The sequence below is a fragment of the Calliphora vicina genome, chromosome 2 (genome assembly GCF_958450345.1).
Source record: "Calliphora vicina chromosome 2, idCalVici1.1, whole genome shotgun sequence".
NCBI lineage: Eukaryota > Metazoa > Arthropoda > Insecta > Diptera > Calliphoridae > Calliphora > Calliphora vicina.
In genome coordinates, this window is record NC_088781.1 from 73,471,287 (window position 1) to 73,543,375 (window position 72,089).

The 72,089-nt window shown below is 31.9% G+C and overlaps 1 protein-coding gene across 2 annotated transcripts; it reads left to right on the forward strand.

The window, feature by feature from the left end:
* The first annotated feature begins 10,957 nt into the window (after positions 1–10,957).
* Positions 10,958–48,730, forward strand: ClpP (Caseinolytic protease proteolytic subunit). 2 transcript variants are annotated; one of them, XM_065501210.1, is made up of 3 exons: positions 10,958–11,064; positions 11,126–11,536; positions 48,240–48,730. In XM_065501210.1, exons 1-3 carry the CDS (start codon positions 11,038–11,040, stop codon positions 48,498–48,500), a joined length of 699 nt encoding a protein of 232 aa, XP_065357282.1. In that variant the 5' UTR covers positions 10,958–11,037; the 3' UTR covers positions 48,501–48,730. The 2 variants fall into 2 exon arrangements, with proteins under 2 accessions (XP_065357282.1, XP_065357283.1); XM_065501211.1 differs by having other exon boundaries at positions 10,986–11,061.
* Positions 48,731–72,089: the final 23,359 nt, after the last annotated feature.

Genomic DNA, 72,089 nt, shown 5'->3' on the forward strand with positions numbered 1-72,089 from the left:
TGAATATATGGCAAATATGCCTCTCATGTAAAGCCTAGTACTCTGTTCATATCTGCGAAAAACTATGGTTTTTTCATGCGAAAAATTTTACATGCTTGTTTGACAGCTAGCTGTTCGTGCGAAAGAAGTGCTGCGTATGTTATTTCGTGTGGAAAAATAACGTTGCCAGATGTATTTCACATGTTTTCCACAATAAAAACAGAGTACTGCATTAAACACATTCAAGACAGCAGGCTACCAACTTCAATCTGTCAAAAATAAAATGCACACCTTTATATGGAGACGATTATTTTAACGACAGCACAGCTACACGGCCACACTACTACTCATGCCGATGTAGCCGAATTAGGCTAATTTCTATTTTTGTCAACTACAAAACAGAAATAGTGTTGCTAATATAATAAAAAAATGTAAATCAAATTAGTGCTTAAAAAAATATATTTTTTTACTTAATTAAGAGAAGTTTCTGATAACCATATTGAAATAAATTAATAACAAGTACATAATTGATTATAACCATATATATATTTTTACTCAAAATAATTGTTTCAATCTTAATTACATTGGAATTTTGTACGGTTATTTTTTATTAAAGTGGCACCACTGATTTATAAATCAGCTGTTTAATTGTAGCTGTCGTCTTTAAAATAATTCAGTAGCTGACACACGACTACAACTGTAACCAGCAGAATTTGTGTTCGTGTAGTCGTGTAGCCTGTTGTCTTGAATGTGTTTAATGCATACTGCTTTTGCGAAATTATTTCGCATATATTTCATTCCAAATATTTTATATGTAGTTTGACAGCATTTCGCACGAAATTTTGAACAGAGTACCTAGCTTAATGCAGAAAAAAATATTCTAAAAATTATACACGTCGCCGGACAGAATTGATTTTCATTGGCAAAAACATTAATTTTACCATTAGTTAGTAAACATATCAAAACTAAGGTAGCCAAAATATGTAAACATAAATATTTAATTTAAATTTGGAAAAAGTTAATTTTCTATATTTGATCAGATAAAAATGATCATACCTAAATTATTATCGATAATGAACTGAATTTTTCTTTCTAAATTGGTTGGATTATAGTCTTTGAAAACGGTATACAACATGTCATGTGTTATAAAATATTTGTTAAAGTACTATATTTACGTCAATACATCGCCCAGATAAAGTTAATAGTATTCTCTTCAACCCTATATATGATTTTATAAACGCCCGGACTCGCGCGTAAAACATTAACATATTTATTAACAATTTTTATTTAAATAACGTACATTTTCTCTATATTAGTTATGGCATGTTTTTAATGTATGGAAGGTCCAACCATTTGTATGTGCTTAAATTGTTTACTGGTTCAACATTTTTAGTTAATTTTTGACATAATATCCCTGCCAATTTTTTTGAACTGATTTTACTAATTTTCAACAGCAAAAATTTCAGATCATTAGAGTAAATATATAATTTTCATTAGAGTAAATATATATGGCCAAATGAAAATAAAAAAGGCTAGAAAAAAGGCTAAATTAATTTTTTTGTGGCTAAACAATATTGAAAAGGACTAAATTTAGCCCAAAAAGGGCTAAATTGGCAACACTGGATTTTGGTATCATACAAAAATTTTTATTAAAAATTTTTAGATAATGCGATTGAATTGGAATTAATTAAAAATTTATGTAAAAATGGTAAACATTTCCGTAAAATTATACAATATTTGTGAACATGTTCTTATTCTGAATGAAAAAAGTTTGGAGAAAGTCGTGTTCGATTAATAATATGTATTAAAAAACCAATAAGCATTTTTACTGGAATTCAAGTTGATAGCAAATGTAATTCAAGCCTTGAATTATAGTCAAGCAATTGAATTACCGTTGTATTACACTTTATTTCAATAGCATTCTCCAGTAAAAAGGAGAAATATTTAATATTTCAAATATTTTTCAAGTATAAAACATAATTACATTTCCATTCAATTTCAATTATGAATTGTGATAGTAATATAAATTAATAAATAAACATTTAATAATTATATTATTAAATTGTTCAAGCGTGTGTTCTTTTCGCGATTTGTTTTCATTATTTAGCGATTTTTAATTTAAGATGTAGCAACACTACTTTTGCGATAACACATGATGCAACAGCTGTTACTTGCAAATGAATTGCAAGATCAAATAAAAAAATACCCAAAATGCAGGAAAATATTTGCTGTTTAGTGGTCACACATTGGTCACATTACAAGAATGTTTTCATATTGGCAAATAAATTTGTTGGACCAAATTCAGCTGTTTTCTTGTTGCAGTGCAAAAATATTTTCTGTTCAAACTAGAAACATAAAATATTTGACGCTTAAATAAAAGTATTGAAATTTCATAATTCTTTCAAATGTAAAGCAAAATCTGGTAATATTTTACTTTCTAGAAATGTCTTTTTTATTGATGAAAGAAATTAAAGTTGTTTTGCAGCTTTATTTAATAATTATTTAGAACAAATATTACCATAAATGTGACCACAAGACAAATATATTTTCCCCTTTGTGTGTTTGGTAGTATTTCGGTGTAATTTGATTAAACAAATATGGCAAATAAATGTGTACAGTGTGAACACAAAATCAACCCATGTGTTAGAATACTTGTCGTCAAGTTAGTTTTATAATTATTTTATAATCTAGTTACCACATTTGTTTTATTATATATAATTGTCTAGATTTTTCATTATATAATTTAATTTCATTGAATAAACAATAATTTATACCTTATAACTATCAGAAGTGGGATTTATAAAAAAAATGCAAAGGAGAAATTTAACACGCCAAGAGCTTATTACAGCATTAAGCCAATGTGGAATTGAATTTCCAGAAAGCGCTACAATTGCTCAACTTAGAACATTGTTACAGAAATCCAATTTGAATGAAGATTCTGTTGCTACAAGCCAATCCAATTATGATTTTAATCAAACATCTAATATTGCTCCTGATCTTCAATCATCCTCTGTTCAGCCGACCACTACTTCAGTCCAAACGATGGTTTATAATCAACCTTCCGCAACTATTCAATCTACAATTCATTCTGTTCAACCAGTGTTATATGATCAGTTTTCTGATGTTACTCAAACCGCTGATATACAATATGATGCTTCCGTTCAATCAACAGCTTCTATTCAACCTATTGTGTCCATTCAATCATCTGTTTTGTTCCAACCTTCTGTTTCGGTCCAACCTTCAGCTTACGTTCAATCGAATACTAATGTTCAACCACAAATTGTTGGTCAAGCTAGTTCATCCAGAAATTATTCAACTTTCGCTGATCCACCTACTACCTCTGGTAACTTTGATAATTCACTAGATAGTGCTATTTTACGGTTACAAAAACAGCGCGAATTGATGATACTCCAACGTGAGGTGGACATACTTAATAGTGAAGTCAGATTTTCTTCCTCCGATTTTGCAACTATCGATTCTATGGTTATGAAGTTTTCTGGAGACGACTCTTATGATGTAAAGCGTTGGGTAAGTGATTTGGAGGACGCTTTTATTTTACTCAATTGCACAGAACGCATGAAATTAATATGTGTACGAAGATTGCTGTGCGGAACTGCAGCATTATTTGCAAGAACATTGTTTTTGTCAAATTATGATGCTTTTAAAAGGGCTCTTATAGGCGAATTTGAGCAATCAAAATCCATGCTTCAAATATACGAAGAATTGACAAAAAGGAAGCTTGGAGCAAATGAAAGTATCCAGCGTTATGTAATTGAAATGAGAATGATTGCAGAAAAAGCAAACATTCCAGAAACGGATTTAGTTGATGCAATCATTGCAGGTTTAAATGACAACACTCCACTTATAAATATTTTGTATCAAGCTACTAATATGCAGCAGTTAAAAAGCCAACTTGATCGCTATCAAAAGTTGCGTGATAAACAGACCAGAAGCAATTTGGGACCTGAAAAGGAATCTAACAAATATACTTCATCAAATAAGTTGAAGGACACCAAAGCGGAGATTCGTTGTTTTAACTGTTCGCAGTTTGGCCATTTTAAAAATCAATGCTCAAAGCCAATACGTATTAAAGGTTCCTGTTTTAAATGCGGTGAATTGGGCCATTTAAATAATAATTGCCCAAAGAAAAATTCAGTTGTTGCAGTAGTTGCTGATTCTGAGGAAGATAATCATAAAACTGGAACAGCTAATTTGACGACAGTAAATGCTTTACAAATGGTGAGTGTCGCTTTTGTAGATAAATTAGGCAAACGCACTGATGTTAGTTCTAAAATTTGTTCTCTTCTCGATTCTGGTAGCCCGAGGAGTTTTATTAAATGTTCAACAGTTCCCTTTCCGATAAAAAAGATACCCAAACTTTCGAAGTATCGGGGAATAGGTAATAGTCAACTTAAAATTTTGGATGAAATAGTTTGTGAAATAAGTATTGACAATGAGAAAATGTTTCATACATTTTATGTATTGCCTGATACTGATATATGTGTTCCATTATTAATTGGAAGAGATCTTTTATGTCGATTAAATATATTCTTATGTAAACTTAAACGAATTTATACAAAAAATGAGTTACTTGAAATAAATAAAAATATTTTAGCTAATGATATGGGATATATTCAAAACAGTGCGTTTGTTAAATTTGATATTTGGAAAAATAGAACTAATGATTGCAAAATAAATAAAAAAGAAGAAATAAATAACTGTCGTTCAGATCGGGCTGTTACTGGATTAGGTGATGAGTTGTCTGTATCGAATCCTGTGGTAAAATGTGATAGTTATTTAATTGAAATGAAATCGATTGAATTAGTTGATAAGAATAGAAAAGAGTATCATAATTCCACAGTGGCTTCTAATGAAATGATATTTTCTGTACTACAACCTAGATCTGAGGAATATATTGATATAGATCCACAATTGAGCGAGGAAAATATAAGGAAACTTAGATCCGTAATTGAAAATTCATATTGTAATCCTCCCCCCACATTAGAAAGAGTACCTTACGATTCTAAAATGAAAATAAATTTGACCGATGACACACCTTTTCATTTTCCACCCCGTAGACTTTCATATGTTGAGAAAAATGAAATAGATACTATAATTAATGACTTATTAGAAAAAAATATTATTCGACACAGTAATTCACCATATGCATCTGCAACTGTTTTAGTAAGGAAAAAGAATGGTGAAGGCAGATTATGTGTGGACTACAGATTTTTAAATAAGAAAACAGTTAGAGACAACTTTCCTTTGCCAATTATAGAAGATTGTTTTGATCATCTTGAAGGGAAAAAGTATTTTACAGCCTTAGATTTGAAGAATGGGTTTCATCAAGTGGAAATGCACGAAGATTCGATCAAATACACTTCATTTGTAACACCTAGAGGACAATACGAATATAGAAAAATGCCATTTGGTTTAAAAAATGCACCAGCATTCTTTCAACGTTTTATTAATGACATTTTGAAAGATTTTATATCATCGGGAAAAATAGTTGTATATATGGATGACATTACAATAGCAACTTCTGATTTTGAAAGTCATTTGAAAATTGTGGATGAGGTTCTCACGCGTTTATACACAAAAGGTCTTGAGTTAAAGTTGAGTAAGTGTAAGTTTGGATACACTGAAATACAATTTTTAGGATATATTGTAAATTCTATGGGAATACGTCCTAATAGCGATCACCTAGAAGCAATAAGAACATTTCCACAACCTGAAAATATTAAACAACTACAACAATGTCTTGGGCTATTCTCTTATTTTAGAAAATTTGTACCAAATTTTTCAACAATAGCTAAACCGTTAACATCATTATTAAAGAAAAGCGTTCCATATAATTTTGATAGTAGTTGTATTTGTGCATTTACAAAATTGAAAGAATTGTTGATGGCTCCTCCAATATTATCAATTTATAACCCTAAAAAGGAAACAGAATTGCATACAGATGCTAGTAAACTAGGTTTTGGTGCAGTTATTTTGCAAAAACAGGATGATGGAAAATTTCATCCCATTGCATACTTTTCAAAAACAACATCTGAAAGTGAATCGAAACTACACAGCTTTGAGTTGGAAACATTAGCGATTGTATATGCTCTGGAAAGATTTAGGACACAACTTGGTGGTATACATTTTGTAATAGTTACTGATTGTAACGCCTTAACTCAGGCTATACAGAAAAAACTAGTTAATTTGAGAATCGCTAAATGGGTGTTTTCATTTGAAAACTACAACTTTAGTATAAGACATCGATCTGGAATTTCTATGGGTCATGTAGATGCATTAAGTCGTTGTTGTGTGATTGACTCTGAGGAGATTTACGAAACTGATTTGAATATTCAAATCACACAGAACAGGGATATGAAAATTAAGGAATTAAGAATTAAATTAGAAAATGGCACTGATGATCATTTCGATTTAATCGATGGAATAGTTTTTAGAAAAGAGGAGGGAAATGATAGAAGACAAATGTATGTTCCAACTGAAATGGAAAATAATATTATTCGAATTATACATGAGAAAATAGGTCATTTGGGCGTAAATAAGACAGTTGAGAAACTTAGGCAAAATTATTGGTTCCCAAAACTAAGAAAAAAAGTGGTTAATTATATTAGGAACTGTGTAAAATGTATAATTTATTCACCATCTAGTTGTTCCAATGAACACAATTTGTATTGTATTCCCAAAGAACCTATTCCTTTTCATACCATTCACGTTGATCACTTTGGCCCTTTACCTTCTATTCGATCTGTTCGTAAACATGTTTTAGTTATTGTGGATGCGTTCACTAAACATGTTAAATTATACCCTGTCAAATCAGTAAGTTCAAAGGAAGTGTGTATGTCGTTACAGAAGTATTTTGATAACTTTAGTAGACCAGTACGTATAATTACTGATAGAGGTACTTGCTTTACTGCTAAAGAATTTTCAGAATTCCTTTCACAGAACAATATAAACCATGTAAAAATTTCAGTAGCTTCTCCACAGGCAAATGGACAGGTGGAAAGAGTTAATAGAATTTTAAAGTCAATGTTGGCTAAATTGGCGGAGCCCGTCGCACATGCTGATTGGGTATCCAAATTAGTTAATGTTGAATATGCTCTTAATAACACCATTCATGCAACAACACGTAAATCGCCGTCTGTACTTTTATTTGGAGTTGAACAAAGGGGAAGGATTGTAGATGAACTAACAGAATTTTTAGAGGAAAAGACAAATAATGCAAATACTGAGGTTATTGACTTGGAAAAGTCCCGTTTAGAAGCTTTAGCGAACATAGAAAAGTCTCAACAGTATTGTAAAAACTATTTTCTTAAACATAGTATTCCTGCGAGAGAATTTAAAGTAGGAGATTTTGTAGTTATGGAAAATTTTAGCTCACAAGTAGGTCAAAATAGAAAACTATCGGAAAAATATAAAGGTCCTTACATTATTAAGAAAAAATTACCACATGATCGATATGTTGTTACTGACATTGAACCTCATCAGATAACTCAAATACCTTATAATAGTGTGGTTGAATCAAGACGACTACGTTTGTGGTTAATGCAAAATAATGAAATTAGTTCTGTTATTCCTTGTACATAAAGTGACACTAAATGTATGTTACATTATGATCGGGTCGATCAAATGTCAGGATGGCCGAGTTGTTAGAATACTTGTCGTCAAGTTAGTTTTATAATTATTTTATAATCTAGTTACCACATTTGTTTTATTATATATAATTGTCTAGATTTTTCATTATATAATTTAATTTCATTGAATAAACAATAATTTATACCTTATACATGAATTATTTGATGTAGTTTTGATCAAACACATGAAACATCTTGTGTCAAATAATTTGCGTAGTCTGACCCTACCTTAATATCTATAAAAATTGTTAACCTAATAGTGCATTTACACCTACGCCATAAACATGTTATAAGTTGTTTATGGTGATAGTAGTTTGAGAAACTTGTTTATACATACAAAACAAAAACAGGTTTGTAACTAGTTTTTGAGATGCTAGACAATGTATTTTGTTGTTGTATAAGAAATATTATTTGTTGTATTTTTGTTTGACAAATCGGAGTGTCTCGTCTCTATGTATAATTCTCTATAAGCCAAAATGTAAGAAAAAGTTTAAAAAATTTATTAAAAAGTGTTTTTTATATAATATGGAGAACGAAAATAATAGGTATGTTTATATGTCCCCTTTTACAATGCAGAAATTGAAAGGCAGACATTTATCTCATTCTCTTTTGAACTAACATAAACCTGTGTAATACACACTCTACCTCTTCAACCCCTCTCCAACAAACTTCGTCTGTCTGCCTTTCAATTTCTGCATTGTAAAAGGGGACTATGTACATATATAAGTACGTGCAGCAACGTTTTTTTCTTAACAACGTCCATATTTTTATTAAATTTTTTTATGTTGAAGTCAGCTGTTTTATGACTTGTCAAAATTAAACCACTTTACTGTCTAAAATACTGATGTAAACGGTATTGTTTATGAAAGTAGCTTATGATCATAAACTAGTTTGAAAATTACAAGTGTAAATGCACTATAACATTTACCCCAGAAATGTTTGTATTTGAATATCATGGCAACATTGTTATAAATAAAAATAATAAAATTTGGTTTCAAGCCGCAAATGGACTTAAAAATAACAAATGCTGATATATAAAAGGTTTATTTCTCAAATTATCTGTAATTTTCTTATAATTGTGGCATTTTGAAGACATCATTATTCTTCGATAACATTTACAAAATGAACTTTTACTTGCATGTGTAAACGCTCAAGCTAAACTTGTAGACATTTCGATATATTTTCGACATTTTCGATAATACGAATTGTCAACTTTCATCCATCTACTTACACATGGATGTAGATTGATGAAAAAAAAGTACACATAAGAATTCTTATGTGTACTTTTTTTTTGATATTTTGCAGTATGTTTGTTTGATATCTGCATGAGATTTAAACCAATTTGTAGTCATTTGCAAAATAGTTAATTTATAGTTAGTGTTTTTTACCAACTGACTATTTTATTTACTACAGGGGAGCGTTTACAAGTTGCTTGATCAAGCAACTTGTTGACATTTCGATGTATTTTCGATAATAATTCGTATTCCCAACTTTCATCAATTTATTTGCATGTGTAAACGCAGCATAAAACTAAAAGTCAACTTTTCGAACTTTCGATTGTTGGTAATTTATGAAAATTGTCTCTTTGGCATTATTTTATAAAAATTATTTATTTTTCCATACACTAGAAAAAATACAACTGTACCAAATTGCAGGCTATTATTTTGTTTCTGTTATTGTGTGCATATTTAGTTTTAGTATACAGTTGCAATTAAATATTTTTTAACTTTTTTTGGTTAATCGACTTTTTGAGATAACGTAATAGTTATCGACCAAAATGTCGATTGATCGAATAATACACTGTCCATAACACAAAATTGCAATTGCAATGTACTAATGCCATGTTTCCACGGCAGTCTGAATTACTTAATTCGGGTTTTGAATTACGATTGCGAATCAACCTGTTTACACGAAAACATTCGTAATTCAGTTTGACATTTATTTATTTCTTCTTCTTGTTTTTTCTTCTGTTTACATGTTTTGTTTTTTTTTGTTTATTTTGTTTGTTTGGTGCGAATTTTAAATTTGTAATTTGGCAATGGATAAAAAAGGTAAGTAAAAACATAAAATTGTAGCATTATTAATTAAACAAATATAATTTAATTATTATTTTCATTATTAGAAAAAAGAAAAAGTGCAAGCAAGTGGGACAAGGGCAGCGAGCGGGCTTTATTAGAGGTGTGGGCTGAAAGAATGGCATAGCTGCTACTTCTACAAATGAATTTAACTTTAATCAGACTTTTTATTTATTTTAATTTATTTATTTAATACAAAAATATTTTTCTTTATTTTGTTTTGTTGACATTTTTGTTTGGACAGCTGATTTTGATACATAAATAATCGATAAAAATTAGAGATGACAGTCATTCGTTCGTAATTCATAAGGTAATTCAAACTGAATTACGTACGAACAAGGTAATTCGCACTTGAAATTTTGTATGGCGAATCATGTAATTCAGTTCGTAATTGGGGGTTGAATGACGAATGAAAGCTTGAATGACGAATAATGACGTCGTGTGAACATGGTATAAGGTTCTATAAATCGATTGTTCGAACAATCGACTTTTTGCTGAAAAAAGTCGAAAAGTCGAAATCGACTTTTTGGTCGGAAAAAAGTCGAACAATCGATTATGTTATCTCATAAGTCGAATAGTCGATAAAAGTCGAAAATAGTCGATAAAAGTGGAAAAAAGTCGAATAGTCGATAAAAGTCGACTTTTTAGATTGTTAAAAAAAATATTTAATTGCAACATTATACTAAAACTATTGCAATACACTTGCATTTTTTGTAGTGTGTGCTAATATAAATAATAAATAAATGTTTATAAATTAAAGCTTTTTTCTACACAACATTCTTCTAACTATTATTGCCTTGATAAATTTCATTTTTATTGCTAAACATTACAAAAGGCGCATCAATAAATGTAGAAACTATGTATTTTTTTACAAGAAATGGTAAAAAGTTGAAAATAGTCGGAAAGTCGAAAATAGTCTAAAAAAGTCGATTTAACTAAAAAGTCGAAAGTTCGAAAAGTCGAATTTTATAAATTACCAAAAGTCGAAAGTTCGAAATGTCGACTTTTTAAAAAACGAAAAAAATTGAAAGTTCGAAAAGTCGACTTTTTGAAAAACGGAAAAGTCGAAAGGTCGAAAAGTCGACTTTTTGTTTCAGCTATAGAACCCTACAATGAACGTCACAGAGTATTTTGTGTATTTTTTAAAATTTAAATAGTGTAAAAATTTGATTGTTCGATTATTCGAATAATCGACTGTGCATAACATAATATTTCTATTTGAATTTACGTCTCTGGCATAGAATATTTGTGTCTCTGGTAAATAGTGTAAACTCGGCCACGTTATTGTCATTATTTTGCAAATTATCAAATACAATACGATATTTAGAAATAAAATGTTTAGATCATTTAATAGAATTGTTGTAAGTTTAAAATTTTCTATTTTCATTACAAACATTTATAAATTCCGTCTCATTTTAATAGAAAAAATGTTCAGCCCGCCAAATACATTTAATTCCAATGGTTGTGGAGCAAACAGGTAGAGGAGAGCGCGCTTACGACATATTTTCGCGATTACTTAAGGAACGTATTATATGTTTGATGGGCCCGGTACATGACGATTTAAGTTCTTTAGTAGTAGCTCAATTATTGTTCCTACAGTCGGAAAACTCAAACAAGCCAATTCATTTATATATTAACTCTCCTGGTGGTGTTGTAACTGCTGGGCTTGCTATATATGACACAATGCAGTATGTAAAACCTCCTATAGCAACTTGGTGTGTGGGACAAGCTTGCTCAATGGGTTCACTTCTTCTCGCTGGAGGTGCTCCTGGAATGCGATACTCATTACCAAACTCACGAATTATGATTCATCAGCCCTCAGGCGGAGCGCAGGTATTGTGACAATTATAAGACTAAATATTCGTAAAAACGTCTAACTTTTGGGGTGCTATATTTCCCTTATGAAATATTTACCATGAGCTCGTTAGTAGAGATATTCTCCTAAGCTTGCTGGCTGAGATATAAATTATCAGCGTAATTTTAATTCTAACGCTAGTGAGTGGTGTTTGGCACCAATCGTAGAATAAATACGAAGTGTCACACAAGTGGTGTACACCCAATCACGGATTTACATTTATATGCTATTCAGGACCGCTGTTTATTTTACACCTTATTAAGGAAAAAATATAATAGGAATTCGGTTATAACCTTACCTGAAAATGTTTTTTGCTAAAATTTTGCGATATGAAAAAGTGCTGTATGGATTAGAAATGCTTAAACATAATTTTTGTAATTTTTGCTATTTTTAATTTTTAACTAGCGGATACCCAGCGTATGCTACTACGCTAAAAATCCTTTCACGACCATAAGACTATTTAGATAAAAGTAAACATTTTGTCTATTTAATGTGAATCAGTTAGCGCCAAAAACGCATATTTTGAAATTAAAATAAAAAATAGAATTTTGGTCGTAAAGTGCAAATTTTCGTTCCACATATCGTTTATCAAAATGTTCGTGGTTTGAGAACAAAACTATCATCCCTTTATATAGAAAGCTTTAACATTGATCAACATATTTTAGTATTAACAGAAACATGGCTCAATGAAAATTTTTTAAATACCGAAATACTTTGTAACAAATTTAATATTTTTCGTCGTGATCGTGGCAGCAAGTCCATAGGTGGTGAAGTCCTTATTGCAGTTTCTTACAATTTTCCATCTGAACTTGTAGATTTCGAATTTCCGCAAGATATAGAATTTATATCAGTATCAGTAAAAATAAATGGATATAAAATATTTATTACTTGTTCTTACATTCCGCCATCTTCTCCACAAATAATATACATCAAACATGCTGAAATTATTAGTTCTATTGCCTGCTCCCTTCATAATAACGACGCTATTTTTGTCTTTGGAGACTTTAATCTGCCATCAGTAGCTTGGAATTATTTGCCAGATGATAAATATTTTGTCCAAACAAGGCAAAATTCGAAGTTTGATGAGTTTTTTAATATATTATATGACATAAGTCTATTTCAAATTAATGGCATTGCAAATAAATATTCAAAAATGTTGGACCTAATATTCGTAAACGATGTGACTAATTCATTCATCAATCGCTCATCCCCAATTACAACTCCAGAAGATATCTACCATCCTACAATTGAGCTAAGAACGTCAATAATATATAAATCGCTCTTGACCTCACCTGGTGATAGTAAAAAGGTTTTTTCGTTCAATCGTACCAATTATAACATGCTGAATGAACTCCTTAACAATACAAACTGGTACAATATATTTTCGTACTATACAGATACTGAAGCTTTTTACAATAAATTAAATTCTTTCTTGGATATATGTGTTCCAAAACAAAGATATACAAATCTATCTGGTCCACCATGGAATAATAAACAGCTGGTTCAAGTTAAAAATAAGAAAAAATTTAAATAAACTGGTTCTCATCTTTTTTACCATAAGTACTCCGTTTGTCAAGCTGAGTACACTCTGCTCAGTAAATCGTGTTACAATAATTATATAAACAAAGTTAAATATAATTTTAAACGTAATCCTAAATCATTTTTCAAATTTGTCAACTCCAAAAGAAAATCAACTGGCTTCCCCTCATCTATGAAGTTTAACCAAAATGAATCTAGTGATGATGCAGTTATAAGCAATCTATTTGCGGATTTTTTCTCAACAACTTATTCAAATGCAACTTATAATGATTCTGCTGACTACCCATATATGATATCTTCAATTCAATCAGTATCTATACAATTTATCGATGTTTCTATTATAACCATGGAATTAAAGAATCTAAAATTTTCGCATAATTTTGGTCCTGATAAAATCCCTAGCAGTATTTTAATCAACTGTGCTGACAATATTGCTATCCCTCTTACGTATTTATTTAACAAATCAATAAAGAGTTGTAATTTTCCTAACGTCTGGAAGGATTCTTTTATTGTTCCATTATTTAAATCAGGAAATAAGTCTGATATTAAAAACTACCGAGGTATTGCTAAATTAAGTATAATACCCAAACCACAAAGTATACAGAGGCGACACGGCAAAAAAAATATATTTGTCTCTTTCGCTCGAAACAATTTCAACTGGTTTGGTTTTGTGCTTATTTATATAGTTGTTTGTTTTAACGCACTATCTGTATTAAACCGCAAATTTGTTTTCTCTTTCTATCGAAACAATTTCAAAAAAAGCTGATTTTAGTGTTTTTGAACTGTCAAATTTGACACCTCTGTATACTTTGTGCCCAAACTATTCGAGAGAATTATAACTGAACAATTATGCTATCAAGTCTCAACTTTAATATCTCCTTATCAACATGGCTTTCAGAAAGGATGCTCAACGACAACAAATCTACTTCACCTAACATCCGAAATTTATCACGGATTTCTTCAACATCAGCAAATAGATATGATATATACAGACTTCAGCAAAGCTTTTGACAAAGTCAATCATATGCTTTTGAGAAAGAAACTTTGTTTATTGGCGTTTTCCAACAGTACACTACAGTGGATTTTCTCTTATTTAACAAAAAGAATACAAGCTGTACTTTTTAAGAATATTCGTCCTAGAAATATAAAGGTATCATCAGGTGTACCACAGGGCAGTCATCTTGGTCCTCTTCTTTTTTCATTGTTTATAAATGACCTTCCTCAAGTTATTCATGGTTCCAATGTCTTAATGTATGCAGACGACGTTAAAATATTTTCAAGTTATCGTCAAGTTCTTGATCAGCAACTTCTTCAAGATGATTTAAATTCGTTTTATTCATGGTGTAGGGAAAATTATATGGAATTAAACCTAAAAACTGCAAATATATGCGATTTGTTAGAAAAAATCCAATACCGACACACTATGTTTTTGAACTACATCAGCTTGAAATGGTCGATAAATTTTTAGATCTGGGAATTTTACTGGATTCCAAGCTAAATTTTATTTCACATATAACAATGACAGCAAATAAAGCCAGAGGTGTACTAGGATTTATGAAACGTTGGGATAGGGAGTTCAATGACCCTTATGCCACTAAATCCCTATACACATCCCTGGTAAGGCCTATCCTGGAATACGGATCCGTAATATGGGACCCTATATATAAAAAACATTCAGATGCTATTGAATCTGTACAAAAGCAGTTCCTACTATTTTGTCTTCGTGGATTGAATTTCAACCCAATAAATCTACCTTCATATTCTGCAAGATTGGCTTTAATTAAACTTCCAACCCTGAAGAGCCGAAGATCAATGTTAAACATTTCATTTATTTGCAACATAATAAATGGTAGTGTAAGTTCCGGTTTTTTAATCCAAAATATCTCATTTAATGTGCCTCAACGACCATCACATCATTTTGTTCCATTATCAGTGAAATTTATTAGAGCGAACTTTGCCAATGCTGATCCAATATTGATTTTTCATTACGTAACAATATAATTAAAAACAACATTATTGCTTACTTGAATTCTTAATTTTTATAATAAGTTTTATTATTACATTTATAAAAATAATTGTTAATTGCCTGCAAGGATAATTTTCCATAGGCTAATAAATAAATAAATAAATACTCATGTTTATTGACTACATATCAACGCACGCAACATGAATAATGATTTTATATCTTTTTGTAACAAAAATGCAATTACCAGGCCGAATATATACCGCAATATAAAATTAAAAAATCAGTTTTACACTTAAAAACATTTTGGCACAATTCTTGAACACAGTACGAAAATACAATTGTGTCCCCGTGGTCGTCAAAGGGTTAATAGAGGGTTTTTATACTAATTGCCCATGTAAAAAATCAGTTGCTAACATTTTCCTGCGTGCACAATTTAGCCGTGGTATCAAAAACAGTGACATACATACGTGAGCAGCTGTTACAATCACAAAAAGTAATATCAGAATTTCAAGACATTGTGGCAAAGGCTCTGACTTTGGAAACAGCAAAAATCGATTCAAAGGAACTCGCTAATAAAGAAGTACAACCAACGTCAAGTGAAATAAACAAAATTTCAGGAAAAAAATACAACCAGAGGAGAAATGATAATGTGATGCAAAATAAGTAAAAACGTGGAACGTATGAAGTTGATTTCAATGCGTTGGGCCTTGATGGGCTCTGTTTGAGGTGTGGCAAAAACAGTCAAAGAAAACAAAAATAATTTAAAATGTTCAGAATACAATAAATTGGTGACGAGGATGTGATTTACATTTAAATAAAAATAGATACTGTTTTTTTTCAGCATGAAATCGAATTCCAACTGGAATTGCGGGGTTTTTAAATCATATCATCAACGACGAAGAACGACGAATATCATTCGCCTCAATATCGCTTACAGACGCTGAGAGGAACTATTCTCAAATTGATCGTTAAGCATTAGCCGTTGTATTTTCAGTGGATCATTTTTATCAATAATTGTTTGGGCATTTGTATTAATAACAGATAATCAACCGTTGTACCGAATTTTTCATCAGAATGCCAACCTACCTCAAATGACTTTTTCATTGCTGCAAAGATAAGCAGCATTTTTTCAGGATTTAATTATCAAGTTATTTACAAAAAGGGCTTATCACGTGCCCCAGTAAAAACACCGTTGTTAACAGACACAGCGATCAATAATGAAGTGAATCAACAATAGAACAAAATTCAACGTTAAAATTAAATTATAAAACTCTTCAAGCTGAAACTCACGCTGAAGAACTTTCAAAACATTTACAAAATTTTCAACATAATCGAGTGGAAGATACAATGTTCGCTAAACAATGGCATAATTTTTAGGGGACATCGTACCAAAAACATATTGGTATATCCAAAATGAAACAATTAGCTCGCAGGTACAGGATGAACATTCTTAGTAAAATAATGTTCATCCTGTAGTATTGTCAAATCAAGTCCCCCCAAAGCAGAGTTTCACACTTGGGATTAACCAGAACATAACTGGCAGCGAATTCATATGGATTACGCAGGTGTTTTCCAAGGTTATTATTATCTGGTGGTAATGAACGCGAAATCGAAGTGGGCTGAAATTGGTATAACGCCAACTTCTCCAACATCTAGCTCTACTATAGAGATGGTCCTAGACTTATTTGCGAGACATCGATATCCGGACGTAATCGTGTCCGATAACGCCACATTATTTACCAGTGACAAATTTCAATTATTTTGTACAGATCGTGGTATTTTCCAAAAATTTATCGCTCCGGGCCGAGCGAAATGCTCAAATACTAAAAAATCTACTGAAATTTATGGTAAATGATCAGCGGCCTATAAGGGAAAAGGTAAGAGAAATTTTTCGTTACCGAACAACAGCACTGCTAAATGGTAATACACTATCTGAGTAATACCTAAAACGGCAAATACGAATTCAATTAGATGCACTAAAACATCCTCAGATTAATAATCAAGGTCACATGGATCGATGCAAGGCTCGTCAACTATGCGAGGGAGAGAGAGTATAAGCTAGATATTATTCGAATAATAAGAATCTGTGGAAGCTGGGCGCAATTTTAAAGAAAATGTGTTTTACACTATTTGGTCAAATTAGTGGTCATGTTTTTAAACGACACATAAACCAACTAAGATCGACAGCAGTTCAACAAGCTGAAGAACCAGAACTTATTGAGACAACCTAACAGGCTATATTACAATATCAAGCTAAAATTTCATTTGTCCAGCTAAATATAAATTTTCGACAATAATATCTATATTATTTTATTTTGGTTTATTTACAAGCTGAACCCTTTAGAAAACATCTGTTTTATATTGCATCTCGATCTAGATTTTAATATACAATGTCGGACAAAGTCGAGAACCAACCTTCAATGTTAATACATGTAGTGGCATTTCGGCTGGTTCCAATGAATTAAAAAATTCAGTATGGAAATTTCTAATTCAGCACCTAATATGCAAGACTAAACTAAATTGTTTATAACAGACCGAAAATCAAAAATCTGACTACACTGTTACCCAAAAGGATTTTCTGAAGATTCCGTGAAAATATGGGCATTAGCCCTATATTATTGAATTGTTATACGCCCCTTCGCCCACAGACCGATTATCAAAAATCTGACTATACAGTGTTACACGCTGGGCAATTCTGTCCAGCCGTTTTTTTATTTCTATATATAGGTGGCATTAGCGGTATTTTTTTTTCATCATTTATTTATTGTATCTTCATTATTTAATGAACTAACAATAAGTGGTTCAAATCTTATTTATATTTATATTTTTATTTTTTATTTCGATAATATTAAATTTATATACATTTGTCTTAGAAGGTAAAGAGTTTAGGGCTTATGCTCCTTTTCTACTTAATAATAAGCTGTGAATTATAATCTATATATATAAAAGAGTAACGTGACTGACTGACTGACTGACTGATTCATTCATCATCGCACAGCCCAAACCGCTAAAGCTAGAAACTTGAAATTCGGGTAATGGGTTCCTTTTACAATATGTAGATCCACTAAGAAGGGATTTATGGAAATTCGGTCGTTAAGGGGGACAAATGGGGCAAAAACGGGTAAAACCTGTACCTCTATATCTCCAAAACAAATAAACTTAGAAATAATATTTTAAATGCGTCCGCCTGTAATCAAAAAAAGAGCCGACAGGTGTTTGGTACTTTTTTGAAATTCAAAATTCAAGTGGCCATATGGGGTAAAAATAGTCCCCGTAGAACCCTCTGTTAACATGTATATCTCCTACATAAATAAACATAGAAATATTATATTGAATGTATCTGGCTCAGATCAGTACTTTTTTGAAATTCGAATTCCTAAGGCCTCAAAATTGTTTTCTTTTTTGGTACTTTTTTATCAAAATGTATTTTCTCACTAACAATTCCATGAACTATTATTTTCAAATAGTACGTATTACTAGGTACTTTTTTGAAAATTATTTCTTCACGGGGGACAAAAAGGGGACAAAAAACGGGATAAAAACGGAGATTTGATATTATTTATTCAATTTAAAAATAAAAAAAGATAAAATATTCTTCCAACCACACAAAAAAGAATCCACAACATGCTATTCGGAAGTCAAATACAAATGGGTAAAAAGGGCCAAATTTCAGTACACTTATATTGGTACTTTTTTGAAATTCATTTCTACTATTCTATTCAAGTAGTTTTATTTTTTTTTCAATAAAATTGTTTTGCCTCCACTGAGATTCGAACCGATGTAGTTCGGCTACAGTTCAGTAGTCTAAACCCTTAGCCTACACCAGAATGTTTATTTTCATGTTTAGAATACTAATTTTATTTTAAAATATATAGTTTTTCACCCTATTCACCATTAGTTGAATTCTAATGGTGTTGAAAATTCCAATAGTACAGACACAAACCTTAACCTTTTTTGTAAAAATTATTATTTTCACCTTATTCAATAAATTTAAAATTTATTCAACATACAGTTATATGAAATGTATATGGGAATTTATGAGGGAAAATATTAATAACAGTGTTGTAAATATAGTTGGTTTAATGCTATTTGAAATGTTATAGTTTTATTTGATAAAAAACTACAAAACAAATTATTTTGTTGAAATGTGAAACAAAACAAAAAATATTCATAAAAATATATTCATTAAAGCATTTCTCAAAAAAAAATCACGTGTTTATTCCTATTCGCTAAAATAAGAATTTTGTTCTCGCAAAATTTAATAACAATTTCAGTAAATTAAGGTCCTCATTTTATAAAACAAAACGTTTGGAAGCGTAAGCAATTTGTATGAAGAATACTGGGAAAAAAGTTTAAAACTTATTTCCATAGAATTTTATTTTAACGTTTGTCATTTCGTTTTATAAAATTAGACCCTAAAAAAATTAAAATGTAAAGCACTATGTGTATCTATGAGTAAATCATTATTTATACTCTATTTATCAAGTTCATAAAATCAACTTATCACTCAAATGTAGTATTAGAAACTTTTTATAAATTTAAAAAACAGAATTTACGCAATATGTGTCTCTATGATTAAAACCTTATTCATATTCAATTTATCAAAAGATTATAAAACAAATTTAGGGCCTCATTTTACAAAACGCAACGACAAACGTTAAAATAAAATTCTATGGAAATAAGTTTTAAACTTTTTTCCCAGTATTCTTCATACAAATTGCTTACGCTTCCAAACGTTAAACAAATTGTGTATGAAAAAAATTCAAGTTTAAAACCTTATTACCAGTATTCTTCATACAAATTGCACGCTTTATAAAAAAAAACATTTTTTTAGATAATAACAAATAAATTTTCGCTTAAATAAAATCGTTTACACAAACATTTATTTAAATATTTTTATTTCGATGAATAGACAACACTATTTACATATAACCGTCAACTCATTTGAAAAAAATAGTTGTGTAATAATAAGTGCTCAAATTTTATAAATTCAATTAAAAGAAAAAATTCTACGTTACTTAGAAATGTAAGTTTTTTAATTTCATATTCCATATATATATATTAATCTTCATTAAGTTTTATTACGTTTTTATCGTGTAAATAAAATGTATATGTACATACATTCACACCACAATTTTTAAAATTTTAAAAAATGATATGCTATTAGGTCATATTGTCATAATGTCCTTATTGTCATAATGTCCTAATATATTATGATAGTTTAAACAATTTTTGTTGTGTTTCAAACAATAATGTTCTAAACTAATAAGACTTTTTGAACTATGTTCATTGTTTTGTCATAAAATAACACTTTTTTTGAAGCACAACAACAATTTGTTTAAACTATCATAATATATTAGGACAATCAGACCGTTTGAATACCCCAAATATGTTGAAAGTGTGTTTAAAAAAATATTTTTACTGAAATTTGATTTCAACTATTGGGTATATGACTTAAAAATGTGGGATTTGCTATAGGTGGCGTATCTTTTGAACCCCTTTATTAATTTTTAATAACTTTTATATCACTCTAAAGGGTATATATCTGTCATTCATCCTCGCTTAGTTATGGAACATTAAGTGTAAACAACAAAGTTTTTTTTGTCGAATTTTGTGCCAACAAAGCGTCATATGTGGAAAGTTTTGCTTTACTTCTTTCATTTGAAAAACGTGCCGCAGAAGTACACATAGATCACCAAAGCTTATGGTGAACGTGTTCCATCGGTTTCAACGTGCAAGAGATGGTGCATGTTCAGAAGTGATGATTTTGAAACGGAAGGCCCAGGACAACCAAACAATTTGAAGACCAAGATTTGGAGGCATTAATCCGTGAATGTTGTTGTCAAACTCAACATGAGCTTGCAATATCATAGGGAGATACTCAAGAAGCAAAACGTTTGCAAGCAGCAGGATTTGTCAAAAAAAAAGGCAAATTGGGTACCATACGAATCGAAGACGAGATACCTTGAAAGCGATTTAGCATTTCCGAAATGACGTTTGAACTAACAGTTATTTAATAGTATTTTTGATTTTCATAAACATAGAAAATTCTAAAAGTTAGAATGTGAGTTTCTATGAGACTTAAAAACCAATTACTACTACTATTAATTATCTATCTTCTGGCTGTAATTTTTATTTTGGCTTAAACAATGGATGTAAATTGAGACAGTTGTAAATATACATATATGATTAAAGTAAGAATATTTATTGGTAATTGGTGAACACTTATTTGTCCATCTGAGTGTATGTACGACTGTTAGTTGAAATTAATTTTCCTAAGAAGATCAGAAAAATATTTTGTGCTTTTTCAAATATATTTTTGAATTATAGAATAAATGCAGAATCCCACAGATTGAGTCATACTCGCTTCGAATGATATTTATACCACAACATTTAGCAAATTTGAAAAATGAACTGAAAAACTAAAATACATTTTTATATACAGTGAATGTCACTTAAAATCGTACACCATCGTAGTCACATTTTATTCATTAGTTTTAGAAAGTTGATGTTTTGGAAATATTTTAAAATGCTATTTTTATATTGTGTGTGCTATTACCTATTAGAAAATTGGGTATAATTTTAATTGCACTTATCCACAAATAAAACAATTGGGTAAGACTGCCAGTGCCCAGAATATCAACGCTTCATTTAAAATCGTAAAGGCACTAAAAAATAGCAAATGATACCCTACAAAGTATTAGAATTATTTAATATTAACATTTTTTTCAATTTTTAAAGTTTTAATTATAATTTAATATAATTGTACGAATTTAAGTGAATTATGAATTTTGTGATGTTCTTTAATTTTCATCAATATTTTTTTAACGAATTGAGGGTTTGTTAACTTTTTTGTTGAAATACATATTTTTTGTTCCAATTAATAAAATGACTTTTAATTTTTTATATAATCACCTATTATTGCCTGTATAATTTTATAATATTTAAAAAAAAATATGTTGTACGATTTTGAGTGACACTCACTGTATAAAAATAAAAAATAAGATCGGAATAAGATCTCTCAACGTAAAAAATTACAACGATACAGAAAAATTAAATAAAATTTGGTACGGGAATAATTCAATAATATTAGTCGAAACAGTGGGCATGCAAGGTTAAAAATAATTTGGGACTTCCGCTTTAATAACTACAGTAAAATAAATGGTTGACGATTTTAACAATAATACAAATATAGCTGATAATGTCAACACACCTCACGTTTAAACTTAATTGTGTTGTGAAATGCACAATTGAGTCTATATATATCGAAACTAAAAGATAAATTATCTGGATGATTGTCATCTCTGTTAATATTATAGAATAAACCACTTACATGTTGCTCAATAAAACTTAAATAAATTTTTTATGATTTTATACAAAAAAGTTGAATTTTTACTCGACCGAATCATTACTGTAGGCCAGGTATGATTCGACCTATTAAGGAAAATATACTATTTTGATATAGATATAGTTTTCTGGATTTGACATTTTCTAGAGCTATTTCTATTCGATTTTAATGAATTTGTGAAATTTAAGGTAGTTGATCCACTGATTCCCCTAAGTATAAATCTTATTTTTTTGTGTAGTCCTATTCTTTATTTATCTGTCCGTGAAAATAGATTTGTGTTACCTCTCATCTGATCTCAGCTACGATTTTTCTACAAATCTGACGTTAATGGATTAAAGAAAATACATTTTGAACATACAGAAATGAATATTAAAATTTCTTCAAATGGCGATATTTAAATAAAATAATAAAATAAAGAGTTCAATACTTACTTATTAAATTTATATTTTTCGGAATTTTTTTTTTGTTTTTGTAGGATGAATCTAAATTTCTTGGAAATAGGAGAAGATTTGCGAATTAATCTTGCTGGAATATTTAGATAGGGTGTTGGTCTATCATGGTCCGTGGTCATATCCTTTAACAGTGCGAGTTCTGGTAGAGAAATTTAAATGTTTCGAAAATTGAAATTTGTGAAATGCACAATTGAGTCTATATATATCGAAACTAAAAGATAAATTATCTGGATGATTGTCATCTCTGTTAATATTATAGAATACACCACTTACATGTTGCTCAATAAAACTTAAATACATTTTTTATGATTTTATACAAAAAAGTTGAATTTTTACTCGACCGAATCATTACTGTAGGCCAGGTATGATTCGACCTATTAAGGAAAATATACTATTTTGATATAGATATAGTTTTCTGGATTTGACATTTTCTAGAGCTATTTCTATTCGATTTTAATGAATTTGTGAAATTTAAGGTAGTTGATCCACTGATTCCCCTAAGTATAAATCTTATTTTTTTGTGTAGTCCTATTCTTTATTTATCTGTCCGTGAAAATAGATTTGTGTTACCTCTCATCTGATCTCAGCTACGATTTTTCTACAAATCTGACGTTAATGGATTAAAGAAAATACATTTTGAACATACAGAAATGAATATTAAAATTTCTTCAAATGGCGATATTTAAATAAAATAATAAAATAAAGAGTTCAATACTTACTTATTAAATTTATATTTTTCGGAATTTTTTTTTTGTTTTTGTAGGATGAATCTAAATTTCTTGGAAATAGGAGAAGATTTGCGAATTAATCTTGCTGGAATATTTAGATAGGGTGTTGGTCTATCATGGTCCGTGGTCATATCCTTTAACAGTGCGAGTTCTGGTAGAGAAATTTAAATGTTTCGAAAATTGAAATTGTTTTGGAGGATGAATCTAAATTTCTTGGATGGAATTTATATTCATCCTCCAAAAAATTCCAATTTTCGAAAATTTCTCTATCAGATCTCGCACTGTTAAGGGTTATGGCCACGGACCATGATAGACCAAAACCCTATCTAAATATTCCAGCAAGATTCATCCGCACATTTTCTCCCATTTCCAAGAAATTTAAATTCATTCTACAAAAAAAATAAAATTTTCGAAAAATTTAAATTTCTCTATCAGAACTCGCACTGTTAAAGATTATGACTACGGACCATGATAGACCAACACTCTTCCTAAATATTCCAGCAAGATTCATCCGCCCATCTTCTCCCATTTCAAAGAAATTTAGATTCATCCTTCCAAACTGTTAAGGTTATGACCATGGATTACGATAGAAAAACACCTTGACTATAAATTCCAGCAAGTTCCATCCGGCTATCTTCTCCCTTTATCCAGGAATTTAGATTCATCCTCCAAAAAATTTCAATTTTAGAAAAAATTAAATTTCTTTATCAGAACTCGCACTGGTATAGATTATGACCACGGACCATGATAGACCAACACCCTATCTAACTATTCCAGCAAGATTCATCTGCCAATCTTCTCCCATTTCCAAGAAATTTAGATTCATTCTCCAAATTAAATTTTCGTAAAAATGTAATTTCTCTGAACTCGCACTGTTAAAGGTTATGACCATGGACGATGATAGACTAACAGCCTATCTATAAATTCCATCATGTTCCATCCGCCCATCTTTTCCCGTTTTCCTAGAATTCGGATTCAGCCTCCCAAGTATATTAAATTTTGATTTTGGTCAAAATTAAAAAATTATTATCAAAACTCGCTCTGTTAAATATTATGACCACAGATTATCATAGTGGGACAGTTTATCTATAAATTCCAGCAAGTTCATTCCACCTATCTTCTCCCATTTCCAAGAAATTTAGATTCATCCTCCAAAAACATTTTAATTTTCGAAAAATTTAATTTTCCCATCTTCTCCCGTTATACAGGATTTTAGATTCATCCTCCAAAAAATTTAAATTTTCGAAACATTTAAATTTCTCTATCAGAACTCGCACTGTTAAAGGTTATGACCACGGACCATGATAGACCATCTTCTCCCATTTCCAAGAAATTTAGATTCATCCTCAAACAAAATTTAAATTTTCGAAAAATTTAAATTTCTTTATCAGAACTCGCACTGTTAACGGTTATGCCACGGACCATGATAAACCAACACCCTACCTAAATATTCCAGCAAGATTCATCCGCCCATCTTCTACCATTTCCAAAAAATTTAAATTCTTCCTCCCAAAACTTGCACTGTTAAGGGTTATGACCATGGGTTATGATAGAAAAACACCTTGGCTATAAATTCAAGCAAGTTCCTTCTGCCCATCTTCTCCCGTTATAAAAGAATTTAGAATCATCCTCAAAAAAATTTAAATTTTCGAAAAATTTAAATTTCTCTAGCAGAACTCGCACTGTTAAAGGTTATGACCACGGACCATGATAGACCAACACCCTACCTAAATATTCCAGCAAGATTCATCCGCCCATCTTCTCCCATTTCCAAGAAATTTAGATCATCCTCCCAAGAAATTTAAATTTCCGAAAAATTTTAATTTCTCTATCAAAACTCGCACTGTTAAGGGTTATGACCATGGGTTATGATAGAAAAACACCTTGGCTATAAATTCCAGCAATTTCCATCTGCCCATCTTCTCCCGTTTTCCATGAATTTAGATTCGTCCATCCATAATAATTAAATTTTAAAAATTCCGCAAAAGTATAAAACTATGTTTGACATTTATGATTTGACTTAGTTTTTGGAAAAAACGGGAGATTAGTTCCCGTTTCAATCATTAGTGGTACATTAGGTTCAACCGTGTGGTTATTATTCCATTTTGAATACACTTTCCTTGATTTACAATGTTTAACGGTGTCATGTAAACTTTTAAACATAACTCTGTTAACTCAACTGGTTTGTGTCTAGGGTTATAAATTTCGAAATTTAACTTCACACACATTATTAAATTAGTATATCTTTATCTATCTACTATTAATATTTGCAATTATTATTATGAATTTTCAATTACCCAAGCAGTTTTGAGATGCTTTAATACTTCAAAATATCATGGACTACAAACAATTGTAAGGTGTATTTACTTTACGCAATAATTAAAATTTCTATAATAAACATTTTAAAATAATTTACGTAGTTGTTCTGTTATTTCCACATTTTTTCGCTAACGAAGTAGCGGGTTGCATGCTAGTATATACATATATACAGATGATTTATTATTGAATTGAAGGAAAAAAATGTTCAAAAACCTATTTGAAACAAATTAAGATAAAAAAAACTATACTACTGGTAAAATTACGTTGAATAAAGTTCATTAATATGTGGGTACTGAGAAGTTGAACATCTGCTGTTGAAGTTTGTGGTTAATCTGACTAGTCTATCTTGGACAAGTTCGAATCCAGCAAGATCATGTAGACGACGAGTGGAATAATGCCATGGTAGATTGAATACCATCTTGAGTAGTTTATTTTGTGCTACTTGAAGCTTCTTTATATGACATTTAGCGGACGAGAACCATACTGGTGCACAGTAGAACATAACGGGATGAAATATAGATTTAATAATTAATTTCTTGTTGTCAATATTTAGTTGAGATCTTCTATTTATTAGAGGGTACAATACTCTTATTAATTTGTTGATTTTATTAACTATATATGGTATATGGTTATTGAAGTTAACTTTGGTATCAAGTATAACACCCAAATATTTGACATCGTTGTCCCAAGGTATGTCGAAGTTTAAAAATCGCAACGAACTTTGGGGAATAAAACATGCTTTCCGCTTTCTCGTAAAATAAATAGCTTTTGTTTTTTCGGGATTTATCATAATTTTCCATTTTTTGAAATAATTATTCAAGCTATTTAGAGCAAACTGCAAATTATGAATTATATCCACTGAATGAATGTCGGAGCAGAGAATTGATGTATCGTCAGCAAATATTGACATTGTGCAATTTGAAAGTTCAGGAACATCAGCTGTAAAAATGTTGTAAAGGATTGGTGACAGACATGACCCTTGAGGACAGCCAGCGTTAATATTGATCCTATGTGACGAAGTATTCCCCAAGAAAACATTGAAGAATCTGTTTTCAAGAAAATTTTGTAAAATTTTAATAATTTCGATAGGAAAATTAAATTTTTTCAATTTGAAGATTAAGCCATTGTGCCAGACTGAATTAAAAGCAGCTTTTATATCTAGTAGAACCATACCAGTTGATTTACCAATATTGAAATTACTTTTGACCATTTTCCTGATTTTTAGTAATGGTTGTGAAGTATTATGTTCACTTCTGAATCCAAATTGTTGAGGGGGTAGAATATTATTTGCATCGATATATACAATAATCTTTTCCTTTAAAATTCTTTCCAAAATTTTACTTAATGATGAGAGTAAGCTTATAGGTCTATATGAAAGAGGAGAGTCAGGAGACTTGTTTGGTTTAAGAATTGGAATAGTTTTAGAGATTTTCCAATCAGAAGGAAAATAACATAAATTTAGGCAAGCATTTAATATTGTGGTAAGATAATTTAGACCTTTATTTGGTAATTGTTTTAAACATTTGTTATTTATCCCATCTGCACCAGGTGATTTATTGTTTTTTAATTTTTTTATGATGGCAGCCACTTTTTCGCGAGAAGTGAAGTGTGAATTAGGTGGAGTAACATCTGTATTTCTGACTTGGTTTGCGGCATCATTAACCTCAGAAGCAGTTGTGTTGTCGCTTAGATGTGCTGAAGAGCGATGATTCAAATTAAAAGTTTCAGCCAAAATTTCAGCTTTTTCTAACTGGGTGTAATATACATTGTTGTTAAATTTTAAAATTGGTATATTAGTAGATCTCTTCCTTAAAAGTTTAGATACTTTCCAAAAAGGGGGAGAGGCCTTATCCAGTTTTGACAAGGTGGAATTCCAAGAATGGTTTCTGAATTTTGTTATTTCATCTTTAATATTTTTGTTTAAACGTGACATTGCTTCGTGGTCACGTCTGTCTCTAAACCTTTTCCAGTTTCTTCTGAAAATATTCCTCATTTGCATCATTATTATAATGTTTTTAGGTAATGGTCTAGTCGTTGGTGATATAAGTTGTTTTGGAACCGATTTATCTATTGCAGTTTTTACAACATTGCTTAAAACATTAATCATAATGTCAATTTCATTGGTATCAGTTACTGTTCTGTGATCTTCTACCGTAGGGAGATTTCTACTTATGAATTTGGAAAAACGTGGCCAATTAGCCTTATTGAACGCATAGACTAAATTGTCTGTCGACTTGTAGATTAAATTTATATTACACATAATAGGTAAATGGTCCGAACTTAGGTCGTTAATTACTTTAACTGCTGACATGTTTGTTAACATATTGGTTAAAATGAGATCTAATGTAGATGGTTGTTTGTTTGGATCTGATGGAATATATGTATTTTCATGAGGAAAAGCAATTTGGAATTTGTTTAGTTGTATGTTTTCATATAGAATGTTACCCCATGTGTTATTTCTTAAACATCCCCAATAGTTGTGTCTGCAGTTTAGATCTCCACCTAAAATGTATTTATTATTCGTATCTGTTAATATACGAAGGTCAGATTTAAATTTGAGTTTCTTGGAAATGTCAGATCCAACTGTGCCTCCTGGAAAATAACACGAATAAATGTCTATAAATTCGCTCCCACAATTAACTCTAACTCCGATATTTTCTATAATTTCAGTTGTTTTTGGTGGTATCAATTGATGTTGAATGTTTTTTTTTATTAAAACAGCTACACCTCCTCCAGTACCAGTTTGTCGATCATATCTATAACAGTAGTAACTATTATGTCTAATTGATAATTTGATATTCAACCAGGTTTCACAAATTAGGCATATATCAACATTATATTTATCCAAGAAATTAAATAGTTCTTCTTTTTTTGTACGAATACTACGTGCGTTCCATGATGACAGCTTAATATTGTTGTTCATTGATACAAAAATTTAAATGCTAGGTTGGTAACAACCTGAAATTGCTCTTCTCGAGATTTGCAACTTTTAAGATTAGCTATTAATTCAAAAGTAATATTTTTTAGTTCTTCAAATGAGAACAGATTGTTGTTGCTGTTAGCATTATTATTAGCAGCATTGCTAGATTGAGTGAATGGATGACTCATTGGTGGCGAATTTGGAAGACTTCCGCTCTGATTTAGAGAGTTTGGGAAATTATTATTATAATTAGACCTGCTATTATAGCCTTGATTGATTTGTCTATTGCTCTTTGGTTGAGCGCGTTGTCTGATTTGTTTGTACACTTCCCTACTGGGACAATCAGGAGACATAGCCTTATGGGAACCTTTACAATTGGCACACTTAATGACCGTTGTAGAACATTCTTCCGTTTTATGATTACCAGCACAATTTGCACAAAACGGTTTCACCTTGCACCTACTGGAACCATGTCCATACATTTGGCAGTTGTAACATTGCGTCAGTTTTGATTTGTTTGGTTTTTGGTATTCCCACCTCACCTTTATATAATTAATTACGGAATATTTTTGCCTCAGTTCCTTTAGTGTGATTGATTTTCTTTCAAAATATACTATGAAAATAATATGTTCTCTGCTATTGTCCATAGACTTAGTAACAATTTTGACATTAGTACATTTAAGACCCAATTGTAGCAATCGAGTCTTCACAACAGATGGGTCAGTTTTATCCAGTCCCAAAAGGACGGCCTTATAGGGCTTTTCATTTTTTTGGGCATAAGTAAAATACTCCAAATCAAATTTTTTAGTAAGTGCATCACATACTTTATCATACTCTTCTATATTGGTGCAAAATAATTTCAAACCAATTGAAATTTTACGTATAGAGTAGTCTTTTACATTTAATATTCTACATATTTCATGTACTTGCTCCATTTGACATTTTAAAATTGTTATAGGTGGTATGGTCACCTTAACAGCTGGTTCGATAACAACTTCGTCATTATCGTCATCATCGAGAGTTTGTAGTGGTGTATAAAAATTGTGGTTTGTAGTTCTCTGAGAGCTACTTACAGTTGCTTGTCTCTTACTCATGTTGTGCCCATGTGAGGCAACAATAACATCTTCAACGTTTCTGCGCTTAATTTTGTTTTTATTTTTTATTTGTTTGAAGTGATAAACAAAACACGGGGGAGTAGAAAAAAAATACCGTACACTTTTGTCTGTAGATCAAAAGTAACAAGAATAATATGACTTTACACATCAGTTGATAGTGCAAGACTGGTTCAAATCTTATATCTAATAATTATTATTTAATTAGTCCAGCCAGTGCCGGACGAAAAAATTTTGTATTCATGTTGTTTTGGTTAAATTGGCATTCTTCCTTCTAGATTAGGTCTGCTGTGTCCCTCCTTCTTAATCGAGTGTGGCCACGGTTATCTAATATGTTGCGGGCCAGCGGGTTTTTTAAATATTTTTGTACATTTTTCGAGATTTCAGTTTTTACAATGGGCACGTTAAGATCTTTGTGTATATTCGCGTTTTTGATATACCAGGGGGCAACTGTAATCATTCTTAGAAACTTGTTTTGGCGTCTTTGAATCTTTTCTACATTTGACGCTGAGGCCGTGCCCCATAACTGTATGCCATAACACCATATCGGTTTTATGATCATGTTATAAAGTAGAAGTTTACAATCTAAACTAAGCGTAGAGTTTCTGCCAATAAGCCAATTAATTTGAATTGATTTCAATTTCATTTGAGTCAACTTTGCATCTATATGGCGACGATCGAGATGTATTCCGAGGTATTTCACTTCCGATTGTTGAATTACTGTTTGGTTATTGATATGAATAGTGGGGCATGATTCTCTACGCAATGTAAATGTTATGTGTGTACATTTTTGCTCGTTGACTTTAATTTTCCATTGTTTTAACCATTTTTCTAATTCAAATATGTGGTTTTGTAAGTAACGAGACGCTTGTTTTCATGGATGCTTAGAATAGCAGTATCATCAGCAAATGTTGATGTATGAGTGCGATTGTTAGTTGGCATATCAGACGAATATACTGCCTTGGGGGACTCCAGCTTCAATGGGTTGTGCAGTACTTCAATGGGTTGTGCAGTAAATTTTGACTCAGTTTGTATATTAATCCAGCATGCCATACCTTATCAAACGCTTGAGAGATGTCGATGAAGAGTGCGGAACAGTATTTCTTTTCTTCAAACGCTTTTCTCACCATATTTACAAGTCTATGGGTTTGTTCGATAGTACTGTGTTTTCTTCTAAATCCAAATTGATGATTCGGAATACAATTGTTTTCAGTTAACATCGGGTACAACTTGTTCATAAGTATCTTCTCAAATAGCTTTGATATATTAGACAATAGGCTGATGGGTCTGTATGATTCTTGGGATTTAAATCAACAATAGCATTTTCGATCTCTCGAATCTCAAAACGTAGTACGGGTACGGCTGCTCCAAAATGGGGTGCAACAGGTGGCAACTCAATTGCTTCGTTTGACGTGTTCGGTGTAAATACTTTTTTTAAATGATTAACAAACAGATTCCCTTTTCCAGTATCATTTATTGCCCAACCACCACTTGAATTTCGCATGGGGGACTTACATATAACGGGTCTTTTAAGACTTTTTGTTGCTCGCCATAATGAGTAATCCGATTGCGGGGTTGCGTCCAGGCTTACTAAATATTTATTCAATGATTCCATTTTTCGAAATTCCAAGAGCTTTTTAAGTCTTTTTATACAATCTTTAAGCTTCGATTTTAGTTGGGGGATCTGTCAATTGCCACTCTCTGCGAAATCTTCTTTTTTCATTTAAGAGCCGTTCGACATCTGTAGAATTAATTCTATTATATCTGATTTGTCGGGGGGTTCGGGTAGCATGTTGAGCAGCCAGTTTGAGATTTTTATCGAAATTGATAAGAGAGTGATCGATGTTTTCTGGTGTTCAGCGGTATGTTTTCCGAGCAATGTGTACTGAGGTATTTTTTATATTTGATCCAATTTATTCTTGTGCCTGCCATCGCTAAATTACCAGTCGGGGATACAATTTCTAGGGGGCTCAATAAATTAACAATAGTGGGTGTAGGATTCAATAGGATTCAATTTAAATCATTTCTCTAGGGATATTTTTCATCACGCTAAAATTTATAACATCCGGTATTTTTCGTGGGTCAGTAGGCCAGTAAGTAGGTTGGCCGCTCGAAAGCACATTCAAATCCATTTTAGAAATTGTATCGAACAAAACACGACCTTTAGGGGTAATCAGTCGTGATCCCCAGAATGTGTGCTTAGCATTATAATCGCCAGCAGCCAGGAAACGGGGGCCTAGTGATTTAAAAAATCTATTATATAGACTTTCTGTAATTGAGAATCTGTAAATGAGTATATTGATGAAATCACTAAGTTTCGATGAAAATCTTCAAGACAGATTGTAGTAGCTTGAAGATAATCTTCGCAAAAATCACACATTAAGTAGTGTTTGATTCGAGTTTTTATTAAAATTGCCGAGCCTCCGCATGCTCTACCTCTGGGGTCTTTGGTGTCATATATTACATATCCATTTATTCGTAATGAACTTCTGGACGTCAAATGAGTTTCAGAAAACAGCATTACATCAATTTGTTGGTTTCCTAAAAAATATTCGAGTTCGTTTTTGTGTTGGCGTATGCCGTTTGCATTCCAAAAACATATTCTTAGGCAGTTCATGGTCTGTTAAGCACAGCCTGCAATAACATTGATTGCATCTTAAGCATTTCTTGCATCATGTTACTCATTGAGTTTGTAAAGTTATTTACCGATTGCACAAGAGTTTCTATTGTAGATTCTAGTCGGGTATAATGCAAAAAATGTATTATGCCACGCCCCACCGCCCACAGACCTAAAATAAAAAATCTGACAATTTACAATTCTGAAGGTTCCTTGAAAATTTCATCAAAATCGGTCCAGCCGTTTTTGAGTTCATTCGGAACATACCCACATACATACAAACATCCATTTTTATATATATAGATTATAATAATTCACAGTTTACAATTGCTTAGACTAACAATTGATGATTATGCTCAATGAAGGTTAGAGAATTTTTAAAGAAAAGAAAGTAAAAAAGTGATATTCAGTAATGGTAGGTCACTTTTGTTATACATTAGCACTTTCAACAATATGTATAAGAAGGACTTTTTTAAAATAATTCTGAGAAAATTTTATAACCCTGAGCCGCAATGGAAGTTTGTTCCAAATTCTTCTAATTCTAACATCAAACAATTTTTCAAATGTGTCTAGAGTTTGTGGAAAAGTTAAACAATTGATATATGTATAGAGGGCATCTATACCTAATAGTCTTGTAAAATAGTAATAATGATCTTGTTTGTGCGTGAAATAAAAAAAGAAATAAAAATGTGTTTTTATTTTGTTTATATTAAAAAATTATTTTCTTTATTATATTACCTTTATGTTTGAGAATACGTTGTATAGGTCTTAGCGATCAAGCTACGATTAGATTATTACATGCAAAACAAAGTGGCGAACAATGCTTAAGAAAAGTACCGTTAACGGTTTTACTCGTTACAATTTAGAAAAAAATATCCCCACCCAAGGGTGAACAAAAGGGAGTATACACATACAAAAAAAACTAACTTAAACATTGCCGGCCACCTTGCAACAACAAAGAACGTTGCAACAAATTTTAAATTAAATAGGTAATAATAATAGAAAATGTAAACTTAAATCATATAATTTTTTTATTTTTTTTTCAATTCATTTATTTTTTCAAATAACAAGTTGGTCATACGACCAGGCCAGACCAGCTGGTATATATGTAGATATAAATAAAAAGGTTCCCATAGAACAAGGTCTATGGGATGTAGTTTGACACAGACTATATACTGTACTCAAGAGAGTATGGTTTTGAATCAGACCATGAACTGGGCCCTTAACGAGGGGCTTGGCCAGAAATGACCCAACCAAAAATGGTGTATTGAGCCATAGGAAGTCCCGGGTTCGAATAGATTTTACCTCTCATAATTTGCGGTGCTACCTCAGGACCAATTACGAGCGCGACTGTTCCGGACATATTAAAACTCGGATCTGCCAATTGCATACCCTCAAAATGATCTTTTATAGTGTCCGAAACCGTTTCTACAGGAGTTTTTATGCCATGCATTGTTTTTATCTTTACCGTCAATGAAATTTGTCGCGATGCCTCATAAAGAGAACATATATTGACTTTGCAAAATTTTTCTTCATTAACGGTGGAGACGGCCAGCTTTAGGTTTGCCACTAAACTTGAGCAAATATAGCTCATGCTACAGCAAAGGTCTAAAACTGCCCGTACCCGAATGCTCTTGTCCGAAATGAGCAGCAAAACAGTAGCCGTTGGAGAAAACGACACGGGGTGAAACAATGGCATTGACGGAAGTTCATTCAAAACAGCAGGTCGAGGATCGCTAGTTCGCGAGCGTTTTTTAGATTTCATTTGTTTCGCCGCGACGTTATTGTCATAGTGTAACATCGAATGATGTTTTCCTTTACATGTTTTACAACATCCTTGACTTGAGCAATCGCGGGAAATATGATTTGCGGAAAAACAACGAGAGCAATAATGGTGTAGTAGCACCATCCTAATTCTCTTTTCACAAGTCATATTTATGAATTTACGACACGAAGACAATTGATGCTTGCGATCACAAATGCGACAATTTTTAGCAACGTTTCGCGAATTCCCGACCGGATTCGAACCAGAGGCTTCCACGGCACCTGATACTGGGTCAGGATTTGTAGTTATGTTGGCGTCAGGAGCCGGTACCACTGCAGGGGCAGAGGAATTTTCAGGTGAGGTCAAAGGGACCTCTTGGTCAGTGACCACGATGGCTGTTGAGCTCTCGATGACAGCGACAACTTCAGACTGGCTGGTAGAACCTGTAGTAGTAGTCGTGGCAGCTGAGTCCACCTCCATTGTCTCATCGTAATCCTCAAGCAAAGCTTCTTCCGACAAGTGAGTAAGAGGATCCATGATACTAGGAAACAATGAAGGTTAACAAAACAATTTTTAAACAGTTTCACTGGTTAAAACAACCAGTTTTGTAATTGGTCGCTTTATTATCCCGTTTTCTGTACGTATGTCCGCGACGCGTACGTGATTATCGCTTCCTGGATAAGTCCTAACGACTCTTCCCATTTTCCAAGAAGTGGGTGACAATTGCTCATTTCGTATGACAACTAAGTCTCCGTCTGCTATATCTCTTTCTGGATATTTCCACTTATATCGTTTGTGAAGACCTGACAAGTACTCTTCCTTCCATCTACGACAAAAGTGATGAGTCAGTGCTTTAACTTTCCTATAACGATTTAGAAGACTAAGCGGCGAGTCATAAATTGACGGTTCAGGTGGAGCTAGTATAGGCGACCCTATTAAGAAATGACCTGGTGTAAGAGCCACTATCTCATTAGGATTATCATTCATAGGGCATAATGGTCGAGAATTTAGACATCCCTCAATTCTAGCGAGGACAGTAGAAAGTTCCTCAAAGGTATATTTACCGGAATGTGCATCTTTACGAAAGTGCAGTTTGAAACTTCGAACTCCCGCTTCCCACAAACATCCCATATGGGGAGCACCAGCAGGAATAAAACGCCATGAAAGGCCGTTGATGCCAAACGTCGAACACATCCTAGCCCTACAAAATTCGTCCCGTTATCCGAAAAGATCTTACGTGGACAACCGCGTCTCGAAATAAATCGATTAAATGCCGCTAAAAATTTATCTGTTGATAAATCTGAAGTTACTTCTAAGTGTACGGCTTTGGTGGCGAAACATACAAAAATACAGACATAGGCCTTTAAGATCTGACACGACCTACCGTTCAAATTTTTCATGTCGAAGGGACCAGCGAAATCAACTCCTGTTGTTGTAAACGGTCGATCCAAGTTCGTCCGTTCTGGGGGTAAGGCAGCCATTAGTTGAGTGCAAGCGCGTTTACGATCCAACACGCATCGCTTACAGCGATTAACAATAGTTCTAACAAGTGTCTTTAAACGAGGAATCCAATATTCGATTCGTATTATCCTTAGCATTAGTTGATTTCCACCATGAATGGAAGTCTTGTGAATAAATTCTGCTAAAAGGAGCGTGAAGCGACATGAATATGGCAATAAAGTAGGATGCCGTTCCGTATAAACCAATGAAGGCGACCTAGCCAATCGACCATTAAGTCTCATGACACCCTCATTGTCAAGAAACGGATTTAGAGGTAAAAGTGAACTTTTAGAAGAAAGCGGTCTTTTTTCTAATAGACACTTGTATTCCTCCACGAAATTAACTTTTTGGGCCACAAGGACCAAACGTAGTTTCACATGTCTCACTTCATTTTCAGACAGCGTTAAGGTGTCATACGAATATCGGATTCAGCAGTGATAGATTCTTGAGATTCCAAGTAGACTTTTCGTCCCGAAGCCATTGCGGACCATTCCACCAAAGAGAGCTCTGAGCTAAAAGAGAAGGTGTTGGGGGATCTGTCAATTGCCACTCTCTGCGAAATCTTCTTTTTTCATTTAAGAGCCGTTCGACATCTGTAGAATTAATTCTATTATATCTGATTTGTCGGGGGGTTCGGGTAGCATGTTGAGCAGCCAGTTTGAGATTTTTATCGAAATTGATAAGAGAGTGATCGATGTTTTCTGGTGTTCAGCGGTATGTTTTCCGAGCAATGTGTACTGAGGTATTTTTTATATTTGATCCAATTTATTCTTGTGCCTGCCATCGCTAAATTACCAGTCGGGGATACAATTTCTAGGGGGCTCAATAAATTAACAATAGTGGGTGTAGGATTCAATAGGATTCAATTTAAATCATTTCTCTAGGGATATTTTTCATCACGCTAAAATTTATAACATCCGGTATTTTTCGTGGGTCAGTAGGCCAGTAAGTAGGTTGGCCGCTCGAAAGCACATTCAAATCCATTTTAGAAATTGTATCGAACAAAACACGACCTTTAGGGGTAATCAGTCGTGATCCCCAGAATGTGTGCTTAGCATTATAATCGCCAGCAGCCAGGAAACGGGGGCCTAGTGATTTAAAAAATCTATTATATAGACTTTCTGTAATTGAGAATCTGTAAATGAGTATATTGATGAAATCACTAAGTTTCGATGAAAATCTTCAAGACAGATTGTAGTAGCTTGAAGATAATCTTCGCAAAAATCACACATTAAGTAGTGTTTGATTCGAGTTTTTATTAAAATTGCCGAGCCTCCGCATGCTCTACCTCTGGGGTCTTTGGTGTCATATATTACATATCCATTTATTCGTAATGAACTTCTGGACGTCAAATGAGTTTCAGAAAACAGCATTACATCAATTTGTTGGTTTCCTAAAAAATATTCGAGTTCGTTTTTGTGTTGGCGTATGCCGTTTGCATTCCAAAAACATATTCTTAGGCAGTTCATGGTCTGTTAAGCACAGCCTGCAATAACATTGATTGCATCTTAAGCATTTCTTGCATCATGTTACTCATTGAGTTTGTAAAGTTATTTACCGATTGCACAAGAGTTTCTATTGTAGATTCTAGTCGGGTATAATGCAAAAAATGTATTATGCCACGCCCCACCGCCCACAGACCTAAAATAAAAAATCTGACAATTTACAATTCTGAAGGTTCCTTGAAAATTTCATCAAAATCGGTCCAGCCGTTTTTGAGTTCATTCGGAACATACCCACATACATACAAACATCCATTTTTATATATATAGATTATAATAATTCACAGTTTACAATTGCTTAGACTAACAATTGATGATTATGCTCAATGAAGGTTAGAGAATTTTTAAAGAAAAGAAAGTAAAAAAGTGATATTCAGTAATGGTAGGTCACTTTTGTTATACATTAGCACTTTCAACAATATGTATAAGAAGGACTTTTTTAGAATAATTCTGAGAAAATTTTATAACCCTGAGCCGCAATGGAAGTTTGTTCCAAATTCTTCTAATTCTAACATCAAACAATTTTTCAAATGTGTCTAGAGTTTGTGGAAAAGTTAAACAATTGATATATGTATAGAGGGCATCTATACCTAATAGTCTTGTAAAATAGTAATAATGATCTTGTTTGTGCGTGAAATAAAAAAAGAAATAAAAATGTGTTTTTATTTTGTTTATATTAAAAAATTATTTTCTTTATTATATTACCTTTATGTTTGAGAATACGTTGTATAGGTCTTAGCGATCAAGCTACGATTAGATTATTACATGCAAAACAAAGTGGCGAACAATGCTTAAGAAAAGTACCGTTAACGGTTTTACTCGTTACAATTTAGAAAAAAATATCCCCACCCAAGGGTGAACAAAAGGGAGTATACACATACAAAAAAAACTAACTTAAACATTGCCGGCCACCTTGCAACAACAAAGAACGTTGCAACAAATTTTAAATTAAATAGGTAATAATAATAGAAAATGTAAACTTAAATCATATAATTTTTTTATTTTTTTTTCAATTCATTTATTTTTTCAAATAACAAGTTGGTCATACGACCAGGCCAGACCAGCTGGTATATATGTAGATATAAATAAAAAGGTTCCCATAGAACAAGGTCTATGGGATGTAGTTTGACACAGACTATATACTGTACTCAAGAGAGTATGGTTTTGAATCAGACCATGAACTGGGCCCTTAACGAGGGGCTTGGCCAGAAATGACCCAACCAAAAATGGTGTATTGAGCCATAGGAAGTCCCGGGTTCGAATAGATTTTACCTCTCATAATTTGCGGTGCTACCTCAGGACCAATTACGAGCGCGACTGTTCCGGACATATTAAAACTCGGATCTGCCAATTGCATACCCTCAAAATGATCTTTTATAGTGTCCGAAACCGTTTCTACAGGAGTTTTTATGCCATGCATTGTTTTTATCTTTACCGTCAATGAAATTTGTCGCGATGCCTCATAAAGAGAACATATATTGACTTTGCAAAATTTTTCTTCATTAACGGTGGAGACGGCCAGCTTTAGGTTTGCCACTAAACTTGAGCAAATATAGCTCATGCTACAGCAAAGGTCTAAAACTGCCCGTACCCGAATGCTCTTGTCCGAAATGAGCAGCAAAACAGTAGCCGTTGGAGAAAACGACACGGGGTGAAACAATGGCATTGACGGAAGTTCATTCAAAACAGCAGGTCGAGGATCGCTAGTTCGCGAGCGTTTTTTAGATTTCATTTGTTTCGCCGCGACGTTATTGTCATAGTGTAACATCGAATGATGTTTTCCTTTACATGTTTTACAACATCCTTGACTTGAGCAATCGCGGGAAATATGATTTGCGGAAAAACAACGAGAGCAATAATGGTGTAGTAGCACCATCCTAATTCTCTTTTCACAAGTCATATTTATGAATTTACGACACGAAGACAATTGATGCTTGCGATCACAAATGCGACAATTTTTAGCAACGTTTCGCGAATTCCCGACCGGATTCGAACCAGAGGCTTCCACGGCACCTGATACTGGGTCAGGATTTGTAGTTATGTTGGCGTCAGGAGCCGGTACCACTGCAGGGGCAGAGGAATTTTCAGGTGAGGTCAAAGGGACCTCTTGGTCAGTGACCACGATGGCTGTTGAGCTCTCGATGACAGCGACAACTTCAGACTGGCTGGTAGAACCTGTAGTAGTAGTCGTGGCAGCTGAGTCCACCTCCATTGTCTCATCGTAATCCTCAAGCAAAGCTTCTTCCGACAAGTGAGTAAGAGGATCCATGATACTAGGAAACAATGAAGGTTAACAAAACAATTTTTAAACAGTTTCACTGGTTAAAACAACCAGTTTTGTAATTGGTCGCTTTATTATCCCGTTTTCTGTACGTATGTCCGCGACGCGTACGTGATTATCGCTTCCTGGATAAGTCCTAACGACTCTTCCCATTTTCCAAGAAGTGGGTGACAATTGCTCATTTCGTATGACAACTAAGTCTCCGTCTGCTATATCTCTTTCTGGATATTTCCACTTATATCGTTTGTGAAGACCTGACAAGTACTCTTCCTTCCATCTACGACAAAAGTGATGAGTCAGTGCTTTAACTTTCCTATAACGATTTAGAAGACTAAGCGGCGAGTCATAAATTGACGGTTCAGGTGGAGCTAGTATAGGCGACCCTATTAAGAAATGACCTGGTGTAAGAGCCACTATCTCATTAGGATTATCATTCATAGGGCATAATGGTCGAGAATTTAGACATCCCTCAATTCTAGCGAGGACAGTAGAAAGTTCCTCAAAGGTATATTTACCGGAATGTGCATCTTTACGAAAGTGCAGTTTGAAACTTCGAACTCCCGCTTCCCACAAACATCCCATATGGGGAGCACCAGCAGGAATAAAACGCCATGAAAGGCCGTTGATGCCAAACGTCGAACACATCCTAGCCCTACAAAATTCGTCCCGTTATCCGAAAAGATCTTACGTGGACAACCGCGTCTCGAAATAAATCGATTAAATGCCGCTAAAAATTTATCTGTTGATAAATCTGAAGTTACTTCTAAGTGTACGGCTTTGGTGGCGAAACATACAAAAATACAGACATAGGCCTTTAAGATCTGACACGACCTACCGTTCAAATTTTTCATGTCGAAGGGACCAGCGAAATCAACTCCTGTTGTTGTAAACGGTCGATCCAAGTTCGTCCGTTCTGGGGGTAAGGCAGCCATTAGTTGAGTGCAAGCGCGTTTACGATCCAACACGCATCGCTTACAGCGATTAACAATAGTTCTAACAAGTGTCTTTAAACGAGGAATCCAATATTCGATTCGTATTATCCTTAGCATTAGTTGATTTCCACCATGAATGGAAGTCTTGTGAATAAATTCTGCTAAAAGGAGCGTGAAGCGACATGAATATGGCAATAAAGTAGGATGCCGTTCCGTATAAACCAATGAAGGCGACCTAGCCAATCGACCATTAAGTCTCATGACACCCTCATTGTCAAGAAACGGATTTAGAGGTAAAAGTGAACTTTTAGAAGAAAGCGGTCTTTTTTCTAATAGACACTTGTATTCCTCCACGAAATTAACTTTTTGGGCCACAAGGACCAAACGTAGTTTCACATGTCTCACTTCATTTTCAGACAGCGTTAAGGTGTCATACGAATATCGGATTCAGCAGTGATAGATTCTTGAGATTCCAAGTAGACTTTTCGTCCCGAAGCCATTGCGGACCATTCCACCAAAGAGAGCTCTGAGCTAAAAGAGAAGGTGTAACTCCTCTACTTCCTAAATCTGCTGGATTTTCCTCAGATCTGACATGATGCCAATTATGTTTGCCTACAATTTCCTGTATCTTGCAAACTCGATTTGCAACAAAGGTTGCCCAAGAACAGGGGTCTTTCCTTAACCAGGAAAGGACGATCGTAGAATCAGTGCAACAATAAACCTGGTGTAATGGAATGTCAATTTCACACAACACGGCCTTCGAAAGGTCTGCCGCTAACACAGCACCACGATCAAAGCGGTTTCAACATCATGAGTCCCCGTGAGTACGTCGTCAACGTACATACCTTTACTAAGAATTTTCGATGCAAGTGGATATTGACTCTCAGAATCATCTGCCAATTCTAATAAAGTACGGATGGCCAGACGCCAAAGGTCACAGTCTGTAATTCATACTGCTTTAAATCCTCCGTAGGAGAATCGCGAAACAAAATATGCTGAAATGGAGTATGAGACTTGTCAAGCCTTATCTGTCTATACATTTGAGTAATATCACAATTAAAAACAAAGCGAAAAAATCTCCAACGTAAAATCAGTAGGACTAAATCTACCTGAAGGGTAGGACCGACAAACAAACAATCGTTAAGACTAAATCCACTAGAAGTTTTATTTGACGTATTAAAAACTACTCTCAATTTAGTAATTTTACGATCCAGTTTTATCACAGGATGATGTGGCAAATAACATGAAGAAATGGAAGACGATGTCTCCACTATTGGCTTCATGTGACCCAAACCCAAATATTCTTTAACTACTTCGTCATACATTTCCTTAATTTGTGGTTTCCTCAATAGTGAAATGGAAATGGAAGACGATGTCTCCACTATTGGCTTCATGTGACCCAAACCCAAATATTCTTTAACTACTTCGTCATACATTTCCTTAATTTGTGGTTTCCTCAATAGTGAAGCTTCTGTTCTCAAAAATTGCGCCCTAACATTTTGTCTTAAAGAACCTAACGAAAGCTTTTCCGGAAATTCAGGCTTGAAAGGAAGTGTCACTATATATCGCCCATCAGTTCCTCTGTGAGTTGTGCGCTTGTAGTTCTCTTCACAAATCCTATCATAAAAGGACAGTAACATTCCAAACGAATATCGTGTTTTGAGCTAATAACGACCCTAAAAAGTTTGTACGAATTCCCCTTAATATAATTTGAGGATACAAATCTGCACCTAGAAGCAGATCAACCGGTCTGCAATTGAAAAACTGAGAATCAGCCAATTGGAGATTCGGTAAATTCCTACAAAGTTCATCCGTCATAACAAACGATGGTAAATTACCCGATATACATATTTGGTAAAACAAGAGCTGTAGTACTTAAATTAATAGAAGTGTCCAAAGGAGAGCCTATTTCTATCGAGCAAAGTTTAGTAGCGGTTGCAGTAATCGTCTGGTTGACACCAGAGATTTGAGCATTTGTCAAATGCGTCGAAATCTTTAAACGATTCTGCACGCGTTCAGAAATTAACAACGTTTCCGAACCAGGGTCAATGAGGGCTCGAGCCGGGTATGTCATACCTTGGTGACGTATATTCACCATAGCAGTCCCTAAAAGTACAGTCCGATTATTGGACAAGTGGAACACCTGTCGATTTGAGGGACCTGGGTTATTCTTTCTAGAAGTAGACGCTGAAGATTCCACAGGTCTAGAGTTGATTGGTGGAGATGCCACGACAGAACTCGCGCCTGTATTTGAATTTTCAGTCGAATCGTCTGAGGATGAAGTACTCCTATGCAGCAAAGTGTGATGTCTCTTCTCACAAGTTGAACAGCTATGAACACTTGTGCAATTTCTAACCTCATGTGTTCTTGATAAACAATTGACACAACAATGGTGTCTCTTAATTGTAGAAAATCTTTCAGAAACTGAAGGATTCTTGAAACGCTTACAATCGCGTAGGAAATGGCTTTGATTTTTACATAAAACGCAAAAATGAGAATTTGATGCAGAATTAGCATGATGTGTCTTTACCTTTTGTACCGATGGTACTTTTGTCTACGGAGTTTCCCGAATATCACGAAGACATTCCAAAGTTTGAATCCTTTCTGTTAGAAAAGCATCCATGTCTTTCCAACATGATAACGCAAAATTATCCTTAATGCTCTGTTCCCATAAAGTTACAGAGCAGTCAGGAAGTCGCTGTACACATAAAAAGACTAGAATCGGATCCCAATTCTCTGTCGGAACTTTATACACCGACAACGCGGCAAGACAACTATTAATAAACGATCTATACGTATTCTGATATTTCGAGCTAGTCACTTCAGTATCATCAGGTTTAGTGTCCTCAGAGGTCGTCAAATAATCTAGACATTGTTCATATGTCATAAGGTCCCACAACTTATTCAATTCATCTCTGTGAAAACCTATTGTGAACGCAGTATGTACTTCATCGCGAGTATTATTAAATTCGGCTTCAAAACGGATAAGAGCATCCGAAGCTCTAATAAAACGGTCAAGTGGTGTAATAGACATGTTTATTACTTTTTCTTTTATATAAATTACAAGTTTAAAAATAACAACTTTAATTTAATCAAACGCAATAATAGTCAAACTGACCGACAGTAGAGTGACCACTTTTATAGGAAGAAGAAGAAATAGCAAACACTAATGTCTATGGCCCATAATCATAGTCAAACACTAAAGTCGGTTCTTTTTAAAAACAACTTTAATATAAAAACCAGCTTTTAATTATTTTGTAACTATAGTCAAAATTAAAGTATGTTTTTAATTGAACCGACTTTAACTGGGTGCCACCTCAAATATAGAAAATGTTTTCATACAATATACAACAAAATATAGATAAGTGGCACCGCTAACAGCTGACATAGAAATTTAAAAAAAAAAAACAAAAAAGGTAAACAATAAAAGTAAACGCGGAATCTACAGAAAAAAGCAGTTTGTGGTGGAAAAATGGAATAAATAAGATTAATATCATATTTAAGATATTTTGGTACTAATTTTATTGACAACTGTTCAATAATTGCAAAATTTCTGCCAATATCTTGTAACATAAACATTTTTGACTTTTTGTCGAACTCTTTTACTTGGTGAAGAACAGCTGATGCTGTTGTTAAATGAGTTAAAAACAGCTTCAGCTAGTTTTATATTTACAGTCGACTTTAACGTCAAAAGTATATTTTATCTTGTCTATGGTAGACCTAAAGTCCACTCTTAAGTAAAGACGACTTTATTTCTCTTAAAATATACTTTATTTCTGACTATGATTATGGGCCTATGTATTTATTTAATATCAACAAAAAACACAACACTATTTCCACCACTTGTTATTTATTAATAAGCACAATTAATAATATTAATTTTAATTAATTTTTTTTTTCGTTTAAAACTCGAAAGATCTTTATTTTGTCACAAAAAATTAGCAAATTATCAAAATAAATTTAGTTTCTATAATTCTGTCCGTCCACGTAAACAAACCCGCAGTTGATATTTTCTAGTAGTAGAAAACGAAACACAAAGCAAGTGTCAAATAAAGTGAGGGTTGGAAAAGCGACCAACTACAACAAACACACAGTAATATTTTAACTAATATGTATGTATATGTGAGTGTTCCCAGCAGTTCTAGGAGACAGTATCGAACTAGTGATTTTACCCATCATTTAGGGTGGGAGCTAGTTACTTCAATAGCCACGTGACTAGTCATTTTAACACGGGCATGTCCTAGGCAGGGGGTCAATTGCCTCTTTTTGATTACAATGGGACTGTCTAATAGCTGGTCCAAAGTAGGCACGCATTGGATTCACAAACTGGTTACATAGCGTCAGTTACCTTGCTAGCTTTGTAACTGGTTACTTGATCAGCTACTTGACTAGTTTTTTTAACACGTGCAGTTCCTAAGCAGAGGGTCAATTGACCCTTTTGATTACAATGTGACTATCGGATAGCTGATCGAAGGTAGTCAACGCTTCTGGTGGGTAAAATAAACTGCAGTACAAAAAAAAGTTTGAAGTGACTTCATCATAGGTTACTAAGAGACACTAAAGTGACTATTGACTTCATGCTATGTTACATGCGATATCAGTATACTTAAGCAAAAATAAAAATAAACTGTATTAGAATTATATTAACACAATTTGTAAAAAACCAGTTTGTACGAATTACTCACAAAACGTTTAAAGTGACTACACTCTAGATTACTTTGTACGAATTACTCACAAAACGTTTAAAGTGACTACACTCTAGATTACTTAGAGACACTTAAGTGACAATTGTCTTCACGCTAGATTACTTGGGATGCATAACGTAACCAATTGTCTTCTCTCTGCACTACAAAGTGCACACACGTGTCAAATGACCAAAATATATAAAATGGAGTCAGCCAAATGATAAGACATTTGTGACAATTACTGTCTTTAAGGGATACATTGACTACTTGCTTAACTGCTGGGTTTGTTTAAAAACTTTTATTTGTAATAAACAAAATAAATAAAAAACACTTTTCTTTTACAAAATTCACTGCACTTTTTTATAAAGAAATTCAAGTACGCACCTTATTATTTTGTAAATATGTTTTCCAAAAATAAGAAATAGACGATGGTAATTGCGGAAAGTGTCCAAAAAATGGCGATCCTTTTATGACGATAAAATAAAAAAAAGGAGATACAAATTAATGTGTGTTCTTCGTACTTGTTTTATGTGTGGCAAAAAATCCGGTTCGAAGGACCAAATGTTTGTGCGTGAAATAAAAAAAGAAATAAAACTGTGTTTTTATTTTGTTTATATAAAAAAATTATTTTCTTTATTATATTACCTTTATGTTTGAGAATACGTTGTATGGGTCTTAGCCATCAAGCTATATGCAAAACAAAGTGGCGAACAATGCTTAACAAAAGTACCGTTAACGGTTTTATTCGTTACAATTTAGAAAAAAATATCCCCACCCAAGGGTGAACAAAAGGGAGTATACACATACAAAAAAACTAACTTAAACAATCACATGTCCTCAATTAATATCAAAGCTTCATTGAAAAATTTCCTCGCCCAGTTGCAAATTTGGCCATTTTCCAGATGTACGGCCATTGATGTCTTTCATCAATGGCAAATGAAAAATGCGCCAAATTGCTTCGTTACTGCTAACATAGCGGCCCATTTGAAGTTGATTGACTTCATCGTTGAAATTCTCCGCACTAACTCACCATGTCACTGCCTTTGGTTACATATTTGCAGACGTATTTGATATGTGGGAGTGGACAATTTTTCTTTCTGTAAAACACTTTTGTACACTATTGCGAACATTTAAACAAAAAATTACCCAAATCCGTCCAGGCGTTCTGCGATTTTAGATATATCGAAAAAAGTGGGCGTCATAAATATTTGTTTTAGTAAAAACTTAAATTGGAAAATTAGCAAAATTGGTGCAGCCGTTTTCCGATAAATCGTAAAAAGTAGGCGTAGTCAATTTTTCTTTCAGTAAAAACTTAAATTGGATTATTACGAACATTTAGAAAAAATTTTGCCATATCGGTGCAGCCGTGCAGTCATTTATTCTTTCCGTAAAAACCTAAGTTGGACTATGACGAACATTTGACGAAAAAAATTGTCCAAATCGGTCTAGCCGTTCTCAACTGATGCAGTTACCAACGAATGACATTTGATTTTATTTATATAGAATAGATTGTACAAATTCATTACACATTAAAAATTTTGGCATTTAATCGGTATTTATAAATTTATCATCTTTTTCCGGAAATGTTCCCATTAAAGTTTCCCATTTTCCCTTAATCTAAAGTGATAATTTATTTTTGTTTTTATAGAATTTATTAATTGAAAATAGTTATAAGAATCTCAAGTATTATTTACTTGTAATATTGTTATTTTGGTCTATAAGGCTTGATATTACATTAATGATTAAATAAATAAATAAAGTTTTTATAGTTGCTTGCTTTACCTTTTTGAACGAAATTGTACACTTACGCTTAAAATCGGACATGCCCTGGGATACCTTTCCTGTGATCTTTAACATTACCTCGTCCACCATCCATATACAGATTTTAACCCGGTAGTTGTTCAATGTCTGCCAATTCATAAGTTTCATTATTCATCACACAAAAGGTGTATTTTTTAATCTGGATCTTTCTGAACTTTATATGACTTCAACACAGCATTTGCTTTGGCTCTGCGCACAAAATAATCAGTGCATTTAACTTTACGAGCTGATTTTTTGATAGAAGTGTCCGGTGCTATTCGAAAGAGTTGAGTTGTTCGACTTCTTTTGCCTTACCAATATGTGTTTTACCTTTTTTTTCTTCCCTATCCAGGTTTCCTTTCATGTATAAGTCTTCCTTATTATTTTCAAATAATAATAAAATATAATACCCTCTGAATGAAACATAAAGACCAAATTATTTTTCAGATACTCTTATTTTTTGAAAATCTATTCCACTCTATAGGCGTACAAATGTCACGTACGATGATATGGAATTGCCCATATAGGAAACAAAAATTTATTTATCAGTTATTTTTAATACCAACGCCACGGTGGTTAGTAAACTAACCACTTCACTCCACAAAACCTTGGAATGGAGTGGTTTTTTCATGTTTTGATACATTTTTTCTTACTTTTTATAATACACTAACCTTGATTAAAGTAAAAATGCAATTGTTTTGATTTTAAACTTATACACAAAAAAGCGTGGATGAAAGAGTTAATGGCTTTGAACCTTCAGATCTTTTGCAATTTTTTTTTTGAAAGTCCATATAGAATTTGTTTGAACATTTTTAATTATTTTTACGTACTTTTTTCGGTAACCATTTTTACTAAAATTACAATTGAAAATGAATGATTTAGAAAATATAATATCTGACATATTTTTAAAATTGAAAGTGATTAAAATAATTATAATTTGTTGGGCAAAGGATAAGTTATGGCTGGAATAGTGTGCTTAAGTTTTTTTTTTGACTCAGTCTTTACTTGATAATTTTTAGATTTAAACTACATACTTTTTTAAATTTAATTTTAAAAAATTTTATTACTGTTTATAAAAAAACAATAAAAATCAATTTAACAGTTTGTACGAACTATTAATTTACAATACATATAACAATATAAATTTCGCTGTGCTGTTATTTCGACCGCATTTGTACATATTTATTTTCTAACACTATTTTTTTATTCTTTTAGGGCCAAGCTACTGATATCCAAATTCAAGCAGAGGAAATAGTGAAATTAAAAAAGCAATTGACCAATATATACGTTAAACATACAAAGCAAACTTATGATTTATTATATCAACGGATGGAGCGTGATAATTTTATGTCTCCAGAGGAAGCAAAACAATTGGGACTAATAGATCATGTTCTGGAGCATCCTCCAGAAACTGTGGGAGGAACAATCTCCGATGACAATGCCATTGAAAATAATAAACACGATAATGACAAATAATACATAAATATAAACGAAATGCCAATATGTTATACATACATTTGTTGTAAATTAATTTGTTTAAATATCATTTTTGTTACAAAAGATTAGCTATGTTTTATTAAAAAGGTGTTATTACTTAGCATTTTTAACATAACAGCATCTTTTTAGTTTATTTTAGTTAATTTGACAAATTATTTTTGTTATCATTTAAAATAAAATTAAAATTATACATATTTCCATTACAAAAATTTGTTTTTTGCTTCACATTGTTAAAGTGTATATCCGGCACTGTAGTTGTTTCGCAAGCATACTGGCAGACTGAAATTTTTGAGCGATACAAACATCAACAGAAATTGTATTTTAAAATTTATTATCGGTCGGAAAATAACTGCGGGACATTGCTTAAGTAATAAAGTCACTAAAGAACCTCATTGAGTAGATTAAGATCTGTGACGGGTACGTTTGTTTTCAGGAACAGCTCACAACAAATGGCTCTAGTGGCACAGAACAAAACAAAACCTCATCTTCATCGAAGGTTACACTGGCATATGATGGTCATTTTGGTCCAAATTGTTTTTTTTATTTAAATGCACTTTATTTAACTAAACTATTTTTTTTAATAAAAATCGGCAAAAACTTGCTTATGTTTCTTTACTTTTTTTGTTTATTTACATTTTTTTTCTGAGTACTGTCATGTTATGATAATGACGTGCCATGATAGTAACGTGCAGATGGTAACGACGTTCTTAAAAGGGTCATTCACAATAAAGAACACTGTCAAAAGAACATAGAATGACCTTACAGTGCTCTTGTAAATGAAAAATTGTGAAAAAACCCGAGGGGTGTTGATGGGCACGATCGTCCATGATAACCTCAACACGCATATTTTAAAACCATGTTGATCATTGTGTGTTTAACGATTATAGTGTGTGCTTGATAATTCATCCATATCATTAAAACATTGACATCTTAAATTACTTCTTGCTATGAAACCTCTAAATTTAAAAGCCAACTAACTGTATCAAATAGTTAAAAAAAATAAAAGTTTTAACTTATTACTTGATTTGAATTCATTCAATTACTTTATATTCAGCAAAGGTAAGAAATTAAGTAGTAATACTTTGATAAATTTCAAAGATATTTAGTTTTTTTTTTGCGTTTTTAAATGCATTATTTATCATATTGGGCAGTATCGTAATACTCTACCTAAATACAATTATTTGTATAATGGTATTATTGTTATTTCCTAATATGTATTATGAATAATGTTCATTAAAATATAAATAGTAGATATCAATTATTAATTTGGTTGTTTTGTAAAAAAAAAGGAATCATCAGTGTGCCATCTAGGGTCGAAAAACAAAACTAATATTTGAGCTTAGTGAAGACATCAAAATTATGGCAGCCACAGTGAATTCGCCCTAGGTATAAAATATCAAATAGAGGTTAAACTGTGAAATAAAATTTATCATACAACAAGTATACGAATCAAAACCAGGGTAAGCCGTTATTTTTAAAACAACAATACAGAAAACCGTTAGATGACACTGGTGACATAGTTTGCAAAAAAAGAAACCTAAGGGACCTTTGAAGGTCAATATTTCTACAAAGGTCACCTTGAAGTTAAGAAATAGAATTGAAAAAAAAAGAAACGAATTAACACAAAACTGATCGTTATATGTTCTGTATATGTGTATGTGTGTTGCATATGTTATATAAACGTTGTATATTTATAGTTGTGTAAAAATTATTTTTTTTAAATAATATTTATAGTTATTTAAAATTCTTATTTATTTTTAATTTTACTACAAAATTCCTAATTTATATCATTACTTAATTAAAATATTAGTATATATAAATATAAAGCTTATAGTATTATTAAAGCCCAAAACACTAAAAAAAAAAAAAACTTTTAATACAAATTTAACATTTATATACATAAGAACATATGTCAACATTTCTTATTTTATATTGAAATTTTGATACTTTAAGAATTTATATGTTTTTTTAAAGTATTATTGTTTAAAATAATGTTGAAAAGTTAACATAATTAGTTAATAGATAAAGAAAAAAAAACAAACAAGATTAACATATCATAAAACAAATTAAATTAACATATTCTAAATAAGTAAATAACTAAATATAATTAATAAATAACTAACTAAATAAATAACGAAATAAGTAAATATAATAACAAATAAACTAATAAATAAACAAATATAATAACAATTAAATGTATTAATAAATAAAATTATAACTGAATAAATATAATCATAAATAAACAAATAAACAAAAAAATAAATAGATAAATAAAATAATAAACTAATAAACAAATAATAATGATAATAAATAAATAATTGATATGAAATAATATAAAAGAAAATTTAAATACAATAATAAATAAAACCTAAACTTAAATTAATAAATGAAATAAAAGATAAAACAATATATAAAACAATAAATAAATAATAATTAAATATTCTAAAAAAAAAATAAAGACATAAAACTATTAAAATTATAATAATTTTATTTGGTAAAAAAAAAAACAATAAAACAACAATAAAGAAAACAAAAAAAAAAAAATAGATCTAAAATTTAATTCTAATAAATGACATATACTAAGTCGAAATATTTCAAAAATCTAGATAAACTGATTTCAAAACTTTGAAATCTTATTAAAATAGTTTACTTTTAGATATCTGATGCTTTTCTTTATTGTTAATTGTTAATCTAAACTCTGGCTACTTAATTTTAAAATCTATCTTAAATGCGAATAGAATTGTTGTATATAAAATCATTGATATTGAATATAATTTAATAATTGTAAATATTGAAAATCATTTTATATAAAAAATTATAATTTAGTAAAATCTTATAATACTGAAATTATATTGTATTAGAATTGTATTATGTAAAAATTATATTACTATTGTTATTATGTAATTGCATAGTAATTATCATTAAAAATTTGTGTGTAAATTATATTTATTGAATAAAAATATTGTTTATATATAATGATAATTTGAAATAATAAGCCTATTATTAATCATGGAAGGCTAAACTAACAACAGGTAATGGTGTGGATCGAACGAAGGTGAAGTGTGTATGATTTAGGGACTTCTAGAACTCATAGTGAAGGTGACCAGAAGTCAAGGATGACTGAAATATTGTCATACTAGGGGAGGGCAACCTTCGAGGACAATTCCATCTCTGTCTTCAGGCAAAATCCCAACCTTCATTAGCATATGTAAAAATTCCTACAGTCGCAAGTCCGTCCGTTACAATTGATTTTCAAACCTAAGTGTTCTGTCCAATGTTTTATGTATTTTCCCGGCACGAAACTTTTTAAATGTGTTCAAATCTAGTGGAAAGAACCACTCCCAATCTGACGAGCTCAAGCCGTCCGAAGACCAGCGTGCCACGTTCCACTACCTCTACGGTTTGTCACATTTTGGCGCCCAACGTGTGAGCATTTTTTTTTAAAAATGCCATACAATTCAATATCGAAATCTTTAAGGAAATAACGCATGTCCCGGAAGATGTATCATGTAATACGTCATGCCTGCGTAGCGGCGATATTTTCCAAAAAGATTGAAATATTGAGGAACGGATTAGTTCAAATCGAATTGAATCAATTGGAGTATGTCATAAACATCATGATTATAAAGTCAATAGTTTATTTGCGACTCCAATAGATCCAAAGAGAGGAGACCTATGAAGTTCAATAAATGTAGTATTGTCCTGTGTTTTGTCTAACTATTGCGTCCGTACAAATACGATTTGTAAACCGAATTAAAACATCTTATTCACATATGCAAAATTTTACTTAGTTTTCTGAAAGAAAACAAAAATGTTAAAATTTTATTTAAAACAAAGAAAAATTAGGTATACATAGCATTTAACTTATGATTAAATTCATAAAAACTTAAAATGCTTAAAATACTTAATAAATTTTGTTGAAATGGAGGTTACCAGCATAAACCACACCAATCCCTTGTCGGTTCACATCAAACCTGTATCCTGAAAATAGAAAATCAAAAATAACAATTAAATAACATATATCTTATATTTGAAGAATATTTAAATATATTGTATATTTTATAAAAGCAAATTAAATTATCTAACTAACTTAACTAATATATTTTTCGAATATCTACTAATATTTATATAGTGTTGTTTCGTTTATGTATTGTATATTTATATCTAATACTTTAAAACACTAATATTGTTATTTCTAACAAGTACAACTGGACACACGTTTCCATAATTATAAAACATTTATTTATTTATTTTCTTTTCATCAATTTAAAATACTATTTTTTCTATCACTTGTTAAATATTCTCTTTAACAAAATCAAGTTTGTTTCTCAAGTCTTTTGTTTTGTTTGTTTATATTCACACAACAAAACAAGATAATTGTTTACCATTTTTTTAGGTTTATTATTAATCTTTTTACTTAAAAATATAATAGTTCAGATCCAAAAGGTTAATTTAAGGTGAATCCTAGTTTTTTTTAGTTTTAGTAGCTTTTGTAACTAGCAGTTTTAGACTTCTTTTTTTTTTTTTTCCTTTTTGTTTTGGTTAATATTCCTACTGTTAAAATGGAAGGACCAGACTTAAGATCCAAAAACAAGAAACAGGGTCAGAATAAATCAACACCAGCAAGAACAACAGCAAATACCAATACTGTCCATACTACAACAACGACAACAAATACTATCCCAACAAATACTATCCCAACACTAATGTCTTTAGCTTTTCCACAAATACCGGTAACAAACCAACAAACGACGTCATCACCAAACACAGATGCGACTTTAACGTCACCTCAGTATAGTTCACAGTTTGCTCAAGAAATTAGGCAACAATATAATTCCCAACGAGTGTTGAATTTAAATCAAAACTTAGGAGTCGGAAATGAAACCGTAATAAACACACGTCATTGAAACAGGTGATGCAACACCAAAGAAGATGCGTTACTATCCCGTAAGCCCAGCTGTACAGAAACTAACATATGCAGAACTGGATAGAATGTTAGAACTAGATGTAATAGAAATCGCGCAAGAAGCAGAATGGAATAATAGAACTACACTAGTTATTAAACCTAACAAAAACCGATTATGTTTGGATGCGAGGGAACTAAACAAGGATCATCCAAGTAAACGAAAATCTTGTCCTTCAGTTCAGATGGTACCACTTTGTCCATCAGCCGACATAGGCGTTGTGCAGCGTTGCACAAGCCGAATGGCATTACCTTAAATTGGTAATGTGGTCTACCTTGAACCGTGAACGCTGTTTTTGGCCGGCTTGATTCCTCTAAAGGAATCTGCCAAAATGCATCCTTTAGATCTATGGCTGATATGTAGTGCGTATCTCCTAATCGTGCTAGTAAGCCATCAATGTTTGGAAGGGGGTACGCATCCTTTTTCGTGACCTTGTTTAGTTCCCTCGCATCCAAACATAATCGGTTTTTGTTAGGTTTAATAACTAGTGTAGTTCTATTATTCCATTCTGCTTCTTGCGCGATTTCTATTACATCTAGTTCTAACATTCTATCCAGTTCTGCATATGTTAGTTTCTGTACAGCTGGGCTTACGGGATAGTAACGCATCTTCTTTGGTGTTGCATCACCTGTTTCAATGACGTGTGTTTCTAAACTCGTTTTTCCCAAACCATATTTTGTGTAACATTTGAAATAGTTTTTAACTTCATCCAAAATTTGTTGTTGTTGTGCACTCAATTGATGAACATTGCTGTTGTTTTCTACATCCTGTGAGATTTCGTTAATATAATCATTTCCGGTACAAATTCTTATTCCAATATTTTTCCAAAAATCGTATCCTAAGATCAGTTCTTGCTGCAAATTGGGTACTAAGTATAGTAATATTTCTTTTTCTTTCAAACCTATTTTCGCCAAAACCTTTACTTTTCCTATTATCTGATGACCATTTCCATCAGCTGTTCTAATTGATGATTTGAAATCTAATATTTTACATGCCATTTTTCTAACATTTTCTAAACAATTTTTCCCTAGACAACTTATAGAGGCCCCACTGTCCATGAGTCCTTTCAAAGTTATACCATTAATCTCTAGGTCCATGTACGGTCGTATGTCTGTGTCCGATTCTAAACGAGTTGACGCGATTTCTTTTCTCTCTGTTTTTCTATTGTTATATCTGTCCCTAGTCTTCTTGATTCTTTCATTTTCTTTCGGGACAAAATCTTGAAATATCCTCTTACGGACTTTTTCGTAATTAGCCAAACGTTGACCATATGTTGACAATTTATTGACCATTGGTATTTTTCCATTAGATTTACAGATGTTGTACATATTATGGTTTTGTTCAATTCCCAGACTCATACTGTTTTCCACCTTGTTGTTAGACGTTTCGTTGTTTTCATTGGCTATGTTTTTCTTCAACTTTTCGCATATGGTTTTTATTTTGTTGTTGATTTGTTTATTGTTGTTTGATTTTAGTGGATTTGTTTCTGGGTTTGTTACGAACATGACGCCCCAGTTCTCGCCATGTTCTACTGCTTGTTTCCCGAACATCTAGGGCATTTGGGTGTTATCACATTCTCGAACCCACATTTGTAACAGAATAAGTTCCTCTGTTCTGAGTTGCAATCTACAAAAGAATGTCCTACGACTTTACAATTCCAGCAGATCAATTGTCGGGGTGTGTTTAGCTTGATTGCCTCAATGTCGTTTGTTATTTCTTCGAATTCTACTTCGTTTACACGCCTATTGTTGTATGTACGATGGTTATTTCTTTTAAAGATATTTCTTTCTGCTCTTCTACACTCTTCCAATAGATGATCGAAGCTATGGATGTTTATAGGGTATATGAGTTGGTAGATTCCGTCCTTAAGATTATCTTTGATGATTCTCACTAGTTCTTGTTCTCTTATATCTCTACTAAGTTGGTTTTTAAGTGCAATAATTTCCCCGATAAATGCTTCAGAGGACTCCGAGGGATTTTGTCTTCTCTCCATAATACATCTTTGTATTTCGGAGTCGCTTTCGAATCTTCGAAACTTGCGGATCAAGTTATATTTTAATTGGGGCCATTCACAGTATGGATTCTCTCGACGAAATGTCCAGAACCATTCGTGTGCGCTCCCAGATAACAAGTGGTGAAAACCTTTCATCAGAGTCGCCATGGAACAGTTGTAGTCCAATTGTAAGGACTCAACTCGGAAGACGAAGTCTTCCACGGTGAACGATTTACGGCTCCCATCGAACTTTATCCCCCATTTTTCCAATTCCAGTGGTGTGTTTATTCGTTGATAGGACTGCACATTTTGAAATGTAAATGGTTGTTGTTGCTGTTGTTGGTATGGTTGATGTTGGTATGGTTGTTGTTGGTGATTTGAAATCTCTTGTGGCCTAGTATGCGAATGTTCTTCCAGGTTTCTTATCTGCGTTGGCTGACTTGGTGTTATATTTATGGAATCAAATGAGCAATTTCTTTCTGTTCTCACGACTTCTCGAACTATTTGTGGAACTAGTTGTTGGAGTGTTTCTCTGACTTGTGTCATTATGGCTGCTTGTGATGCGCCGACCGATGCACTGACGTAATCGCGTAGAGTTAGACCATCATTGTTTATTACGGTTTCATTTCCGACTCCTAAGTTTTGATTTAAATTCAACACTCGTTGGGAATTATATTGTTGCCTAATTTCTTGAGCAAACTGTGAACTATACTGAGGTGACGTTAAAGTCGCATCTGTGTTTGGTGATGACGTCGTTTGTTGGTTTGTTACCGGTATTTGTGGAAAAGCTAAAGACATTAGTGTTGGGATAGTATTTGTTGGGATAGTATTTGTTGTCGTTGTTGTAGTATGGACAGTATTGGTATTTGCTGTTGTTCTTGCTGGTGTTGATTTAGTCTGACCCTGTTTCTTGTTTTTGGATCTTAAGTCTGGTCCTTCCATTTTAACAGTAGGAATATTAACCAAAACAAAAAGGAAAAAAAAAAAAAAAAAAGAAGTCTAAAACTGCTAGTTACAAAAGCTACTAAAACTAAAAAAAACTAGGATTCACCTTAAATTAACCTTTTGGATCTGAACTATTATATTTTTAAGTAAAAAGATTAATAATAAACCTTAAAAAAATGGTAAACAATTATCTTGTTTTGTTGTGTGAATATAAACAAACAAAACAAAAGACTTGAGAAACAAACTTGATTTTGTTAAAGAGAATATTTAACAAGTGATAGAAAAAATAGTATTTTAAATTGATGAAAAGAAAATAAATAAATAAATGTTTTATAATTATGGAAACGTGTGTCCAGTTGTACTTGTTAGAAATAACAATATTAGTGTTTTAAAGTATTAGATATAAATATACAATACATAAACGAAACAACACTATATAAATATTAGTAGATATTCGAAAAATATATTAGTTAAGTTAGTTAGATAATTTAATTTGCTTTTATAAAATATACAATATATTTAAATATTCTTCAAATATAAGATATATGTTATTTAATTGTTATTTTTGATTTTCTATTTTCAGGATACAGGTTTGATGTGAACCGACAAGGGATTGGTGTGGTTTATGCTGGTAACCTCCATTTCAACAAAATTTATTAAGTATTTTAAGCATTTTAAGTTTTTATGAATTTAATCATAAGTTAAATGCTATGTATACCTAATTTTTCTTTGTTTTAAATAAAATTTTAACATTTTTGTTTTCTTTCAGAAAACTAAGTAAAATTTTGCATATGTGAATAAGATGTTTTAATTCGGTTTACAAATCGTATTTGTACGGACGCAATAGTTAGACAAAACACAGGACAATACTACATTTATTGAACTTCATAGGTCTCCTCTCTTTGGATCTATTGGAGTCGCAAATAAACTATTGACTTTATAATCATGATGTTTATGACATACTCCAATTGATTCAATTCGATTTGAACTAATCCGTTCCTCAATATTTCAATCTTTTTGGAAAATATCGCCGCTACGCAGGCATGACGTATTACATGATACATCTTCCGGGACATGCGTTATTTCCTTAAAGATTTCGATATTGAATTGTATGGCATTTTTAAAAAAAAATGCTCACACGTTGGGCGCCAAAATGTGACAAACCGTAGAGGTAGTGGAACGTGGCACGCTGGTCTTCGCACGGCTTGAGCTGTCGGATTGGGAGTGGTTCTTTCCACTAGAATTGAACACATTTAAAAAGTTTCGTGCCGGGAAAATACATAAAACATTGGACAGAACACTTAGGTTTGAAAATCAATTGTAACGGACGGACTTGCGACTGTAGGAATTTTTACATATGCTAATGAAGGTTGGGATTTTGCCTGAAGACAGAGATGGAATTGTCCTCGAAGGTTGCCCTCCCCTAGTATGACAATATTTCAGTCATCCTTGACTTCTGGTCACCTTCACTATGAGTTCTAGAAGTCCCTAAATCATACACACTTCACCTTCGTTCGATCCACACCATTACCTGTTGTTAGTTTAGCCTTCCATGATTAATAATAGGCTTATTATTTCAAATTATCATTATATATAAACAATATTTTTATTCAATAAATATAATTTACACACAAATTTTTAATGATAATTACTATGCAATTACATAATAACAATAGTAATATAATTTTTACATAATACAATTCTAATACAATATAATTTCAGTATTATAAGATTTTACTAAATTATAATTTTTTATATAAAATGATTTTCAATATTTACAATTATTAAATTATATTCAATATCAATGATTTTATATACAACAATTCTATTCGCATTTAAGATAGATATTAAAATTAAGTAGCCAGAGTTTAGATTAACAATTAACAATAAAGAAAAGCATCAGATATCTAAAAGTAAACTATTTTAATAAGATTTCAAAGTTTTGAAATCAGTTTATCTAGATTTTTGAAATATTTCGACTTAGTATATGTCATTTATTAGAATTTAATTTTAGATCTATTTTTTTTTTTGTTTTCTTTATTGTTGTTTTATTGTTTTTTTTGTTGCGATTTCGATAGCCATATGGAATTGTTAAAAGTCATAGGAGAGAAATTAACAGCTGCAGGATTAACGATAAACATGGAAAAATCAAAATTTTGCCATAAGGAACTGAAATACCTCGGTTATATTGTCGGAGGTGGAATGCTTAAGCCAGATAGAGGAAAAATCGAAGCCATTTTGAATATAAATCCGCCGAAAACAGCAAAGGACGTCAGAAAATTCCTGGGAACAGTAGGATGGTACCGTAGATTCCTACATGACTTTTCAACAATTACAGCACCTTTAACTGATACACTTAAAAAGTCAGCAAAGTTTGTATTAACTCCAGAAGCTAGAATAGCATTTGAGGATCTAAAGCAACGCTTGGTGTCCAGTCCAATTCTCTCGAGTCCAGACTTCGAAAAACATTTCTATGTTCAATGCGATGCATCTAATGTTGGAATAGGAGCAGTTCTGTTTCAAAAAGATGTTTCACATAAACAACACATCTCACGGAGGAACTGCAAAAATCCTATACAATGTGAGAGAATTTTTCTATTGGCCTTCTATGGTGAAAGACATACGTAATTACGTGAAATCTTGTGATGTTTGTAAAGAAATTAAACATCCAAAACAAACTCTAAGACCATTGATGGGTAATGAAGTTGTTACTCAACGACCGTTTCAGAAAGTGTATATAGACTTTCTAGGACCATACCCCAGAACAAAAGCTGGAAATACTTTTATTTTTATTGTCCTAGACCACAAGACAAAATTTGTTTTATTAAAAGCATTGTCTAAAGCTACAACAAAAGTAGTCAATAAATTTTTAATAGACGAAGTGTTCTACAAATTTGGAGTTCCAGAACAACTTCATTCTGACAACGGTAAGCAATTCACTTCCGAAGCCTTTAAAGACTTGATGCTAATGTTTGGGATCAAACATATAAGAACCCCTATACACGCGCCACAAGCAAATGCAAGTGAAAGGGTAAACCAATCGATCCTATCCAGTATAAGGAGTTACCTACAAGAGGATCAATCTAGATGGGATGAAAACTTAAGCAAAATTGAAAATTCTTTAAGAACAAGTGTTCATGCATCAACAGGTGTAACACCATACTTTACTTTAACAGGATACAATATGATCACACACGCTGATGCATATGTTATCCTGCGGAAACTTAATTGTGTTGAAGATGGTGAAACTATAGTATTACCAAAGGCTGGACTGATGCAAATAATACATCAGAAAATGAAAGACAAGATGCATGAAGCGTATGAAAGAAATGCCAGATCTTATAACAAAAGATCTAAAATTGTAAATTTCAGAGATGGTCAAGAAGTCTATCGAAAAAACTTCATACAAAGCAATTTTTCAAAAGCTCTAAACGCTAAACTATGTAAACCGTGGTTGAAATGCCGGATACGGAGAAGAATTGGCCAAAATCAGTATGAAGTTGAAAACCTAAAAGGGCAATTGGTCGGCGTCTTTCACGCACAACACCTTAAACAATGAGTTTAATAACCTGCACAAATTAATACAATGGAAAAGCCAGTACATTTCAGTATTTTTTTTGTTTTCGAGTTTAAAACATTATAATCTTATAAATATAGTAATAAGAAACTAGATTCAATCTAAGCTCATACAAAATAATGTTCCTTACTCACCCGAAAATATAATGAACACACCACCAACTTCACATCCATGTTCAACATTAGTAAAAGTATCTGTTCTGCCAGAAGTATATAGACCACAATGGTAAACCATTGGAAAATACGCAAATCACATAGGAACCATGATGTGGGTAGAAGGAAGACTGAAAAAGGGGAAAATGTGAGTTCTAGGATTTCAAAGTATGAGTTCCAAATAATATTTCTTGAAATTTGTGAGAAATTTGATACAAGTTGTCAGGATACTTCGAATACTATTTTCTTGTTGGTTACCGAACATTTTTTTTTATAATTTAGCTGCTGGAAATATGAGACTCTTAGACAGCAATATTGAATCTGAAAATATATAAATTTAATTAATAATTTGTCAAAACAAAAAATTTTCAAAATTGATTAAATACTTACCACTAGATGTTAGCCTTTTATTTATTTTTGTCAACCTTGAAATACACAGATGTTCTTGTTTACAAAAATTTCAAGTTCAAGGTCATTATCACATTTTTCTCTTACCTAGATTTTTGAAAACAAACCAGAACACGTTCCCGGACTTCGTTTAATTCCCTACTTTTGTCACTCCACAGGCTTTGCGACAGAAAGCAGGCTTTGTGACGGGTACGTTTGTTTTCAAGAACAGCTCACAACAAATGGCTCTAGTGGCACAGAACAAAACAAAACCTCATCTTCATCGAAGGTTACACTGGCATATGATGGTCATTTTGGTCCAAATTGTTTTTTTTATTTAAATGCACTTTATTTAACTAAACTATTTTTTTTAATAAAAATCGGCAAAAACTTGCTTATGTTTCTTTACTTTTTTTGTTTATTTACATTTTTTTCTGAGTACTGTCATGTTATGATAATGAAGTGCCATGATAGTAACGTGCAGATGGTAACGACGTTCTTAAAAGGGTCATTCACAATAAAGAACACTGTCAAAAGAACATAGAATGACCTTACAGTGCTCTTGTAAATGAAAAATTGTGAAAAAACCCGAGGGGTGTTGATGGGCACGATCGTCCATGATAACCTCAACACGCATATTTTAAAACCATGTTGATCATTGTGTGTTTAACGATTATAGTGTGTGCTTGCTAATTCATCCATATCATTAAAACATTGACATCTTAAATTACTTCTTGCTATGAAACCTCTAAATTTAAAAGCCAACTAACTGTATCAAATAGTTAAAAAAAATAAAAGTTTTAACTTATTACTTGATTTGAATTCATTCAATTACTTTATATTCAGCAAAGGTAAGAAATTAAGTAGTAATACTTTGATAAATTTCAAAGATATTTAGTTTTTTTTTGCGTTTTTAAATGCATTATTTATCATATTGGGCAGTATCGTAATACTCTACCTAAATACAATTATTTGTATAATGGTATTATTGTTATTTCCTAATATGTATTATGAATAATGTTCATTAAAATATAAATAATAGATATCAATTATTAATTTGGTTGTTTTGTAAAAAAAAAGGAATCATCTAGGGCCGAAAAACAAAACTAATATTTGAGCTTAGTGAAGACATCAAAATTATGGCAGCGACAGTGAATTCGCCCTAGGTATAAAATCCCTATTTTTGCAACACGGACAACAACCTAAAAAAAACTAGGAATATCAAATAGAGGTTAAACTGTGAAATAAAATTTATCATACAACAAGTATACGAATCAAAACCAGGGTAAGCCGTTATTTTTAAAACAACAATACAGAAAACCGTTAGATGACACTGGTGACATAGTTTGCAAAAAAAGAAACCTAAGGGACCTTTGAAGGTCAATATTTCTACAAAGGTCACCTTGAAGTTAAGAAATAGAATTGAAAAAAAAAGAAACGAATTAACACAAAACTGATCGTTATATGTTCTGTATATGTGTATGTGTGTTGCATATGTTATATAAACGTTGTATATTTATAGTTGTGTAAAAATTATTTTTTTTAAATAATATTTATAGTTATTTAAAATTCTTATTTATTTTTAATTTTACTACAAAATTCCTAATTTATATCAAAAAAAAACTTTTAATACAAATTTAACATTTATATACATAAGAACATATGTCAACATTTCTTATTTTATATTGAAATTTTGATACTTTAAGAATTTATATGTTTTTTAAAGTATTATTGTTTAAAATAATGTTGAAAAGTTAACATAATTAGTTAATAGATAAAGAAAAAAAAAACAAGATTAACATATCATAAAACAAATTAAATTAACATATTCTAAATAAGTAAATAACTAAATATAATTAATAAATAACTAACTAAATAAATAACGAAATAAGTAAATATAATAACAAATAAACTAATAAATAAACAAATATAATAACAATTAAATGTATTAATAAATAAAATAATAACTGAATAAATATAATCATAAATAAACAAATAAACAAAAAAATAAATAGATAAATAAAATAATAAACTAATAAACAAATAATAATAATAATAAATAAATAATTGATATGAAATAATATAAAAGAAAATTTAAATACAATAATAAATAAAACCTAAACTTAAATTAATAAATGAAATAAAAGATAAAACAATATATAAAACAATAAATAAATAATAATTAAATATTCTAAAAAAAAAAAAATAAAGACATAAAACTATTAAAATTATAATAATTTTATTTGGTAAAAAAAAAACAATAAAACAACAATAAAGAAAACAAAAAAAAAATAGATCTAAAATTAAATTCTAATAAATGACATATACTAAGTCGAAATATTTCAAAAATCTAGATAAACTGATTTCAAAACTTTGAAATCTTATTAAAATAGTTTACTTTTAGATATCTGATGCTTTTCTTTATTGTTAATTGTTAATCTAAACTCTGGCTACTTAATTTTAAAATCTATCTTAAATGCGAATAGAATTGTTGTATATAAAATCATTGATATTGAATATAATTTAATAATTGTAAATATTGAAAATCATTTTATATAAAAAATTATAATTTAGTAAAATCTTATAATACTGAAATTATATTGTATTAGAATTGTATTATGTAAAAATTATATTACTATTGTTATTATGTAATTGCATAGTAATTATCATTAAAAATTTGTGTGTAAATTATATTTATTGAATAAAAATATTGTTTATATATAATGATAATTTGAAATAATAAGCCTATTATTAATCATGGAAGGCTAAACTAACAACAGGTAATGGTGTGGATCGAACGAAGGTGAAGTGTGTATGATTTAGGGACTTCTAGAACTCATAGTGAAGGTGACCAGAAGTCAAGGATGACTGAAATATTGTCATACTAGGGGAGGGCAACCTTCGAGGACAATTCCATCTCTGTCTTCAGGCAAAATCCCAACCTTCATTAGCATATGTAAAAATTCCTACAGTCGCAAGTCCGTCCGTTACAATTGATTTTCAAACCTAAGCGTTCTGTCCAATGTTTTATGTATTTTCCCGGCACGAAACTTTTTAAATGTGTTCAAATCTAGTGGAAAGAACCACTCCCAATCCGACGAGCTCAAGCCGTGCGAAGACCAGCGTGCCACGTTTCACTACCTCTACGGTTTGTCACAGATCCTTAATTTTTTAGCGTAACAAGCATCATGCAGGTAATATTTTTTTTAGAAAAACGAAAATGAGACAATGTTCATTAAATTTATCAAAACAATTTTATTATCGGTCGGAAAATAACTGCGGGACATTGCTTAAGTAATAAAGTCACTAAAGAACCTCATTGAGTAGATTAAGATCCTTAATTTTTTAGCGTAACAAGCATCATGCAGGTAATATTTTTTTTTAGAAAAACGAAAATGAGACAATGTTCATTAAATTTATCAAAATAATTTTACATATATTAAATGTAATGATATAATATATTATTACATTTACAGGACATATTATGTCCTGTCATAATTCTGAGGAAGAAACAATAACAAATAGCTAATTGAAGAAATATTAATGGAACTAATAATTTTCTCATTAAAATATGCTCACTTTATCTGAGAACGAAATAACGGTGCAATGTATTTTTTTTTCTGTTTAGACGCTATGCTAAAGTAATTTTTAATAAATTTTTTTTTAAAAACGAACCACGTGAAGACTTGGTTCGTCATTTTGAAACCAACGACAAATTGCAGAAATTGTTGCAATTAGATCCTTAACTGTCCAGCACATTATAAAAAGGTTTAGCCACGAAAATAGAATAGAAGATGAGGATAAGGATGTAGATAAGAGATGGATTGTTCGAAAATTAAATTTCCGTGAAAGGACAGCCCGAAATAAGCCGTTGATAAGTGCTGCTAATATATGACGAAGAATATAATTTTTCCGACAGCATTTGAACAAAAACATTTCATTCTGGAAGTCCGTTATTTTTACATATGAAAGCAAATATAAACTTTTCAGGTCTGATGGAAAGTCTCGTTGTTTAAGTATAAATAATATTTGCCGTATTTACACCATTTCAGATTTTGCCAATTTAGGGGGACTAAACTATAGACTATAGTAGTGTCCAGTATATTCTCAATAAATCCCAATGTGATGACCAGTAGAGTGACAATCAGTTGTATGGAAAAAAAATTTTGAAGAGTGCCGGGTGGAATATTGTGACACTACCCCTAATAGTTAAATTCTGAAAATTTGAGCCAAATCGGACAACGATTTCTGGACGCGCATCGAGGCCAAAGTTCAGATATATATAAAATTTTACTATTTATATGGAATAAATAGTTGAAACTCAAAATGACCCAAAAACTGTATTATCGCCAAAATTAGAGAAAAATGCAAATTTTTCAGTTTTTGAAAAAATTTAGCTACTAAATAAATACTTTTGCAATTGTGCGTAATTATCGTTGTAATGAGATATAAATGACAAAATTTGCTTAAAAAAAATGTTAAAGTAATTACAAATTCGCCAGACCATTAACGTGTCTCAGCCAACTTGAACAAGAAATTTAGGAAAACAAATTAACATATTTCGAGAAAAATTAAACTAAAAGCTAATTTTTATTAAAAATATATCCGTATTTACTTGTGTATGAGTTTTTGTCATCGTAGGATACCGTTAACCTATTCGCAGGTATGACCAAACAAAAATATTTTTTTTAACGGCTCTTTCGAATCTTTTCAATTTTTGTTAAACTAATTTCAGAATTTTTTGCTCATCACATTGAGATTTATTGAGATCATAATAGGGAATAATAATACGAAAAAATTATATCAATACCTATTACAGTTTTTCCGTACCTGCGATTTAAATTTTGCGATTTTCAAGAAAAATTAATTTTTTGTCCATATTTTGTCGAATGAGCCCAATTTCCTTACTGTTATATATTTTAAGTAAAACCTATTCATAATATTATAGTCCTGGTAATTTTAAATATTGTCAGAAAGTTTTACTAAAATCGGAAAACGTTAACCTATAAATCATGAAGGTCAAAAGTCAAATTTTTTCAATATTTGGAATTTCTAATGAAAAGATAGCGAAATGTAATATATTTTGGGCCGATTTTAATGAAACTTGAGGAAAATATAACATGAAGTCCAAAATTTAAAATAACAGCACAAAAATGGAAATTAACCCTTAGCAACACTTGGGGTCCAAATAACCCTCAACTTTTAAAATCACGAAAACACAGCCATTTTGACCCCAAGTGCTTTTAAAGGTTAAAATTAATTTTTGCACTATTGTTGTATATGTTAGACCCCAATGTACCATCAGTATGATTTGTACAGTAGAATGTATAACCCGAAATATAAAAGTTATACCTATTGGTAAGATGAGTTTCCGAAACCAATAGCACGTCGATGTTTTTATTCTGCATGAAGTGGGATTTGTATTGGTTTAAACCGTTTGCATTCCAGAAACATAGTCTCAAATAACTCATTTTTTTGTTAAGAGGATTTGTATCATTTGGTTCTGCGCTCTTAAAAGCTCTTGTATTGTGTTTTGCATGGATGACATAAAGTTTGTCATATTTTGATTCCCGTATTTTGGGGAACACCAAGTTGCTGGTAACCCGTTCTCAAAACATTGGCATAAGAACCTGCTACATTCTTAGGCTGATCAATTTGAGTGGATTGTGAATTTAATTGTGTTGAGGCTGCTTGCTTGTTCAATAGCGGAACTTCAGAATTGACTGGTGGATAGGTGTTTTCAAATTTGTAGGCTGGTACTTCAGATGTTTTCCCTCTTATTAGCTTTTGCCTCTCTCTTAATCTGTTCAATAACTCCTTATAAACTGGGCACCCGCGATAGTTGGCTGAATGATCGCCACAACAGTTACCACATTTTCTTCTGAGACCATTCTTTAGGATATCACATTGTGATGAAGAATGAAGGTCTCCGCATGCCACACACACTATTCGCAAGGTACAATAATTTTTGGTGTGTCCAAACTCTTGACAATTGCCACATTGAACAGGACGATTTTTTTAAGAGGCTCCTCATTGGTTATTCTACGATTTAACAGATATCGTGTTGAGTAAATTGGGTGAGTTTCATTTCCCCTCAATTTATTTTTTTCTAGCTCCAACTCGACTCTAAACATTGGCTGAGGAATTTTATCTTTGTTAAATATATTAACTAGCTCTTATTTCGTAGCCCAATTCTTGCAGGGCCTCCTTGATATCATTAGTCTCAACACTGGACTATATGCCTTTAATGACAACTGGTTGACAGTTTTTCAGTTGATAGGTATAAAAATTATTTTTATCATTTAGGTATTGAGAGATTTTTCTATAAAAATCCTCAGTGTATACGACTATTTTCGTCTCTTGCACACCGCCTTTTCTTATTGGAACACGCAGATATATTGGTGGGCTCACGCAGATATATTGGTGGTGGCTTTAATGATTTCTTTTCGTAAGCACCATCTTTTATACTCTTATTATTATCCTCGCTCAAGAGTGCGAAACGATTGCCTATCAAGGGATTATCAACTATCTTCTGTTTCTTGACACGTTCCATTATTTTGGGGACTTAAATTTCTTTTATTAATACTTACATATCTAAGCATACCTGGTAGTACTGGTGATTTCAATGTACTTATCTTTTTTTTGGTATAGCGCCCTTCAGTGTACCATCATTATTTATTGTGGTTTGTTTAGTTTTAAAAACATTCAAACTCTCACTATTCTTTGTTAGTGGATCACAAGCTTGATTATTAACAGTATTTGTCTGTGTTTTTAAAACTGGTATAGTTGTTGTTGTATTTAAATTTTTCATATTTTCTTTTATGCTTTGTTCTAAACATAAATTGGTTGGTGATATTGTTTGTATATTATTTTGTTCGTGTAATTGTATCACGCAAAGTATATTTATACAAGTACATGCAAGTGATCAGCTGTTTATTTTTTGCTCCTTTTGTTTATACTTGTGAGATTGTCAAAATTTGTTTACTTTTGGCTAAATTATATAAGGATAGTGAACCTGATAGACTAAATAATGAAAATCGTTTTTCTATTCTGGAATGTGAAACAGATGAACCAGTAAATAAAATTACCTCTATAAAATCACCCCCAATTTACTTGAGAGAAAATAATTCAAACTCACTGGTTCAGAGCCTGATATCATTAATAGGTGAGAACTCTTTTTACGTTATCCCAATCAAGAAAGGCACGATTCATGAAACTAAAATACAGGTCAATAGTGAAAACGATTATAGGAAGGTTGTAACAGATTTTGAAAGTCAAAAGAAAAGTTTTTACACTTATCAGCTGAAAGGAAGCAAGGGTCTACAAGTTGTAATAAAGGGTATTGACTGTAATGTTGAACCACTCGAAATAAAGCAAAGCTTAGAAGAAAAAGGTTTTAAGACAAAAAATGTGATAAACATTAGAAATCGCGAAAAAAAAAACCCCAACCACTCTTCCGTGTTGAACTTGAACCCGGTGACATAAGCCTGAAAAAAAATGAAACACATCCCATATATAACCTGAAGTACTTATTGCATCGTAAAATTACGGTAGAAGAACCACATAAACGATTTGGCCCCGTCCAATGAATGAATTGCCTAGAATACGGACACACCAAGGCATATTGCAAATTGCCACACGTATGTGTTATTTGTGTCATTAAAAGTCATGAAGTTAATATAATGTTAGTTTCGGAAACCCATTTGACGTCTAGAAGTTTATTTAAGTTAAATGGATATGTTTTTTATGGCACAAATGATCCAAGAGATAGAGCATGTGGAGGCTCTGGAATTTTAATTAAAACCCGTATCAAACACCATTCAATGTGTGATATTATCTTCAAGCTACGGCAATCTGTATGGATGATTGCTACAGAAACCTATTAATTTCGATTACTGAAAACAAATATGAACATTTTTACGATTATAATGCTAAGCATACTCACTGGGGATCAAGACTTGTAACCCCGAAAGGTCGCGCTTTGTTTAATACAATTTCTAAATTGAATTTGAATGTGCTGTCGAGCGGAGAACCAACATACTGGCCTGCTGACCCAAGCAAAATACCCGATGTCATTGATTTTGCAGTTACAAAAAATTTATCAATGGAACTAATTTAGGTTAAATCTTCATTATACCCTTCAGCTTCGTGAGAAGGGTATATATAAGTTTGTCATTCCGTTTGTAATTTCTACATTTTTCATTTCCGACCCTATAAAGTATATATATTCTGGATCCTTATAGATAGCGGAGTCGATTAAGCCATGTCCGTCTGTCTGTCTGTCTGTCTGTCTGTCTGTCTGTCTGTCTGTCTGTCTGTCTGTCTGTCTGTCTGTCCGTCTGTCTGTCTGTTGAAATCAATTTTCTGAAGGCCCCAGATATCTCCGGGATCCAAATCTTCAACAATTCTGACAGACATACTTTCGAGAATTTTGCTATTTAAAATCAGCAAAATCCGTCCATAAATAACGGAGATATGAGCAAAAATCCGAGACAACCTCTGAAAATTTCATCAAAAAACACAATGTATTGCATGCTTTGACAAAAAAGCAACAAAACGTATGGGTGGATGTGCAAGATTTGCGTATTTTGTTTTTTTTTGTGTTTTGTTTCTTTTGGCGTTGTTGTTGTTTTTTATACAACTAAACGTTTGTTTGGTTGTGTGTTGGTTTTTTTGACAAAAAAACAACAAAACGTATGTTTGGATGTGCAAGCTTTGCATATTTTTTTTTTTTTTTGGTGTTTTGTTTCTTTTGGCGTTGTTGTTGTTTTTTATACAACTAAACTTTTGTTTGGTTGTGTGTTGGTTTTTTTGACAAAAAATCAACAAATCGTATGTTTGAATGTGCATGCTTTGCGTATTTTGTTTTTCTTTTGTGTTTTGTTTCTTTTGGCGTTGTTGTTGTTTTTTATACAATTAAACGTATGTTTGGATGTGTGTTGGTTTCATTGCCTTGCGTATTTTGTTTTTGTTTTTTCTTTTGGTGTTCTGTTTCGTTTGGCGTTGTTGTTGTTTTTTGTGTTCTTGATAAATTTAGGATGCTGTACGCTGAAAGTGGGCAATGTACATACATACCTATATACTTATTATAAAAAATAATAATGCATCCACAACAAAGGTGAAGGGTATATAAGATTCGGCATAGCCGAATATAGCACTCTTACTTGTTAGAATTATCCCCGGATCATTCACCCACCTTCACTCTATTGAACCCCCGAGAAATAGTATCCCCGACTGGTCACTCTGCAATATTAAGCACGAAAATAAATTGGTTGAAATATAGAAAATATATTAGCAAACAATTGACGAAAATCATCGTAACCTGAACAATATGAACGCCTACCATGGCAATAGACTCTATTCTGCAGACATTGAACAGTTATTAGCTGAAAAAAGAAGAGTTCGTCGAGAGTGGCAACTCTACAGATCCCCTCAACTTAAAACGGAGCTTAGAAAATGTCGCAAACGCCTCAGTATGCTTCTTCACAAACGCAAAATTGACTCAATCAATAAATATCTGGAGAACTTAGATGCCACCCAGGGGGCAAATCACGGCATTTGATATCGAGTGCACGTTCGTGTAGAGAAAAATTTCGATGGCTGCAATGTTTTGGATCACGGTAGTCGATCGTAATTTATATTACCTACTACTATTTTTTACATTGCTGAAGCATATGACAATAAGAAAAACAAAACAAAAAAGGAAAACAAAATAAATAAATTTGTGATAAATTGTTAAATTGTAAAAAAAAATGCATAAAACTTTTAATAAAAATGGATCTAAATGTTTTTTTGTATTCCTCATCATCGGCCAGTGGCAAATTTCAGAATGTTTTTTACTTTGATTAGCACAAAGTACCATGTGCAAAGTTGTGAAAAACTTAAACAAAATACAAAACAAATTGTGGCCCAAAATTTTTCAATTTTAAATAAAATATTTATATTTTTTACACTAATTTTGTGAAAATATCAGAAAAATACGTATATTTTTGTTTATTTATTATTTTACTTCATTATTTTGGTTGATTTGTTCACTTTTAACACAAAACGGCAGTGTTTGTTTGTTTTCGATAAGAGATTACCAATCGAGTACAACTTCGAGTAAATACGTTTCGATAACGACCGTCGTGATCCACGTTAACTACATTTCGATGACAAAGTACTCGATTTCGAATGTGGTGATTTGGCCCCAGTACTCAAATTACTATCTATGGCGAGCTACAAAAAATTAAAAAAACCAGGGGCCGAATTACCGCATTCGATATCGCAGACCTCCTCTACGTAATTCTAGTGGAGGCTGGGCGAGAAACGATACTGAAAAAGGAAACCTGTTAGTCATCTAAAGAATGTATTTTCCATAGAATAAACGCATAGAACGGAAGGAGAGAGTAAAATATTACTCTCTTTTCACACATACGGGTGATACAAAAACAAAATACATGCAATACATTCTCATGAATTAGGTTTCTGACAACAGACTTAGGTTTTTGGCTCTCAGTTACCTATCTAGTTGTTGTCTATGGTATTTTCCCCAAACGAGTCAAACGACATAATAGAGTTACCACCTACTTTACCCCATATTACTGCAGCTGAACCATTTCGTTTTGAGATTGACAAGGCTATTGTTGATTTAAACCCGGGATCGGCAACTCCTATACACTGTGCATTGTGGGCGTTACTAAAGTTACACAGACTTCTCCCACGCATAGAAAACACAATTCAGTCTCATATGAGTTGTCACAGAAGAAGGCTGTGTTGTCGCTCGTTTCTTGCTTTTGTTTATGAATAAATGTTAATGCAGAGGTGGATAATTCATATTATTGTTGTACCTTATTTAGCATCTACACTACATATTAAGTAGTTTTTAGAATTATAAACTATTTTAAATGTTTTTTCTCTCACCTTTAGATGCTTAATTGGGTTTTTAGAAGTATCTTGTAAATTATTATTTTTTAATACACAATAATTGCTAGACAAATAGGTTAGTTAACATGTTCAGTTTTCCATTCCTGTTTTGTAGTGAAGATGAGAGTACAACTATTTCTCATTTATTGTTTTTTCGCTCTTACACTTATACAAGTGCAAAATGTAGTAGTATATGTCTGCCGAAAATCAGTAACAAGATGCTCCTCGAACTACCCCAAATTGCATTAAGAATAATCCTATTTATTTTTAATGCTATATTACGCCTTGAATATTATCCACCAGAATGGAAGGTTTCTTTAGTTACAATGATACCTAAGCCGGGAAAAGATCACACTAAAGTAGAATCATATAGACCCATTAGCCTATTGTTAAATATATCAAAGCTATTCGAAACTTTTAATGCACAAGTTAAAGCCGATAGTGAATCATTTTGATTATATTCCAACTCATCAATTCGGATTTCGAGAAAAACATAACACCATAGAACAGACTTACAGGTTGGTAGAAATCATTTCCAAGACATTTGAAGAAAAAAAATATTGTTCTGCACTCTTCATCGACGTTTTGCAAGCCTTCGACAAAGTATGGCATGAAGGATTATCGATAAAAATAAAACAATATTTA

Coding starts and splice junctions, on each gene's coding strand:
- ClpP (XM_065501210.1), top strand. CDS start 11,038: ATGTTTAGATCATTTAATAGAATTGTT. Junction 11,065..11,125: donor GATCATTTAATAGAATTGTT/GTAAGTTTAAAA, acceptor TCATTTTAATAG/AAAAAATGTTCAGCCCGCCA. Junction 11,537..48,239: donor AGCCCTCAGGCGGAGCGCAG/GTATTGTGACAA, acceptor TTATTCTTTTAG/GGCCAAGCTACTGATATCCA.